The sequence below is a fragment of the Rhyacophila brunnea genome, unplaced genomic scaffold (assembly GCF_057557595.1).
Source record: "Rhyacophila brunnea isolate RB1 unplaced genomic scaffold, BYU_Rbru_1.0 scaffold_13, whole genome shotgun sequence".
NCBI lineage: Eukaryota > Metazoa > Arthropoda > Insecta > Trichoptera > Rhyacophilidae > Rhyacophila > Rhyacophila brunnea.
Window position 1 is genome coordinate 15403409 of NW_028232785.1, and position 72089 is coordinate 15475497.

General features: G+C 34.1%; 5 long non-coding RNA genes across 5 annotated transcripts in view; all 5 read left to right on the forward strand.

The window, feature by feature from the left end:
• Positions 1–791: 791 nt before the first annotated feature.
• Positions 792–4615, forward strand: LOC147076631 (uncharacterized). The gene is made up of 3 exons (XR_015069343.1): positions 792–1026; positions 2535–2684; positions 2911–4615. It is a non-coding gene; the product is annotated as an uncharacterized LOC147076631 (long non-coding RNA).
• Positions 4616–20151: 15536 nt separating this feature from the next.
• Positions 20152–21588, forward strand: LOC147076632 (uncharacterized). Its single transcript, XR_015069341.1, has 3 exons — positions 20152–20311; positions 20936–21199; positions 21324–21588. It is a non-coding gene; the product is annotated as an uncharacterized LOC147076632 (long non-coding RNA).
• Positions 21589–30198: 8610 nt separating this feature from the next.
• Positions 30199–34902, forward strand: LOC147076633 (uncharacterized). Its single transcript, XR_015069342.1, has 3 exons — positions 30199–30454; positions 31931–32080; positions 32307–34902. It is a non-coding gene; the product is annotated as an uncharacterized LOC147076633 (long non-coding RNA).
• Positions 34903–46028: 11126 nt separating this feature from the next.
• LOC147076634 (uncharacterized) lies at positions 46029–53238 on the forward strand. The gene is made up of 3 exons (XR_015069671.1): positions 46029–46365; positions 49245–49394; positions 51563–53238. It is a non-coding gene; the product is annotated as an uncharacterized LOC147076634 (long non-coding RNA).
• An 8368-nt stretch (positions 53239–61606) lies between these two features.
• The window catches only part of LOC147076635 (uncharacterized), a 12095-nt gene continuing 1612 nt past the window's right edge, over positions 61607–72089 (forward strand). The window contains exons 1-3 of the long non-coding RNA XR_015069672.1: positions 61607–61856; positions 71383–71523; positions 71743–72089. The exon at positions 71743–72089 is cut by the window's right edge and continues 1612 nt beyond it. This is a non-coding gene — a long non-coding RNA (uncharacterized LOC147076635). The remainder of the gene's footprint in view (positions 61857–71382; positions 71524–71742) is intronic.

Here is a 72089-nt window from a genome sequence, read left to right on the forward strand (position 1 = left end):
TTCTAACAATTTATACCTAACTAAAATATCGTAATTGTTACTATAAGTTAGTGTTAATAATTCGGTACTTTTCTAACTTATGTAGGTGCCGTAGCGGACCGAAAGCAGCCTTGTCTACAGAATAGACCCGCAGAAATGAATAAAAATATTATAGTAGGTAGGTATGTACCTACTATATGATTTGACAGTTAGATAATTTTTATGAGGTACCTTTACATACTCGAACGAAATAAGTACAATATTTTGAACATTGATAAAATGTATTTGTATAACAATTACAAAATAGGTAGGCACGCCAAAAGGATTAAAATTTCGATATTTCTGTCCCGTAAAATTGGTGCAAAGTACCTACTATAATTTTGTTGGTAGGTAATTGTAGAAAATTTGGCAAGCCAAGAAAAAAGTTGGTCGGATAAGGTGAAAACAGGCCTTGACTTTGATATAATAAACACACTTTTATTCTTGTTGTATGAAGACATGTAGATCGTATTTTTTCGACTTGTGGTCTTTTGTGCTGGTCTTTTTTACCCCTTTTTTATGTATTCACTTGCTTTTATATCACTGGTCACATTCTTCTTGCTATCGTTGAAAAAAGCCATTGATTTGATAAATAGGCATTTTTGGTCGGAAGGCGTCCCTCAATAGAACCCGGCCTAGTGATTTTAGGATTTTAGGAAAAACCAAAAACCCTATTGGCAACAGACATGATAGGTCCCTACATGATAGGTATTTTACCGAATGGACCTGACAAAAAAATGGCAACACTCATTTTTAATGTGTGACGTCATGCTATGCTGTCAAAGTGTACCTTTCAACTCAGTCGCTGAGTTGAGTTGCATAGTTATTCAATTATATTCCATTATTATTAACTAACTAACAATGGATATAAAGCGCGAACCAAGCGAGGAAAAATACGATTCAGAAGGACAACGCTTTTATGATGTGCCAATTGAATGTTCAAACTTTCCTGACGACAATATTGATCTAAAACAAGAGAATTTCGACGATGCTGATTGCAGTTTTGAGGTTAGTTTTTGACAGAAGCCGATAAATTAATTTTTATATAATAAGTTTGATAAGGAAATCTTAAAAAATGTGATTGTCATTATTAGCTGCAGTGTTAATTCCAGGCAATAAACATGCTTGTATAACAGTAGGTACTACTTAATATCAACAATTATTGAGTTTCATATGATTGAATTATTAAAACAAATGCACGACCAAGTTGTTGAAGTCGACTTTAAAATTTAAAATGGGATTGTAAATTCTACATAACTGTGTGTGTGTCTCTCTCTTTCTCTTGGTCGTTACCTCATGACCGAAGATCGTGACCACATTTAAATTCCGTTGTCTTCTGAGCGACCAACACAAACATGGACCCTCCAAACTAACCCGCCTCGCACCACACTTTGTCTTAATCGAGCGTATCACGAGACCCTACATTACGTTGGATGTGAAGCATCAGCAGTTGTCCACGCCCAGGTATGTCTCAGGAGTAGATACCCAAGTGGGCTTTGGCTGGGTTTACTGAAAGACGCAATTTAATAATAAAAATAAAAGTACTATAGCAGAGAAGGGCACGGAGACTTGACAAAAAAGAATAGATTTAATGATATAAATAAGATACAAAGTTAAAACATTACAGACAAAGAAACTATGTGAAGAGATCTTCATGTCCGCAATAAGACGCTGCAATTTTTTTAAATGCAATATAAGTGGACATTGTGGCGACCATTTCGGTCGGCCCGATGGGCCCAACAGCTGATTGAACCAACTTTAAGCATATCTTCTCTCCCTGAGCTTCTCTTCTGAGCGTTCTCATCTGTCCATTCTGTCCACAGTAAGTTCATTCACTTGATTGCTCCAGTGCGCCGACCCTGTCTTCTCCTTTGCCTTCTCTGGAGACTACTCAAAACCACCAGCATCCAGGTTATGCGGTCCGCACCGAACAGTATGTCCATATAACCTGAAGATGGCTCAGACATATTGTGGAGAGCTGTTAGTTTATCTGTAATGTTTGGATAATCGACTGCTTCATCCTGTGCTCCGTCCAAGAGACATGAAGCGTTCAGCGCCTATACTACATCTCACTACCGCATCTCTCTTGCCGTCAGGGTCCATGATTCGACAACGTACATAAATTTGGAGGACACCAATATTCGCAAAAGCATAACTATTTTTAACATTTTATAAATCAGCGCATCAATTCATACACAAAGCTGCTATCGACACCTATCTAGGGTACCTAGTTTATCATGTTTTTATATTGAAGTAGGTATTATAATTGTTACACAAAGTATGCCGTCTAAAAGTGTTAAAAATTGTCAATATCGCTCTAAAAGTTAACACAGCCAAAAGAATTGCTGTTAAAACATAGCACTTCTTGACATTTCAGACGAATAACTTCTTGTAACAATTAACCGCCTCATTACATACATATGATAAACTACCCTCGAATTGGCGCAAAATTCATGTCTTGCGTGAATTTTATATCATTTATTATATTATTACATTAATAATTATATTATTTGCAGAAGCTTGAAAACGATCTGATCAATTTGAAGTCTGAGAATGATAATGAGGCAGTCGTCATCAAAGAAGAATTTGTTGACAACGCAATTAGCCTAATTATCAACGAGAATCCTCAACCAGGCTGCTCTTATTCAAAATACAGGCCAGATCAGGTACGTTCAATTATAAAGTTTATTTTTAAGCTCGACAGAACTTTAAATAGTAAAAGTAACACACGATAACTTACTCTATTTAATCATTTTTACACATTTTTTTTTACTTTTAAACAATTAATTGTTAAGCCAACAAGTACCTATCTAACCGATATTAGGGAAAAAATCATGTTTTATGTATTTTAATATAATTGAATTGATAATACCAACTCTATGCTTTTTACAGATCTCTACTCAGCAGTATTTCACAGTGCGTTACAGTAAACCACTGGACATCATGAGAAAAGATACAGTTGACAATAAACTGGTCAACAATAAAATAGCACATGCAACCAATTACGTCATAGATATGACAAAACACCATTCAGAGATAACAATAGATGAACAAAACATCAAAAATGAAGTTGAGAAATTATACGTGCAAAAGGAAGTTCGAATTATGTTGAGAAGAGTTACATATTTTCCGCGTAACTTTATTTGCAATGATTGTTGTGGAGTGTTTGGTTCTGTAAATCATCTAAATAGTCATTTCAATTCGTGCATGAAGTCTAAGCAAATTGAGTCATATGACACACATACTGGCGAAAAACACAGTGAATGCAATGATCGATCATATAAAATATCGAAGCGTGGTATTCAGAAGGTATATATTGGTGAAAAACTACATCAATGCGATGTATGTCTTAAAAGTTTTCAGCGAATTGATAATCTTAGAATACACAAGAAAACACATACTGGCGAAAAACCTCATCAGTGCGATGTGTGTTTTAAAAGATTTCTACAAACGAGTGATCTCAAAAAACATAAAATGACACACACTGGCGAAAAACCACATCACTGCGATGTGTGTTTTAAAAGATTTCTGCAAATTTGTAGTCTTAAAATACATAAAATGACACATACTGGCGAAAAACCACATCAATGCGATGTATGTTTTAAAATTTTTCAGCGAATTGATAGTCTTAGATCACACAAGATGACACATACTGGCGAGAAACCACATCAATGCGATGTGTGTTTTAAAAGATTTCTGCTGAATGGTAATCTCAAAAAACACAAAATGACACATAAAAATAAAAAGCCACATCAATGCGATGTGTGTTTTAAATTTTTTCAGCGAAAAATTGACCTCAAAAACCATAAAATGACACATACTGGTGAAAAACCACATCAATGCGATGTGTGTTTTAAAAGATTTCTGCGAATTTTTAATCTCAAAAAACATAAAATGACACATTAATGCGATTTTTGCATATATAAATGTACGAAGCTCAGTAATCTTAAAAGGCATAAATTTAGACATTCGAGTGAAAAACAATAACAGTTCAGTTTGTTGTTACTCAAAAGGGTATATTGTTGTTTGCTATCAATTTGTTACATCGATCACAACTGAAAACAGCCTAGCCAGCCTTACTTATAACATTTTTAATTTTTTATAGTAATCCTAATGCAACTACTAGCAATGAAGATGTTTTAAAAGAGTATGTGGTATAATTTTTAATGTATATCCCTTTAAATTATATTTGTCACTAGTGTGTTATACTAGGATTTGTCGCAAAGTTAATGATATTATAAAATAAAATGAGTTAAAATTGTAATGAACAATCTAATATAGTTAAAATGAAATGCCAGCTAGTTTATCGATAGAACATGAATTATAGTACTTTTTAATCTCAAAGCGTATTGACTCGGCTTTCGGTTAACTTGAACTTTCTGCAAGGAATGCCTCATCTCATTTCTCTCTTAACTTTAATAAAATGCCATTTGTAACCTCGTTTGTAATATGAAAATATAATATTTGGGCGCCTTTATAAAGTGTATTTTACAAATAGAATATTTAACAATAAATTAAAAACATTTCGTAGATTGTTAAAAAAGGTATTCAATTATACAAAACAATTACGTTCAACATTTAAATTTTGAAATGATACAGAATAAATAAAAAAAATACAACGTTAAGATATATTCGATTGGTACAGTGAAATGGAGTTTAATTGGTTTTAAATTGTATTTAGCTTTATTTTAAGTTGAAGGCTGCATTTTCAGCTTGGCTGGATCTGTTGTTTGTAAACTTGTCCCCATCCGAAAAGGGAACATCAAAATGGCGTAGAACTGTTATCTAAAGTTAAACCGGAAGACATCCATCCTGTATCGATTCTAATCTTGGAATGTAATGTTCCGTGGGCGGAAATAGTGATTTGGTCCTAACCCCTTCCACATAACAGATTATTGCATCATCTACCAAAAGCGGGAAGAGTTCTTATTGGTTGATTTTTATAACGGTTATTGTTTTAAGCAAGGTTGACACTCATTATCAACAAGGATGTGTCGAATAATATTAATTATTTATTAATTAATTAACGGTATTTATTTAAAGTTGCGTTAAAAGATGAAGACATGTCACATGAAATGTAACATTGTTTATATTTCATGTGACTTAACTATAAGTGTTTATAATTATTTATTTTTCTGTTTTAATTGATTTTCATTATAATACTTTCACTTAAATATAAGTTTAGTTAAAACTAATCGAAACGTCTGCTATTAAAATGCAAAATAATCTGTTTCCTAAATGTTATATTTTTAATATGTTTGTGAATTTATAAAAAAAAGTGTAATCAAAAAAAATGCGGTCCGAAGAGAATCAACTACACTACTGTCATTAAGTTTAGTGGCCTGTTGTTTTAAAAAAATATATATTCAATATATACCTATCTAAAATTAATAAAAAATATATGATGCTATATTGCGATTTTCAATAAGAAACCATAAACCCTAGATGAATAACAGTAACAAGGTTATAACATAATTGTTATTTTTCTTTTTTTTTTTAAATGATTATAGTAAAAAATAAATCAGAACCTTGTTCAATTCAAGTATGCCTACCACCACTTGGTAATCAGACGGAATCGACCAATCAATATAAGAGAAGGTCGGGGCTTTGTGGTGGAATTCAAGTTTGAACACAAGGCTGTTCGGACTCTAAGCCATGCTTCTTCCCGAGAAAAGCACTCTTCGATTTTCAAACATCATTGGGCTTCACGCACAGGAAATTCAACGCCATGGAGTGGCAAAATATTACGATTTAACTATTATTTGTAATGTTTCTTTATGGATTTGCAACTGTTTTTATGTAATTTTTTGTTTTCAAGCCTTATGCAAACCGCAACCGTTTAGTAATTACCTGGTAGCTAAACCTTGTAAATAAATGTTTTAATACAGTTATTTTTTGTTCCGTCAATTTATTTATTAATTTCTGTATTAAATAACTGATCCAATAATTCCAATCTCTTTGATCTGATATTTATGGCTAATAAATACTCGAGTCGCTTAGAATCATAACTCACATATTGCAATTTTGTCGTTTTTTAGTTAAATATGCCAAGTGATTCTAAATGAATTAATCTATATACCGAAAAATAGTTGAGTATTAAAAGTCAATTTAAACCATGTGAAAATCGTTGACAAAGTTCATTGTTGGTGTAATATGTCGTATATTTCAAAGAATAGAGTTTTGTCACCAACGCCTTCCTAACCAATCGGGGAGCTCTATTTCTCATAGTATGCTGTATGTCTGCAACGTTAGGAGTATTAGGTATATATATTTAAAAAAAAAAAAGTTATTCGACTCTCTCACTCATTAATTTTCTAGGGAGTTCAATACTGTTCTTCTTATTACAAAAAATAGTGCTCTGTTGGTTTTTAGCGATTATCTCAAAACTTGATTTTTGGAATATGTGAGTTATGATTCTAAGCGACTCACTTCTCTTCATACCCACACTCTTACAGTATATAGGACAGTAGCCCAACTTTGCTCTTGGTTATAATATCAACCTCAAAGCAGATACTTTGTCATTTTACAACTACTTTACTTACTAGTTTATCACCTAAATACTTTGCCCCAGGTTGAGTGGTGTACCTATTCAAACAGCGAATTATTCTTGACCGTCGAGATTGAGCAGTTACTAATATTGATACGCCTTTATCTCAGATCTGTCATTGCGAGTGTTGGCAATGGACCAAAAGAAAGAGCGCTAACTTGTGCTTATCCATATGGTCGGGTGAGACAGGGTGAAGTAGTACTTATCTCACACCCCTACTCCTTTTGCTCATCAGGAATCTTAGTTACTTGCTTGTTTTATACGGTCACATCACCCAACTTTACAGTTGTTATTATTCAATTCTTAAAGTTTACCAGTCAGTCCAGTCAGTAAGATGACTAATAACAAAATATTGATTGATTTGCTCACAATGAATCATTGTTAAGAAATAAAACCTTTAGGAATTAGGTATCTAGTTTCTCTTTCTATGGCTATATTCCCATCGTTCTTAATTGATTCTCATTACATCCAAATCATAACTTACGTAAATTCAAATCAGTACCTACCTGCCTTAAATTATCATTAATATAAACGAGTTACAGATAACCAAGTTATAAGAAAATCACATAAATGTATTGTGACGTCACCGTGGTCGAACTCGGAAACCGCGGATGTATGTCGTGATTTCGTTCTAGGGGAGAGGTATGAATGGAAAAATCATATATTTCCGAGCGTAACCACAATTTATGCTCAGTTTTTACATTCTTACAAATATTTTATTTTTTACATAATATGTTATACATTAACATAAATTATAATAGGCGGGAAGAAAGGAATCTTACTAATATACCTACACAATAATTATTCTTCTTCTTTCTCGGCACTACATCCCGAGGCGGGATTTGGCCTCCTCTACAATTGTCCTCCACACACTCCTTTCCCTGGCTGCTCCTCTCCAGTCTCCAGCCCTCCCCATCTTTCTTCAGTCCTCTTCGATACAGTCAGCCCACCTCTTCTTTGGTCTGCCCCTAGACCGTTTCCACTGTGGGATCCACTTGGTCATGAGTTTTGGCGTCCTGTGCTCAGGCATTCCCTCAACGTGTCCAGCCCACCTTAGTCTTTGGGATCGACAGAATTTCACCACCGTTTCATGTTTTATTAACTCTTCTAAATCTTCGTTTTATTAACCTACACAATAATGGGGTTTTACATTATATAAAACCACCTTGCCACTTCGCAACATTATACGGCCAACAGGTGTTTGTTCACCTTATCAGACGTCCATGAGTAATTTTCTGCAGGTAGGTTAATAATTACTATTTGCAAATGGTGGGACATTTTGAAGTTTTTTACATAACCAGTGTTTAAAACAATCACGACTATAATGATGCATTGCTCTACGACTCTCGATGTCGCATATCTATGATGAGAAAAATACAAGTAAAACATGGAATATAATTAATATATACCAGTTAAGTAAAGAGGAGGAAAAGGCTACTTGAAGAAATTTAAATAAAGCAAACACATTTTATTATTAACTACTGAAGCTGTAAAATTACATCTTTAACCTATTTATAGACTACGCTAATCTATATATGGTAGATATTACATTAACACTACAAAATATTATATTCAATCTAAAGCAAAAATATTTTCTTAATGACTATTGAATCTGTAAAATTACATCATTAACCTATTAATAGAATACGCTAATCATTCTATTGTAGATATTACAAATAACATTAACACTACATAATATTATATTCAATCTAAGGAAAACCATTTTGCAGTTTTCTACAATATAATAATGAATTTATCATTTTTTAATTTGATGTATATGAATATTATTTGCTATTAAAGAATCGACTCGATATCATCATCAACAACTGGCGTCGATCCACTGGTGAATGAAGGGTTCTCATAGCTCCTTCCACTCTTCTCAGTATCGATCATCGCTGTCTACCGAACATTATTAGTTCGTCTATCCAGCAGGTTTAAGAGTGTCTTTGTAGTCATTTAGTGACCAATAGAAACCATTACCGATATGACAAGATTTACCCATCAGTTGTCCACTCACCGAGCAATATGACCAGCAAATTATTATATAATCTGGTTGGCGACATCTCTATCACATCGCGCACTCTTGTTTAAATCCTAATTTCTTTTATAGTAATGTCACGGTATTTGGATTCGGTTTTGTTTGATGCATGTCAACCACAAAAGAGTATAATATTCGTAATTAGATACAAGAATAAGTGATGGTCCTTACAATAGGCGAACACAGAGAGCATAATTTAAAAATCAAAAAATATATATAGTTCTGAAATATATAATGGAAAGCTATTAAAAATCAATCAAAGAGAAAAACACTTAGGTATCCAATACTTCAGGACGTCCAGTTACAATGAGTAGTAGATTTTGGAGCAACTTAATATAGTAAAAGAGGTAAGAAAACAAAAGAGTTTTCAATCACTATAATGATTCATTGTTCTGAAGAGTGATGATACAAGACAATAGTAACCTCAATTGGCTTTATCTGTTTGAATGTGTGAAAGTGAAAAGACGTAAAGATATATTATAATGATTCTGCGTGTGCTAAATGTAATGCTTGACAGTAATAATTCTAAGCGTTCTGCAAGACTATTAATTAATTTAAATATTATAATATGCTCATAAATAGTACGCCATATTTCGAAACATTTCAATTTAAAATGTTTAATTTGGAAGGAAATTTTGGAAAGTAAATTTGCAGGTGACATTATGCCTGAAATGCACGTTTCCATGCAAGTTGCGACATTCGTATATAACAAGTCTATGTTTTACAAGCATGCGCGAGAAGTGGTAGCATACGTTTGATGAACACTTTTAAAGTTACTATTCAAGCGATTTATTATCTCATTTCAGTATTAATGGTTCGGACATTGCGATAACATGAAGAAGATGGCCAAAATGTTGATTTGAGTTATATTTACAAGAAGCGTCTGTCAAATGTGACATTTTGTGTGATTTAATCGGGTTCGTGACTGTTTGCAAGTATAACTTCAAATGTCTTGTTCAAATGTTATATGGCTTTTCGTCTTAATGTGTTATTTTGTGTCTTTTTAAGTATTCTACCCGAGTGCATTTATAAGAACATACATTGCAATTATATGTTTTATCACCAGTATGTGTCAATTTGTGTGATTTTAGGGTTTGTGAATGTCTGCATGTATAAGAACATACATTGCATTTATATGGTGTTTCACCAGTATGTGTCATGTTGTGTCTTTTCAGGTGATGTGATTCTCTGCATGTATAAGAACACACATTGCATTTATATGGTTTTTCACCAGTATGCGACATTTTGTGTGTTTTCATGTGATGTGAATGTTTACATGAAAACGAACACACATCGCATTTATATGGTTTTTCACCAGTATGCGACATTTTGTGTGTTTTCAGGTGGTGTGATTGTTTGCATGTATAAGAACACACATCGCATTTATATGGTTTTTCACCAGTATGCGACATTTTGTGTGTTTTCATGTGATGTGAATGTTTACATGAAAACGAACACACATCGCATTTATATGGTTTTTCACCAGTATGCGACATTTTGTGTGATTTTAGGCTTTGTGATTGTCTGCATGTATAAGAACACACATCGCATTTATATGGTTTTTCACCAGTATGCAACATTTTGTGAATTTTGAGGTCTTGTGATCGTTGGCATGTGTAAGAACACACATTGCATTTATATGGTTTTTCACCAGTATGCGACATTTTGTGTGTTTTCATGTGATGTGAATGTTTACATGAAAACGAACACACATCGCATTTATATGGTTTTTCACCAGTATGCGACATTTTGTGTGTTTTCATGTGATGTGAATATTTACATGAAAACGAACACACATCGCATTTATATGGTTTTTCACCAGTATGTGTCATTTTGTGTGATTTAAGGTGATTAGACAGTTTGCATGTATAAGAACATATATCGCAATTTAATAGTCTTTCGCTCATATCTGTTTTCTTATATATTTTAACACTACGCAAATGGGAACGGCCATGCGTTTCACTATTTTCATTAGTATTATTGTGAATAATTTTGTGACTCCTTAAAATACTTGAGGATTCTAAGACTGCATTACAGATATTGCAAATAAAATTTCGCAGATAATGCACTACTCTTCTCAACACCATTGCAGCCACCTTCGGAGTATTGGCTGCGGATATTTCCTTTTTTATATTTTGTTCATCTATAGTTATTTCTGAATAGTCTATCACCCCATCTTGGTTTCCATCAGTTGTTGGTTATCGGCTACCACATGTATTGGGACACTCTGTAACACACCACTGGGAAGAAATCTATAACAAGATAAAATATTATATGTATAGACGGAATATACAATATAATGCTATGATTAAATTGTATGCAGCTAATTTTATATCAACAATTATTGTAGTATTGGGACACTCTGTGACACACTGCTGGGAAAAAATCTACAAAGAGGTAAAATCTATATTATATGTATAGACGGAATATACAATATAATATTATGATTAAATTGTATGCAGCTTATTTTATATCAACAATTTTATATTCACTCGCATACATAAATACCCGGCATGCGTTGCAACGCCACACAAATAAAAAAAGTGTTTGTGTTTTCATTCTGTTTATTGAAGAAGCACGAAAATTCTACAAAATTGACAACAATTACTAGTATTACTAGGATACTAGTACTATTATTACTACCACAATTACTACTAGTACTTTTACTACAGTAGTATTACTACTAGTGCTAGACATACCATATTTTGATATAATGTATATTATCACTAAGAATAGTCTGAAGGTATTTATAACTCATTATAATAATTAATAAATTTAATAACATTATAAACTTTATAAACTCGAAAGATTCAAACTGCTGAAAAACCCCAAGGGTATTATACACTTGAGAAGCAAAGCCGAATTTCATACAGAACTGATAAATAGACTAACATCTTTCCAGGATTAAAATGATTCTATCTCCCTCTCGAATGCAGAAAGCATAACGCGCGTAATACTAAAATCTGCAAAACAACCAGACAAAGTTGCATCAGAGCCCGCACCCCCAACAAAGCTTTAACCAATACGTTAAATCTAATGAAACAGCGAAGGGAAACAAAGAGACATATTCAAGTATCTACTCTTTACAAAACTCTCCGTAAAAACATACGTGAAGACCTCCGTAGAATAAATACAGGCTACTGTGGAAGCAGGGAGAAGTCTGAACAAAAATAAACAACGGTTGGGGATAGGGAGAAGGAAAATCACAGCACTAGAAGCGGAGGACGGCACTACTGTTTTGCGAAACTGGGATAGTTTATTGAACAAAGTGGTGGAATTCTACAGTTCGCTCTATAATGACGAAAATGGAAAAATGCGACTAGTTCAAACCATCTGATGAATGATGATGACGAAAACTGTCTTCCTGAAGTCACTACTTACGAGGTAGAGCATGCAATAAGAGGCATGAAAAATGGAAAAGCTCCAGGAGAAGATGGGTTTACGATCGACATTCTCAAGAGAGTCGGACAGACCGTGAACGAAGTGCTAGCACGGCTGTTCACAACCTGCCTGCGCGAAGAAAAGGTCCCAAAGGCGTGGAAAAGTGCCTCGATCATCATCCTTCATAAAAAGGGAGATCAGGAAGACCTGAAAAATTATCGACCAATCAGCTTATTGCCAATTCTGTACAAAGTCTTTACAAAAATACTCTCCAACCTACTAGAAACAGCTCTAAATTAGACATGCGTCGTTTTCAAACGTACGAATCTTTTAAAACTAAACTGTAGCCAACGAACGAATCGGTCCCATGTCACCTGGCGCTTATGTCGTTCGAGGCGAACGAGATTCGCGAGAGTGCGCATGCAGTATAGGAAGAAACGTGGGTGCGAAGAACACGCTAACCGGCGAACTGAATATGTCGTTCGAGGCGAACGAGATTCGCGAGAGTGCGCGCGCAGTATAGGAAGAAACATGGGTGCGAAGGACACGCTGCCCGGCGAACTGGGAGAAGAGACTGAACTGTCGAGCCGTGCGGACGTGTTTTTTCATCGCTATTATTTCGCTTTTGTTATCTTCAATTTTGATCCTGCTATTCACAAGTTTTTGATTTCGTTTCCTCACTAATACCTTCGCGTGCCCTTGGAATACGATTTGTGAAACTTTTGTGTGTTTTCCCCTTGGACTTTCCCGGGAATTGTGACCTTTAATTTGTTTATTAATAGTGACCTAATTATTGTAACAATAATATTTATTGTGCGATAAATTGTGTTTGAGTGAGTGACGTGTGACGAGTGTTACCTAGCGCCATGTTCAACTACAAAGGGGATCCCATGCAAGTGGAAGGAATGTCCACTAGGAAGCGGAAGTCGGACGTGGCTGAGGGTATTGGTGACCCAAGGTCAAGGATAAAAGGCCTGATAAAGAAAAAGAGAAAAACAAGCAGAGCGCTTCCACTTCAAAGGGCAAGGGCGTTAAGTCAAGGGCAGGTTCAGCCTCAGCATCTTGCGAGGAGATCAGTCCCGTGGCTTTAAGTATTATCTCTGAGTCTCAGGAGAGTGCGTCGAGGACGACGATTGCCATCAAGAGGGCGCTTGCCACCCTCGAGGAGGACAGTCGTATTGCCAGAGCAACCGTCAACGCAGTAGCCGAGGAGCTTGAGATGGCAATCACTGAAACGTGGGCCATGGCGATAGAGCTGGAGGCGCACAAGGCAATTGTGAAGGATCGTACCTCCTTAACGAGAGCCATCATCCAGGCTCCTTCTAATGCTCCTCCCAGGGCTCTTTAGAGTGACGTAACCCGTAGAGAGGCTCAACCAACTAGAGTCTCCAATGGCCACCAGTTCCTCCGAAAACTGTCGCCGTGCCGGGGGTGATGTTTTATCCGACAAAGGAGGGTCAAGAATCGACTGCTACAAAGGAAGCGGTTATGAAAACTATACTGCCTGAAACTTTGGGAGTGCACATCACCGGGGTACGTAAGACCCGAGGAGGCAGGATCATCGTGCATCCCAAAAGTGACGACGAGGCTAAGCGGCTCATGGCTGCCCCTGGGCTGACGGGGAGAAAGCTTCCCCGCGTCATAATTTTTAATGTACCCATTGAGACGACAGAAGAGCAGCTCAAGGAGGCAATCATAAACAATACCCAGGAGGCGTCTGGCCTTGCATCTGAGGGTTACGCTGGAACCAAACTGAACCACAAGGCGGGACCGAAGACCGAACGTTGTCATATGATAATGTCGATCCCGGGAAAGGCTCGAGAGGCGCTGCTTAATGATGGCAGACTTTTCATGGGGTAGAATTCGTTCCCTGTGCGTGACTTTTGCGGAGTTGTCAAGTGTGCAAAGTGCCACTTATACGGACACATGGCGAAGGGTTGCAACGCTGAGGTTACAACGTGCGGCCACTGCACTAGAGAAGGGCATGACAGAGCAGACTGCCCCACCGCTGACGAACCGGGCAAGTGCCCTGCGTGCACGCGCTACAATAAGCCGAACGGCCACTTGGCTACCGATCCCGACTGTCCCGCGCGCCTTCACGCTATTGAGGAGGAAAGAAGCCGCACTGATTACTGTCCGCAATGATCTCCTTCGCTCAGATCAACATGGGCAGAGGTCGAGCCACATCTGCCGAGTTGCTTGAGGTTGCTCGGGATCAGAATACGGACATAATTATGATACAAGAGCCATACGCCTTTGGTCCCAATCGGGGCCTAAGCGGTGGCCGTATCATACAAGCTACCCCGAAATCTCTATCTTGAAAATTTGTAAATGACACCGCACTAATTGTGTTGCATCTCTCGCATCTATCCAATGAGCTTTTCGCGGTGGCGGAGATTGCTAATAACAGGGGGCTCTCCATTGTAGTTATATCTGCGTATTTTCAGTACAGTTCTTCCACCCTGTATTGCACAAAATGACTGGAGAAAATCTTATATGCTTGCAGAGGCAATCAGATAATTGTTGGGGCGGACGTTAACGTCCAGTCCTTGTTTTGGGCCCCCTCAGGGCCCAGACGTAACAAGGACAGTCCTGAGCCACTCGAGGAGCTCTTGGCCGTCTTTGATTTGAAGAAGCTAAATGACCCTAACGGGCCGGCCTCTTTCTCCACTAGAAATGGTGAGTCACATATTGATGTCACTCTGACATCCAGTGGTGTTGCCAGACGCGCCGTGGACTGGCAGGTCCACACGGACGCGGTGGCTAGCGATCACCGTCTGATCACATTTTTGTTCAGAATTGCGGGAGATGCGGCCCCATTGAGCCAAACCAAGAGCGTACTGCTTCCCAGGCGCTTTCGGACGAGCGGTGTCAATTGGGATGCTTTTGACGTCAAAATTAGTGGACTGGCCTCTGCCATGTCGGCTGACGATCTCCACCAAAGAGCCAATGACTTGACTGAGTATATTACTCAAACTGCGGAGTCCACGCTGGGTAGAACCTCTCTGAGGCCACCCAACCTTGCGCCATGGTGGATACCAAAATTTACGTCTTTGAGAAGGACCATGAGACTTGCCCAAAGAAAATTACAAAGAGCTAGAAGATCTCAGAACGACTTACCCAGAAATGACGAACCTACGGAGATTGCTTATAAATCCGCAAGGGCAAAATTCAAAAGAGAGTTAAATAAAGCCAAGAAAAAGCACTGGCGAGATTTTGTCTCTGAAATGGGTGGCTATAATCCGTGGGGACCGCCTTTCCGCGTGATAAATCTGGGCTCAAGTCCTGGTAAAGTCATGGCGGATATGCGGCGCCCCGATGGCACCTTTGCGATGGACAGCGCAGAGTCTGCATCCATACTGCTGGAAGCTCATGCAAGTTGTAAAGTCGCATGCATGAATCAAAAAAGTTCGGAGGCTTCTGAATTTTTACACGACAGTTGGTATTTTGTTCATATCTGCGCCTGCGTAGTAGAACGATGGTGGTGAAAATTCCGGAAAAAAAAACGAACGCGCAGACCATTTTGAGGTTAAACGATTTTCACGACCTGTCAAATAGTACTATAAAATGTCTTGTTTACTCTTAAAGAACAAGATTGGAGCGACAGGATTTTGACGTGTAAACAGTTAGATATTATTTCAATAGTTTAAAATACACACTATTGCTGCAAGTAAATCCATGCACGTGTACTAAATGGCGCTATAACCTTCGAATACCTAGGTCAGTATGTAATCCATAGCATTGGCTATTATATAATTAGATTCGAGTTCAATTTGACATTTTACACAAATCGCATAGTGCCATTTCAGAGAAATAGATTGACCATTGTTAATAAGATGAGAAATCACGTATAAAACCAAGAAATGCATGCGTCGGTTATCGTCAAGTCAGAACGCAAAACATCCGTATGTTTTCAGCACACTAAACTTTGTCAGTCAAACTTATTTATTTTCATTGAACTAAGAAAACAATAATTTGCAGATGGTGGTGGTTAGTTTTTACAATTCAATTAAGCCCTGCTTAAACCAAAAAATAATAATAATTTAGGTATTTATACTTATTTGTTTTCATTGATTAAGGGTACATATAACAGCTAGAGTCTGTATTCTATAAACTAGCGTACACGTTACACGAAACGCATTGTGCCATTGCGTTCAACTATTGCAAGTTTTCACTTGGCGGTAACGAGATGGATACTGAAGCGGGCCGGGAGGGAGGGAACCGCACGCCAGCTTATAGAAGACATACTCTGGTGTTGGTAGTTTTTTAAAATTCATTAAGCCCTCAAAAACCAAGACATAATCGATAAAAAAAATCTTCCATTTATAAAATACCTAGGTATCTCAAATAAAATAATATATGGTTTAATGGCATAATTTTAGATGTTTTATTGATAAACGAATATTTTCGATTATTATTTACTTTGGCTTGGATTAGGCAGGCTTAATTGAATTTTAAAAACTAACAAACACTTTTTACACATCGTACCTTTAGTTCAATGAAAACCAATATTTTTGACATACGAAGTTTAGTGTACTCTATTTATGACGGATCTCAACAGCCTACATCCACCCTTTGCTATATTTACCAGTATCAGCTTGATTCAAATATCTTACAGTCTTGAAAATTTCAAATACGGACTCATTCTATACAGAATTGTTGGATAAAACCATTGTCATAATTATTTAAAAACTAACCTCAAATCCCTGACCGGCTTCATCAAAATGTTTGTTCGCAGAATCTATGGCGTCAGAGCTGTTTGATCGCTTTATCGGAACGTCGAGCCAGACGGGACTTCGCGGACGTTCTTCGATATTATATTCATTGTCTTCTGGTTCCTGCTTTATATCCATTTTTCGACTTAAATTAATTCGTTTTATTCCGTACACAGGACAACGTTGTCAGACATGTTTGACAGTTGCCATAGACCAGTGTTGCCCTCTTTTTGTCATCGAATTCTAGCTCTGGCAGTCATGCGGTCTCAGCGGGTCTATTCTATACACAAGCCTGCTTTCGGTCCACTACGGCAGCTAAATAGGGTAGGAAAGTGTCGAATCATTAACACTACTTATTGTAACAATTACAATAAGTTAACCGACTGAACTGTCTATATTGGTCTAAAAATTATCACAGGCAAGAGAGGTGCTGTTGAAACATGGCACTTATTCTAACAATTTATAACTAAAATATCGTAATTGTTACTATAAGTTAGTGTTAAAAATTCGGTACTTTCCTAACTTATGTAGGTGCCGTACTATATGATTTGACAGTTAGATAATTTTTATGGGGTACTTTTACATAGCTCGAACGAAATAAGTACAATTTTTTTAACATTGATAAAATGTATTTGTATTACAATTACAAAATAGGTGGGTACGCCAAAAGTATTACAATCGATATTTCTGTCCCGTAAAATTGGTGCAAAGTACCTACTATAATTTCGTTGGTAGTTAATTGTAGAAAATTTGGCAGGCCGGCGAAAAAGTTGGTCGGAAAAGGTGAAATCAGGCATTGACTTTGATATAATAAACATACTTTTATTCTTGTTTTATGTAGACATGTAGATCGTATTTTTTCGCCTTGTGGTCATTTGTGCTGGTCTTTCTTACCCCTTTTTCATGTATTTACTTGCTTTTATATCACTGGTCACATTCTTCTTGCTATCGTTGAAAAAAGCCATTGTTTTGATATATAGGCATTTTTGGTCGGAAGGCGTCCCTCAATAGAACCCGGCCTAGTGATTTCGGGATTTTAGGAAAAACCAAAAACCCTATTGGCAACTAGCACGAAGGTCCATTTACCTGGAACACCCAATGTTAAAACTCCAACTTTTTTGCGTGCATTTGTTTGTGCATCGTTAGTGCACGTTTGTGCACGATTTTTTTTCGTTTGTGCACCTATAATAACCGAAAAATTCCAATTTCAAATTGGGTGTTCCAGCTAAACGTTGGGTCACCCAATGTTGAAATTTCAACTTTTTTCGAGTGCATTCGTTTGTGCATCGTTAGTGCACGTTTGTGCACGCGTTTTTTTCGTTTGTGCACGCACATTAAGGGGGTTATTCGCATTTCAATTTGGGTGACCCAGCTAAATGCTGGATACTTGTGTCACTAAACATGTGTTTTTCCTTAAATTTAAATTGTAAACACTTGTGTGTTGGTAGTGAACGTTAGTGCACGATTTTGTTTTGCTTTTTCACCTATATTTAGTGCGCTATTCAATTTTAAAGTTTGTATGCAAAACCTGACTGGGTGAGTTTAAAAAAATATTTTGTAGTTAAATCTCTTGTTGCAAAGCTAGTGCGCAATTCTGCATACTTTTTTATTTTTTTTCTTTTATAGTGCGTGAGTTATTCTATATGAAATATTTAATGAACGTTAAGTAGAACCACCCAACAAACTTTTTTAATTTTTTATTAAGTCATCAAGTTGTCTATTATTGGCTTACGTTTGTGCACGTGCTTTTTTTGTTTTATCGATTATATCGTGAGAGATATTATTTTTTAAATTTTAGGGACTTGATACTTGAACCAATAAATTTGCCTTAAAATTTTTTTGTTTAGTGCATCCTATTAAGTTAATTTATGTTAACTTTTAGCACGATTTAAATTTTTTTTATCTCTTATATTAAGCTAGTAATTAGATTTTGAGTGGCCGTCAAGTTTTAAAACCAAACATTTTTTTTCCACATTTTTTAAATGCACACCTTTGAGTAATTTAATTACATGATTTTTCATGAAGTTTTAATTGTTTTTCCATTTAAATTACGCGAAAAATTCGCATTTTTCCATTTTCACTAAGTACCCCGTCAAAATGTCCTGAACAAAAACGACCGCATCCGTTTGGAACATCCAGTCAAAAGAGTCTCATCAAAATAGGCAAAACGGTGTAAGGTGCACTAAATATGTCGGTTTATAATAGACTACCTCAAAATTGACAATCTGATTACACAAAAGTGTCAAAATTACAAAATCATTCAACTTTCTTAACATTTATCTATTTATTTATGATTTTGAATGGATCAATGTCAGTTTAATAAGGAAAAATGCAGTAAATTATATAATTAAACTTACCTACTGTTTTTTAAAATGATCTGTAATAAAAATAAATACCGTTAAGTTATTAGAATACAATTAGGTATGCATACTTTTGAAAAATGCAATAGGTATGTTTTTATGCAACGATATTTTCTTCAAAAGATAATATTGGAATGACATTTATATTTTTTTTATATAAAGGGGTTAACTTGCAGGCACTTAACTCTTCCTAATAATATTTGCATCTTCTTTTTCTCTGTTTCTCCAGGTGGAGCAACGTATGCTTGTAGTTCTGGTAGGTGTTATGTTAGGAGAGAAGTGTTAGTCACTTCATATTATGCTATTCAGAATCGATATCAAATAAAGTTTTGTAGGTTCTTTAAAAAGTTATTGCCTCTGACAGCTTCGACATTTGTTTCACGCAATGGTTTTCTTTTGAATGTGTGTGTTTACTAGTTCTTAAACAACGTACCTACTTACATATCTGTTTACATTTATATTTAAACTCATCACGAGTATGAGTTTTTAAATGACATATTTGTTTAGGTACTACTTTCAAAATAAAATTCATCACACGCAAATGGTTTTTCTCCTGTTTCGTTTTATGAGCGTTGAGATAATTTTGTGCCGAGCCTCCGTATAAGTAGTCAATTTATTTAAAAGTTTATTCACCATTTTGTATCTTTACATATGTTTGAAGATTACTCCGTCGCGAGCATCCAAATGAACATACATTGCATTTATAAAATTTTCACGAGTATGTTCTATATAATATGTACATATTAAAGCCTCCCCCAAACCAAAGCGAATATTCGCAGCGAATTCGCAACGCCCTCGCTATCGCTGTCGCTACCGCTTGGATTTGATGCGAATTTCGCGTTTGGCCCCACACCAAAGCGTCAGCGACGCAGCCATAGACTAAATAATTTTATTTACGCGCCAGATTTAAAATTGTAAATATTATTAATATTTTACGCCAATTATTCTATAATTTTTATGAATTAAATATAAAAAATACACGTACACTATAGCGCTTTCAGAATTGCTACAACTTTTACCCACTTTGCGTAAAGTGTATTTTAATTATCTGAAACAAGGTGGCAGCATTGGATGCAGCCATAGACTAAATACATATACGAATGTCAAAGTGACAGTTGTGTGTTGACAAAATGTACACGTCTTCTGAATGCTTATTACACGCTGAAGATATAATGAGATGGCGTGCGACAAATTACATCGACATTTAATATAACCTTACTTTATGACAGGGCAAGATTGCCATGGCTCATAGGTAAGATAGATTTACTCAGTTTCATAACTGCACATATTATAAATAAGCATTTACCATGAAGGGTTAACAGGATTTGAAGGTAATATGCTATTGAAATAACATGTCTCCGTTATTTGAATTGTAGGTTTTGACTATTTTGCGTTTCTACGCAGAGGGAGCGTACCAAAAACGGGTAGGCCAAGTCTTCTGCGCAATGAGCCAGGCATCAGTAAGCAGATGCATAGGAAACGTGTCCGATGCTATAATAGCAGTGCTTAGTAATACTTACATACAGTCGCCATACAGCGCTGACAGTCTTTAGTGTTGTGTTGATACCCTCTGATCAATTTATACAATATTACAATGTACATGTCATGTAACTAGAGTAACTGCGCATAGACACAACAAGTAAATTACCTACTCAATAAGAATTTAACGGGAATATTATTTTGTGTCGGTAAAAATATTTTTTAATTTCAGACTTCAAGAAAGGGCAGGTTTCCCGAAAATCATTGGGTGCATTAACTGCACCCATGTGCGAATATACCCGTCATACTTGGAGACTTTCAAAAATGAGCGCAGAAAATTTTCTGTAAATGTGAAATTCGTAATAAATATCATAACATGACATTTATTTTTATGCAGGTATCTGACATGTCTGACATGGACATTCTGGCAGTGAGTGCCAGATTTCCTTTGAGTGTTTATGACCAATTCATATTTAGTGGATCGTTGGTAAAAACTGAAATGAAACATCTACAGAACGACAAGAATTGGGAATTTTGTTTTATTAGGGAAGTATGTTAAACTTTACTTTACTATGGCAGTACCAGTAACAAATATTTTTGTTTGGTTTATATTCATCCGTATTTTGTACAGGTACTTCAAAGGAATCAAAATTTTGCATAGGTATGAATATGATATTTAATGAAACAGTTTTTTAATTATTTAAATCCTGATTTCTAATATTTTTACAACTTTCAGTCGAAAACATATTCAAATTAACAGACTGTGTATATTGAAATCATTCTAGTGCCACCATAGGCCAGCCAGACTCACTACACGGCTGCCCGCTGTTTGACCAGGGATGTGATTGAGTGTTTTTGGATAATGGACCACACCAGATCGCATAGCTACAGCAACAAGTGCAAGACCAACCGTGGCTATACATACAGTATACATGTATATATTAAATATAATTTATGTATATTTATTTATGGCTTATACACTGAAACAAAATATGTCACTTAACTGTACTTGAATTTTTTGCAGGATCATTCAATAAAAAATACTTGGTTTAGGTTAAGAAAGTTTTAATAATCATTTTTGCACAGAATACAAGAAAAATATTTATATAATTATTAGAATTACAATGAGCTTTAAAAGTAACACGATATTGTAATAAAATGGACAAATATGAAAAAAAATAACAATAAATTGTATATAGATAGGTGACAGGGTTCAGATGATTCTGGCAGTGCAGGCGACTCATTTAGGTGTCAGTATTGTTACTTTCAAATGACAATAACACCGTTCCAATGTGATTCGGTCGTGCCAGAAGACTCTGTCCTTCCTCTATTTAGTAACCGGGCGTTTTACAACTTTAAATGAAAATTAAGTGGGTATATAGATAGTATATTTTTTCTAGTATAATATTATTTAATTAGGTGACTTTTTATTTCTTTATTACTTGAAATGGTGTTTATATGGTAGATGGATTATAATGGTTTTGAAATATAGTTATTTTTGTTAATGAGTCATTTACCTTGACAGCTGTTTCGGCACATAAACTCATTTTCGGAACATTCAACAATAATTTGTGATTATAAAAGAGCTACAGGTCACGTAGCAAATTAAATACGCTTAGTTAAATAATAAATACATACCAAATATTTTACAAAATACACCACATACATCCATCGAATATGGTATATAAAATACAGATTCAAGTATCAAATAATTCTTGGATAAATAGATGTTTATGTAAGTATATGTTTTTTTAAATACTTACATGATACTGTGTTGTATAACATTTAAATTTATATTTTTGATTTTGATTTACATACTTAAATGTACCTACATAAATTTGTAATGTACAGTAGGTACTTAATTACATTTTTAACATTAGGAAATTACCATTATTCGATTCTATCCACCCGCCATGTCTATAATCACCCCAACGCTGGATAGAAAGAGACATCACACAAAATTGGCTGTTTGATAATAAATGGTAGTTGAAAAATATTTTAGAGTATGATTATGTCCATAGAAACAGGTTTTAAGTCATTCATATTTGTCCGAATAATGTGTAGCAGAAAAATAGAAATTTTAAAAAGGGTCTATTCAGTATTCACCCCATTCTACGGCAAACATTTTTCTTAATAAAAATAGGTACATCAATAGAGGAATCATAAAATGGACCTTGGCCCTCGCCCACGCCTTATTCATCCTTGTATATTATATTATCACACTTAATGTTTTGGAAAATTCATTAACATTGTGCACAAATGCCACTTTTGTTGATTGACACTTCACTTAGTTGATCTCTTTGTTCACGTGAAGTACAATAAAAGTATGTAGCAGCGAAGAACTAGAGACCGAAAATAGTAGAAGGAGCTAGAAGAGGCTTTCATCTAGCAGTGGAATGACCCCGACTGATGTTGATGATGAAATATTATTTTATTCCTGTTAATGCCGGGGATTTCATTTTTAATTTCTTCTGGTGCTTTGTACCTACGTTGAAAGGTTGAAGATCTTTGCTAAAATTAAATTCATCACAAAGCATTAGTATATCTCCAACATCATTCAGGTAGGTATCCATGATGATAATATAATATTATGTACTTAGAGGAGGTACCTGACCTTTATATTTACATGCACATAAAATTATTAATCTTATTGCCTAATGCAGACCAAGATATACCTACCTACATAATATTACATGAACAGAAGTTTAAGAACATCTCAATTAAGTTTAAAATGTTTGTAGGTAGGTATACAAATTAATGTGAAACAGAAAACATTGGTTATGTTAGGTAGGTACATGGAACATGTAGATATTATCTTGGTTCGCGGTCGGCACTGGGCAAAACCAGTTTATTAGCTCAATATACCTATACATAATGAAGGAAATATATACCTAGTAGGTATATAGGTACATAATATCGTTTTTGTGATTGAGGTCTCTTGAGATCAAAAAACAAACAACCTAGGTACCTATGTCCTACTGTAAATAACCCGATAGTAAGTAGTATGTAAGGTTTTTGGTCTAAAACCTTACAAAATACCACAATGACGACATGGAGTACCTACTTATCTACCTATATGTATATTATATCTTTAGCTACAATAGAAATGCTATGCTGCATAATGTTAGATGCAAAAAAATAATCTTAAAGACTACCTATCTAACCTAAAAAAATATTATCAACGAATATAAAATGGGTATTTACGTGACCGATACCGAATATGATTGAAGTAGGTATTGTAAATGATACCTAATTATAACATTATTGATATGACTGCTCGTAAGTCGAAACCAAAACGTCAAACGATCGCAATAAGTTAGAACTGTCAGTGCCCTAACAATCAAAGTTATAAAGTTTCTGTTATTAAAGGCTGTGCATGACGCAAATTAATAATATGTATTTTTTAAATATCGGGACCTTAGATTAAAGTTATTTATTTATAATAGCGTATTCATCCTGTCAAAAAACTTTACATACTTTGGTTAGACAAAGATAAAAGATATTATTATGACGACCTTCATACCATTTTCAACAATTTCCCTGCCAATTTCATCCCATATCTTATCTTTCTTTCTCATGTTTTGTAGTCACTGTCAGAGAAATTATAAAGGATTGGATATTTCCGGACCAACTCGATCAGCTGCTCAATGTCTTCGCCATTTTGATTTTACTAATTCCCTTGGCGAAATTGTCCGCCGCGAATAAATTCGCTGTCGACAGAGTTCCCGAAAATCGCAGCGAATATTCGCTGCAAATTCGCACTCAAGACGCAAGGCGGTCGCGCAAGCGTGCTCTGTCCCGTAAGCCAATACGAGCTTGATTGGCGAATAATTCGCTGCGAATATTCGCCGCGAATATTCGCTTTGGTTTGGGGGAGGCTTAATTTCATGTCTTCTTAGACAACAAAGTCGTACGCATTTATATGAATATACATCGAATTTTAAAGGTTTTTCACCAGAATTTGTCATTTGTTAGTTTTTAAGATGACTTAGTTGCGAGCATCTATATGAACAAACATTGCATTTATAAGGTTTTTCACCATCCACCAAAAATGGCCGCGCGGCTTAAGCGTTGGCATATTGCGTCAAGTGTCCCTAGTTCCAATCCTCGGTCCGGCAAGTGCGCATATTATTCGCGAAAATCTATATGAACATACATTGCATTTTTAGACTTTTCATCGGAATGTGTCATTTTGTGTCTTTTAAAACTTTTATTTGCGAGCATCTATATGAACATAAATCGCATTCGTTAGTGTGTTCAGTATTGTCATTCCACATGTTTTAAGACTACTAGGTTTTTTAAATGACATATTTGATTACATTTCAAAGTCATCACTCATTACACGCAACTGGTTTTTCTCCTGAACGTGTAAGTTTATGAGTTCTTAAACATCGTATTCGATACGATGCTGCCAAAAGTTGGTAAGTTGATAGTTTAGGTATTTTGAGTTTACCACGGATAAGATGTCTATACTTATATACGTTTGCCATATAAAAATATCAAGTTCATCCGATTTTTAAAACATAGTTTCTTTAGCAGCTATTCATTATGTTAAAAATACGTGACTCTTGATCGTTGAATTTACCAACATCAGAAGACTGTAAAGATGTTTACAGTTTTAATTTAGATAAGAATCTAACTAATGAAACGCAGTGGTAAAATCTTTGTAATACTATAACCTAACAGTTTTATTATTTTTCAATAGTTAAGCTAAAATAATATAGGACTTCCGAAATAAGTTTGTAAATATTATGGTAAAATGGCATAGACATTACATTATTTTCAACAAAAGGTATATGGAAGAATTATCAGAAACATATTCAAATAACATGAACTTATTCAATGAAAGAACTTATGAACTTACACATTCAGGAAAAAACCATTTGCGTGTGATGAATGTGATTTCCAATATAATCAAATATGTAATTTAAAAATACCCAGTAAAGTTAAAACATATGGAATAGCAATACTGATAAAACCTTATAAATGCGATGAAAGTTCATATAGATGCTCGCAAATTAGTTGTCTTCGATTCCCTTCTTGGTTGTATACTTATGGCTGAGGATCTTGACCACTGTTAAATTTTGTTATCCTTTGAGCGACTAAGACTTTCAAGCCTTCTCGATCTTCAGTTTCTCGCAGAGCAGAATGAATGGTGCCTTCATTACTCGTAAAAAACATGAAATAACACATTGTGACGAAGAACCTAAATGTGATCAGTGTACATATAGATGCTCGCTAGTTTAAAAATACATAAGATGACAAAAAAAGTGTTCAAAAACCTTATAAATGCAAGATATGGTTATAAAGATGCTCGCAACCAAGAAACCTTAAAATTTATAAAATAAAACATAACGGGGCACACCCTCATAAATGATCCCATAAGGGATTTGCGATTATAAGATCTACTAAGTAATGGACATGTTCGAAAACAATATGTGTCATAATATGTAGGTATTTAAAGACTACCACGTCGCGAGAATCTATATGAACATACATTGAATTTCTAAAATTTTTAATCAGAATGTGACATTGTGTGACTTTTACAACATTAATTCGCGAGCATCTATATAAACACAAATCGCATTTATGAGGGTGTGCCCCGTTACGTTTTATTTTATAGATTTAAGGTTTCTAGGTTGCGAGCATCTTTATGAACATATATTGCATTTATAAGGTTTTTGAACACATTTTTTTGTCATCTAATTTATTTTTAAACTAGCGAGCATCTATATGTCCACTGATCACATTTAGGTTTTTCGTCACAATGTGTTATTTCATGTTTTTTACGAGTATTGCTGGCATCATTCATTCCGCTCTGCGAGAAGCGTAAGGTCGAGACGGCTTAAAAGTGTTGGTCGCTCAAAGGATGACAAAATTTAAAAGTGGTCAAGATCCTCAGCCATGAGTATACAACTAATTTGCGAGCATCTATATGAACATTCATCACATTTATAAAGTTTTTCATTAGAATATGGCTTTTGTTTGTCTTCTAAAATATTAATTCGCGAGCATCTATATGTCCACAAATTGCATTAATGAGGGTGTCCCCCGTTATGTTTCATTTTAGAGATTTTAATGTTTCTAAGTTGCGAGCATCTTTATAAACAATAATTGCATTTTTAAGGTTTTTCAATACTATTCATTATCACTTTTGTCTTTTTAAATTACTATGTTGCGAGCAGCTATATGTGCACTGATTAAATTTAGGTTCTTCGAAAGAATTTGTCATATCATGTTTTTTACGATTACTGCGGCCACCATTTATTCTGCTTTGCGAGAAACTGAGGATCGAGAAGGATTAAAAGTCTTAGTCGCTCAAAGGATAACAAAATTTAACAGTGGTCAAGATCCTCAGCCATGAGTATACAACCAAGGAGAGAGGAGAAGACAACTAATTTGCGAGCATCTATATGAACTTTCATCGCATTTATAAAGTTTTTATCAGTATTGCCATTTCATATGTTTTAAGCTCACTAGGTATTTTTAAATTACATATTTGATTATATTGGAAATCACATTCATCACACGCAAATGGTTTTTCTCCTGAATGTGTAAGTTCATAAGTTCTTTCATTGAATAAGTTCATGTTATTTGAATATGTTTCTGATAATTCTTCCATATACCTTCTGTTGAAAATAATGTAATTTCTATGCAATTTTACCATAATATTTACAAACTTATTTCGGAAGTCCTTTATTATTTTAGCTCAACTATTGAAAAATAATAAAAATGTTAGATAATAGTATTACAAAGATTTTACCACTGCGTTTCATTAATTCGATTCTTATCTAAATTAAAACTGTAAACATCTTTACAGTCTTCTGATGTTGGTAAATTGAACGATCAAGGGTTACGTATTTTTAACATAATGAATAGCTGCTAAAGAAACTATGTTTTAAAAATCGGATGAACTTGATATTTTTATATGGCAAACGTATATAAGTATAGACATCTTATCCGTGGTAAACTCAAAATACCTAAACTATCAACTTACCAACTTTTGCCAGCATCGTATCGAATACGTTGTTTAAGAACTCATAAACTTACACATTCAGGAGAAAAACGAGTTGCGTGTAATGAGTGATGACTTTGAAATGTAATCAAATATGTCATTTAAAAAACCTAGCAGTCTTAAAACATGTGGAATGACAATACTGAACACACTAACGAATGCGATTTATGTTCATATAGATGCTCGCAAATAAAAGTTTTAAAAGACACAAAATGACACATTCCGATGAAAAGTCTAAAAATGCAATGTATGTTCATATAGATTTTCGCGAATAATATGCGCACTTGCCGGACCGAGGATTGGAACTAGGGACACTTGACGCAATATGCCAACGCTTAAGCCGCGCGGCCATTTTTGGTGGATGGTGAAAAACCTTATAAATGCAATGTTTGTTCATATAGATGCTCGCAACTAAGTCATCTTAAAAACTAACAAATGACAAATTCTGGTGAAAAACCTTTAAAATTCGATGTATATTCATATAAATGCGTACGACTTTGTTGTCTAAGAAGACATGAAATTAATATGTACATATTATATAGAACATACTCGTGAAAATTTTATAAATGCAATGTATGTTCATTTGGATGCTCGCGACGGAGTAATCTTCAAACATATGTAAAGATACAAAATGGTGAATAAACTTTTAAATAAATTGACTACTTATACGGAGGCTCGGCACAAAATTATCTTAACGCTCATAAAACGAAACAGGAGAAAAACCATTTGCGTGTGATGAATTTTATTTTGAAAGTAGTACCTAAACAAATATGTCATTTAAAAACTCATAATCGTGATGAGTTTAAATATAAATGTAAACATACATGTAAGTAGGTACGTTGTTTAAGAACTAATAAACACACACATTCAAAAGAAAACCATTTGCGTGAAACAATTGTCGAAGCCGTCAGAGGCAATAACTAATTAAAGAACCTACAAAACTTTATTTGATATCGATTCTGAATAGCATAATATGAAGTGACTAACACTTCTCTCCTAACATAACACCTACCAGAACTACAAAAATACGTTGCACCACCTGGAGAAACAGAGAAAAAGAAGATGCAAATATTATTAGGAAGAGTTAAGTGCCTGCAAGTTAACCGCTTTATATAAAAAAAATATAAATGTCATTCCAATATTATCTTTTGAAGAAAATATCGTTGCATAAAAACATACCTATTGCATTTTTCAAAAGTATGCATACCTAATTGTATTCTAATAACTTAACGGTATTTATTTTTATTACAGATCATTTTAAAAAACAGTAGGTAAGTATAATTATATAATTTACTGCATTTTTCCTTATGAAACTGACATTGATCCATTCAAAATCATAAATAAATAGATAAATTTTAAGAAAGTTGAATGATTTTGTAATTTTGACACTTTTGTGTAATCAAATTGTCAATTTTGAAGTAGTCTATTATAAACCGACATATTTAGTGAGCCTTACACCGTTTTGGCTATTTTGAGGAGACTCTTTTGACTGGATGTTCCAAACGGATGCGGTCGTTTTTGTTCAGGACATTTTGACTGGGTACTTAGTGAAAATGGAAAAATGCGAATTTTTCGCGTAATTTAAATGGAAAGACAATAAAAATTTCATTAAAATCATGTAATTAAATTACTCAAAGGTGTGCATTTAAACAATGTGGAAAAAAAATGTTTGGTTTTAAAACTTGACGGCCACTCAAAATCTAATTACTAGTTTAATATAAGAGATAAAAATTTTTAAAATCGTGCTTAGAGTTTACATAAATAACTTAATTGGATGCACTAAACAAAAAAATTTTAAGGCTATTTTATTGGTTCAAGTATCAAGTCACTAAATTTAAAAAAATAATATCTCTCACAATATAATCGATAAAACAAAAAAAGCACGTGCACAAACGTGAGCCAATAATAGACAAATTGATGATTTAATAAAAAGTTAAAAAAGTTTGTTGGGTGGTTCTACTTAACGTTAATTAAATATTTCATATAGAATAACTCACGCACTATATGAGAAAAAAAATAAAAAAGTATAAAGAATTGCGCACTAGCTATGCAACAAGAGATTTAACTACAAAATTTTTTTTTAAACCCACCCAGTCAGATTTTGCATACAAACTTTAAAATTAAATAGCGCGCTGAATATAGGTGAAAAAGCAAAACAAAATCATGCACTAACGTACACTACCAACGCACAAGTGTTTACAATTTAAATTTAAGGAAAAACACATGTTTAGTGACACAAGTATCCAGCATTTAGCTGGGTCACCCAAATTGAAATGCGAATAACCCCCTTAATGTGCGTGCACAAACGAAAAAAACGCGTGCACAAACGTGCACTAACGATGCACAAACGAATGCACTCGAAAAAAGTTGAAATTTCAACATTGGGTGACCCAACGTTTAGCTGGAACACCCAATTTGAAATTGGAATTTTTCGGTTATTATAGGTGCACAAACAAAAAAAAATCGTGCACAAACGTGCACTAACGATGCACAAACAAATGCACGCAAAAAAAGTTGGAGTTTTAACATTGGGTGTTCCAGGTAAATGGACCTCTAGCACGATAGGTCCCTACATGATAGGTTTTTTACCGAATGGACCTGACAAAAAAATGGCAACACTCATTTTTAATGTGTGACGTCATGCTATGCTGTCAAAGTGTTGCTTTCAACTCAGTCGCTATACGCCTGTTATTTCGTAATAATTACAGTTGCATAGTTATTCAATTATATTCCATTATTATTAACTAACTAACAATGGATATAAAGCGCGAACCAAGCGAGGAATAATCCGATTCAGAAGGACAACGCTTTTATGATGTCCCAATTGAATGTTCAAACTTTCCTGACGACAATATTGATCTAAAACAAGAGAATTTCGACGATGCTGATTGCAGTTTTGAGGTTAGTTTTTGATAGAAGCCGATAAATTAATGTTTATATAATAAGTTTGATAAGGAAATCTTAAAAAATGTGATTGTCATTATTAGCTGCAGTGTTAATTCCAGGCAATAAACATACTTGTATAACAGTGGGTACTACTTAATATCAACAATTATTGAGTTTCATATGATTGAATTATTAATACAAATGCACGACCAAGTTGATGAAGTCGACTTTAAAATTTAAAATGGGATTGTAAATTCTACATAACTGTGTGTGTGTCTCTCTCTTCGTGAGCACATTTAAATTCCGTTGTCTTCTGAGCGACCAACACAAACATGGACCCTCCAAACTATCCCGCCTCGTACCACACTTTGTCTTAATCGAGCGTATCACGAGACCCTACATTACGTTGGATGTGAAGCATCAGCAGTTGTCCACGCCCGGGTATGTCTCAGGAGCAGATACCCAAGTGGGCTTTGGCTGGGTTTACTGAAAGACGCAATTTAATAATAAAAAAAAGTACTATAGCAGAGAAGGGCACGGAGACTTGACAGAAAAGAATAGATTTAATGATATAAATAAGATACAAAGTTAAAACATTACAGACAAAGAAACTATGTGAAGAGATCTTCATGTCCGCAATAAGACGCTGCAATTTTTTTAAATGCAATATAAGTGGACATTGTGGCGACCATTTCGGTCGGCCCGATGGGCCCAACAGCTAATTCAACCAACTTTAAGCATATCTTCTCTCCCTGAGCTTCTCTTCTGAGCGTTCTCATCTGTCCATTCTGTCCACAGTAAGTTCATTCACTTGATTGCTCCAGTGCGCCGACCCTGTCCTCTCCTTTGCCTTCTCTGGAGCCTACCCAAAACCACCAGCATCCAGGTTATGCGGTCCGCACCGAACAGTATGTCCATATAACCTGAAGATGGCTCAGACATATTGTGGAGAGCTGTTAGTTTATCTGTAGTGTTTGGATAATCGACTGCTTCATCCTGTGCTCCGTCCAAGAAACATGAAGCGTTCACCGCCTATACTACATCTCACTACCGCATCTCCCTTGCCCTCAGGGTCCATGATTCGACAACGTACATAAATTTGGAGGACACCAATATTCGCAAAAGCATAACTGTTTTTAACATTTTATAAATCAGCGCATCAATTCATACACAAAGCTGGTATCGACAGCTATCTAGGGTACCTAGTTTATCATGTTTTTATATTGAAGTAGGTATTATAATTGTTACACAAAGCATGCCGTCTAAAAGTGTTAAAAATTGTCAATATCGCTCTAAAAGTTAACACAGCCAAAAGAATTGCTGTTAAAACATAGCACTTCTTGACAGTTCAGACGAATAACTTCTTGTAACAATTAACCGTCTCATTACATACATATGATAAACTACCCTCGAATTGGCGCAAAATTCATGTCTTGCGTGAATTTTATATCATTTATTATATTATTACATTAATAATTATATTATTTGCAGAAGCTTGAAAACGATCTGATCAATTTAAAGTCTGAGAATGATAATGAGGCAGTCGTCATCAAAGAAGAATTTGTTGACAACGCAATTAGCCTAATTAATAACGAGAATCCTCGACCAGGCTGCTCTTATTCAAAATACAGGCCAGATCACGTACGTTCAATTATAAAGTTTATTTTTAAGCTCGACAGAACTTTAAATAGTAAAAGTAACACACCATAACTTACTCTATTTAATCATTTTTACACATTTTTATTACTTTTAAACAATTAATTGTTAAACCAAATAGTACCTATCTAACCGATATTAGCGAACAAAATCACGTTTTATTTATTTTAATATAATTGAATTGATAATACCAACTCTATGCTTTTTACAGATCTCTACTCAGCAGTATTTCACAGTGCGTTACAGTAAACCACTGGACATCGTGAGAAAAGATACAGTTGACAATTACCTGGTCAACAATAAAATAGCACATGCAACCAATTACGTCAGAGATATGACAAAACACCATTCAGAGATAACAATAGATGAACAAAACATCAAAAAGGAAGTTGAGAAATTATACGTGCAAAAGGAAGTTCGAATTTTGTTGAGAAGAGTTACATATTTTCCGCGTAACTTTATTTGCAATGATTGTTGTGAAGTGTTTGGATCTGTAAATCATCTAAATAGTCACTTCATTTCGTGCATGAAGTCTAAGCAGATTGAATTATATGATACGCATACTGGCGAAAAACACAGTGAATGCAATGATCGATCATATAAAATATCAAAGCGTGGTATTCAGAAGGTATATATTGGTGAAAAACTACATCAATGCGATGTATGTCTTAAAAGTTTTCAGCGAATTGATAATCTTAGAATACACAAGAAAACACATACTGGCGAAAAACCTCATCAGTGCGATGTGTGTTTTAAAAGATTTCTACAAACGAGTGATCTCAAAAAACATAAAATGACACACACTGGCGAAAAACCACATCACTGCGATGTGTGTTTTAAAAGATTTCTGCAAATTTGTAGTCTTAAAATACATAAAATGACACATACTGGCGAAAAACCACATCAATGCGATGTATGTTTTAAAATTTTTCAGCGAATTGATAGTCTTAGATCACACAAGATGACACATACTGGCGAGAAACCACATCAATGCGATGTGTGTTTTAAAAGATTTCTGCTTAATGGTAATCTCAAAAAACACAAAATGACACATAAAAATGAAAAGCCCCATCAATGCGATGTGTGTTTTAACTTTTTTCAGCGTAAAATTGACCTCAAAAACCATAAAATGACACATACTGGCGAAAAACTACATCAATGCGATGTGTGTTTTAAAAGATTTCTGCAAATTGGTAATCTCAAAAGACATAAAATGACACATACTAGTGACAAACCACATCAATGCGAGGTATGCATGTATAAATGTACGAAGCTCAGTTATCTTAAAAGGCATAAATTGAGACATTCGAGTGAAAAACCATAACAGTTCAGTTTGTTGTTACTCAAAGGGGTATATTGTTGTTTGCTATCAATTTGTTACATCGATCACAACTGAAATCAACCTAGCCAGCCTTACTTATAACATTTTTCATTTTTTATAGTAATCCTAATGCAGCTACTAGCAATGAAGATGTTTTAAAAGAGTATGTGGTATAATTTTTAATGTATATCCCTTTAAATTATATTTGTCACTAGTGTGTTATACTAGGATTTGTCGCAAAGTTAATGATATTATAAAATAAAATGAGTTAAAATTGTATTGAACAATGTAATATAGTTAAAATGAAATGCCAGCTAGTTTATCGATAGATCATGAATTATAGTACTTTTTAATCTCAAAGCGTCTCGGCTTTCGGTTAACTTAAATTTTCTGCAAGGAATGCCCCATCTCATTTCACTCTTAACTTTAATAAAATGCCATTTGTAACCTCGTTTGTAATATGAAAATATAATATTTGGGCGCCTTTATAAAGTGTATTTTACAAATAGAAATGAACAATGAATTAAAAACATTGCGTAGATTGTTAAAAAAGTTATTCAATTATACACAATTACGTACAACATTTAAATTTTTAAATGATAAAGAATAAATAAAAAAAATAATACAACGTTGAGATATATTCGATTGGTACAGTGAAATAGAGTTTAATTGGTTTTATATTGTATTTAGCTTTATTTTAAGTTGAAGGCTGCATTTTCAGCTTGGCTGGATCTGTTGTTTGTAAACTTGTCCCCATCCGAAAAGGGAACATCAAAATGGCGTAGAACTGTTATTTAAAGTTAAACCGGTAGACATCCATCCTGTATCGATTCTAATCTTTGAGTGTAATGTTTCGTGTGCGGAAATTGTGATTTGGTCCTGACCCCTTCCACATAACAGATTATTGCATCATCTACCAAAAGCGGGAAGAGTTCTTATTTGTTGATTTTTATAACGGTTATTGTTTGAAGCAAGGTTGACACTCATTAACAACAAGGATGTGTCGAATAATATTTATTATTTGTTAATTAATTGACGGTATTTATTTAAAGTTGCGTTAAAAGATGTAGACATGTAACATGAAATGTAACATGACAAGTGTTTATAATAATTTATTTTTCTGTTTTAATTGGTTTTCATTATAATACTTTCACTTAAATATAAGTTTAGTTAAAACTAATCCAAACGTATGCTATTAAAATGCAAAATAATCTGTTTCCTAAATGTTATTAATTAAATATGTGTGTGAATTTATAAAAAAAAGTGTCATGAAAAAAAAATGTGGTCCAAAGAGAAACAACTTCACTACTGTCATTAAGTTTAGTGGCCTGTTGTTTTAAAAAAATATATACTCAATATATACCTATCTAAAATTAATAAAAAATATATGATGCTATATTGCGATTTTCAATAAGAAACCATAAACCCTAGAACTAGATGAATAAGAGTAACAATGTTATAACTTGATTGTTATTTCTCATTTTTTAAAACGAAAAAAAGTAAAAATAAATCGGCACATTGTTCAATTCAAGTATGCTTACCACCACTTGGTAATCAGACGAATCGACCAATCAATTTAAGAGCAGGTCGGAGCTTTGTGGCGGAATTAAAGCTTGAACACAAGTCTGTTCGTACTCTAGGCCATGCTTCTATTGGTAGGGGGATGATGAGGATGATGAGGTAGGTAGATGGACTTCAATAAATCGAAGGTGGATGCGTGTTTGAGTAAATACAATTTAATCTCCCCAACAATATTAATTGATACAATAGTTACAGACGATATATTTAAATGATATTAAATTGACAAAGTTAAGTTAGACTGGCGTGTTTCTATGAGAAAAATTAACTGAATCGACGAGCAGAGATTTGACTGTAGTTTAACAAGATTTTACGACGTGTGATATCAGATTTGCCCCTCTCTGAGCTTTTATACAAATTTATAACAAAGAAGGTTCATCTGAGGTCAAGAGCGTTGACCGGTGACCACATGTCACTTGTTTACTGTGTGAGTTGCTTAGGTACAAGCAAATCTGATAGTTCAGCACGTTTCCGGATTGCTTTATATGGCAATGCAATGCTTAATCACGCATTCTTCGTTACAATGTTGCTAAGTAATTCTTATGAATAATAACATTTTATCAAGAAAGCAATGTGTTATTACGAAATTTGATAGCTGGCAAATTGCTCTTGGTTGCTTGACCTATGGCTTGCGCCAACTAAATTGTGTGAATCATGAAACACGCCTTTCTTACATAGTAACATACATTATTTGGTACTTAAATATATTATGATAAATCATATAATATGGTGAGATTCCATGCCAAACCCTACACTTCTTCCCGAAAAAAGCACTCTTTCTTCGATTTTCGGACATCATGATCACAAAGAAAATTCAACGCCATGGAGAAAATATCTCGTTTTTATTATTTGTAATGTTTCTTTATGGATTTGCAACTTTTTTTATGTCAGTTTTTGTTTTCAAGCCTTATGCAAACCGCAACCGTTTAATAATTACTTGGTAGGTAAACCTTGTAAATAAATGTTTATTACATATAGGTATTTATTTCTTCCGTCAATTTATTTATTAATTTCTGATTAAATAACTGATCTAGTAATTCCAACCTCCCGGATCTGATATTTATGGCTTATAAATACTTCTCTACTTACCCACACTCTTACGGTACATTACACAGTAGTTTAGCTTTGCTCTAGGAATATCATATCATTTTCAAAGTAGGTACTTTCACATTAATTCATAACTACTTTACTTACTAGTTTATCACCTTAATTCTCAGCCGCAGATTGAGTGGTGTAACTATTCAAACAGCGAATTATTATTGACCGTCGAGATCGAGCAAGTATAAATATTGATACGCATTTATATCAGATCTTGCATTGCGAGTGTTGGCGATATACCAAGGGAAAAAGCGCGAATTTGTGGTCACCCATATGGTCGGGTGAGACAGGGTGAAGTAGTACTTATCTCAGATCCCTACACCTTTTGCTCACAGGAATCTTCGTTACTTGCTAGTTTTATACGCCACATTACCCAACTTTACAGTTGTTATTATTCAATTCTTAAAATTTACCAGTCAGTCCATTCAGTAAGATGACTAATAATAAATAACAAAATATAGGTTCATGAATGAATGACTATGAATCATTACTAAGAAGTAAAACCTTTAACAATTAGGTATCTAGTTTCCCTTTCTATGGCTATATTCCCATCGTTCTTAATTGATTCTCATTCCATCTGAATACTAATCTACGTAAATTTAAATCAGTATATACCTGCCTTAAATTATCAGTAATATAAACGAATCACGGACAACCAAGTTATGAGGCAATCATATAAATGTATTGTGACATCACCGCGGTCGAACTCGGAAACCCCGGATGTAAGTCCAGCGCATTACTCACTACACTACGAGGGCCGCTGTAATCGTATACAATATCTGGTAACTATCAAATTGATGCAAGAAAAGTATTCGTCTTGATTTCGTTCTAAGGGAGAGGTGTGAATGAAAAAATCATATATTCTCGAGCGTAACCACAAGTTATTTTATTTATGCACAGTTTTTACATTTTTACAGGTATTTTATTTTTTACATAATATTATGTTATACATAAACATAAATAATTATAATAGGCAGAAAGAAAGGAATCTTACTAATATACACAATAGTGGGGTTTTACATTATATAAAACCACCTTACCACTTCGGAACATTATATGGCCAACAGGTGTTTGTTTACCCTTGTTCAGACGCCCCTGAGTAATTTTCTGCAGGTAGGTAAGTAATCACTATTTGCAAATGGTGGGACATTTTGAAGTTTTTTATATAACTATTGTTTGAAACACCCACGATGGCCGAGTGGCTTAAATGCCGGCCTATAGAGTCGAGGGTCCCAGGTTCGAATCCTGGGTCTGGCTAGTACACATATTGTTTTTCAATTTGTGTATGAGTCAGAGTATGGACCTAATAGGTTGAGCAAGTGGCTGACATCCATTTCTCGTAAAAACAAAAATCTGTCAATACAAACCTCCACTCTGTGGAGGCCCATATGATCCTATTAGGATCGGACATGGTCAAAAGAAGAAGAAAAGAAGAATTGTTTGAAACAATCACGACTATAAATAATGATGCATTGCTTTACGACTCTAGACATCACATATTTATGATGAGAAAAATACAAGTAAAACACAGAATATAATAATGGATATATGCCAGTAAAGAGGAGGAAAAAGCTACTAGAACAAATTTAAATAAAGCTAGGTGGTTGTTAGTAATTTTGAACAATCACAAATACCCATGCTTTGAGAAAAACATATATTGTGTCCTGACCGGGAATCGAACCCAGAACTCTTGGGTGGAAGGCAAGCGCGTTACGCACTGCAACACGAGAGCCGCCTATGGTAGATATTACAATTACACTACATATTATATTCATGGAAATGGACCACACTTCAATTTGCAAGGCACACTATTTTGCAGTAGGTATAATATAATAAATATGAATTTATTTTTCTTTTATATTTTATGTTTATAAAATATCATGTGCTATTAAAGGAATGACTCGATATCATCATCAAAGACTGGCGTCGATCCACTGGTTGATGGAAGGTTCACATAGCTTCTTCCACTCTTCTCAGTATCGATCATCGCTGTCTACCGAACATTATTAGTTCGTCAATCCAGCGGGTGTAAGAGTGTCTTTGAGGTCATTTAGTGACCTATGGAAATCACTACCGATATGACAGGATTTACCCATCAGTTGTTCACTCACCGAGCAACATGTCCAGCAAATTATTATTTAATCTGGTTGGCGACATCTCTATCACGCAATGTCACGGTATTTTGATATTTGTTTGATGTATGTCAATTACAAAATAGTGTAATAATCGGAATTAGATACAAGAATAAGTGATGGTCCTTACAATAGGCGAACACAGAGAGCATAATTAAAAATCAAACAATACATATAGTTCTGAAATATATAATAGAGAGGTATTACAAATCCATCAAAGTGAAGAACACTTTGGTATCTAATACTTTAAGACGTCCAGTTATATTGAGTAGTAGATTTTGGAGCAACTCAATTTAGTAAAAGAGGCAAGAAAACAAAACAGTTTTCGATCACTATAATGATTCATAGTTATGAAGAGTGATGCCACAAGACAAAAGTATCCTGAATTGGCTTTATCTGTTTGATTATGTAAAAGTGAAAAGACGTATGAATAAAAATATTGAATCTGCGTGTGTTAAATGTAATGCTTAACGATAATAACTTTAATCATTCTGAAAGACTATTGATTAATTTAAATATTATAATATGCTCAGAAATCGTACGCCATATTTCGAAAGATTTGAATTTAAAATGTTTAATTTAGAAGGAACTTTTTGCAAGTAAATTTGCAGGTGACATTATGCCTGACATGCACCTTTCCATGCCAAGTTGCGACAAACGTACATAACAAGTCTATGTTTTACAAGCATGCGTGAGCAGTGGTAGCATACGTTGGAACACTTTTAGAGTTACTATTAAAGCGATGTATTATCTCATTTCAGTACTTATGGTTAATTATTATTATTTACAAGAAGCGTCTCTCATATGTGACATTTTGTGTGATCTAATCGGGTTCGTGACTGTTTGCAAGTATAAGTGAAAATATCGGCTTTTCGTCTTAATGTGTTATTTCGTGTCTTTTCAAGTATTCTGCCCGAGCGCATTTATAAGAACATACATTGCATTTATATGGTTTTTCACCATTATGCGACATTTTGTGCACTTTCAGGATTTGTGAATGTCTGCATGTATAAGAACATACATTGCATTTATATGGTTTTTCACCGGTATGCGACATTTTGTGATTTTTAAGGTGGTGTGATCGTGAGCATGTATAACAACACACATCGCATTGATATGGTTTTTCACCATTATGCGACATTTTGTGCACTTTCAGGGTTTGTGAATGTCTGCATGTATAAGAACATACATTGCATTTATATGGTTTTTCACCAGTATGTGAGATGTTGTGTCTTTTCAGGTGGTCTGATCGTGAGCATGTATAAGAGCATACATTGCATTTATATGGTTTTTTACCAGTATGCGACATTTTGTGTCTTTTAAGGTTCTGTGAATGTTTGCATGTATAAGAACATACATTGCATTTATATGGTTTTTCACCAGTATGTGAGATGTTGTGTCTTTTCAGGTGGTCTGATCGTGAGCATGTATAAGAGCATACATTGCATTTATATGGTTTTTTACCAGTATGCGACATTTTGTGTCTTTTAAGGTTCTGTGAATGTTTGCATGTATAAGAACATACATTGCATTTATATGGTTTTTCACCAGTATGTGTCATTTTGAGTGATTTAAGGTGATGAGACTGTTTGCATGTATAAGAACATATATCGCACTTTAATAGTCTTTCGCTCATGTCTGTTTTCTTATATATTTTAACACTACGCAAATGGGAACGGCCATCCGTTTCACTATTTTCATTAGTATCATTGTGAATAGTTTTGTGACTTCTTAAAATACTAGAGGATTCTAAGACTGCATTACAGATACTGCATATAAAATTTCGCGGATAATGCTCTACTCTTCTCAACACCATTGCAGCCACCTTCGGAGTATTGGCTGCGGATACTTCCTCTTTTATATTTTTTTTATCTATAGTTATTTCTGAATAGTCTATCACCCCATCTTGGTTTCCATTACATGTGGGTTGTCGGCTACCATATGTATTGAGACACTCTGTGACACACCGCTGGGAAGAAATCTACAACGAGATAAAATCTATATTATATATATGTATAGACGGAATATAAAATATAATATTATGATTAAATTGTATGCAGCTAATTTTATATTGCTTGTATTATTTACATAGAACCTCCGCGTCTACAGTATGAACGCCAGCATCTGAGATAAACCGCAACCAAGTTATAGCCAATACAATATTATATTCACTCTCATACATAGTTCCATTATTTATTAAATGTATACATAGGTAATTTCTAACTAGCGAGTACCCGGCATGCGTTGCAATGCCACCCAAAGAAAGAAAGTGTTTGTATTTTAATTCTGTTTATTGAAGAAGCACGAAAATTCTACAAAATTATGAACAATTACTGGTATTACTAGGTTATTAGTACTATTACCACTAGTACTATTACTACTAAAACTAGACAAACCATATTTTGATATAATGTATATAATCATTAAGAATAGTCTGAAGGTAAAGGAACTTGATGGAATTTCAATTTAAATTCAAATGGATTTATGTGTTGTACCATAAGTCGTGTTTTGTGACCCAGGTTTCGCCTTTCGACATTTCCAGGCGCTGTGTATACTCACCAAAGGCAAACACACACTGTCAACGAACACTATTTATAATTCTGATTTATATAATAAATCAATACAAAAAAGTAGGTAAAAACTCAATTACATACCTATTAAGTCAAGGGTCACAATAAAAAAAATAGCAAACAATTTATGAAGAGTTCAAGTGTTGGTAAAAAATCCCCTATCGTATTAATAATAATACATTTGATAAGCAGGATATTATAATAAATAATTAAAATTTTATAATAGATCATTGGTGCTTATAAACAATAAAAATACTACACTCAAGAGGTGTAAAATGGTGCATTCTAGGAACAATGGTAACGTATTCGAAATTAATGGAGTTAACTAATGAGATATTACATAAATATGATATCACTCTTTAAAAGTTATTACTAATTGAAACAATTTATTAATTGCAGTTTCGCAGATTTAATAAATTATTTACATGCATGTTTCTAATTGCAGGTATTGCCAAAATAATACCCCGTTTACACTTGCATATTATATGTACTTCTGACAATACGTATTATCGCGGCCATAACAATAAAATGCACATGTCAACACGTATTATCATGCAAGTTGTAAGGTCGCAAGCATGAATCAAAAAAGTTCGGAAGCTTCTGAATTTTTACACGACAGTTGGTATTGTTCATATCTGCGCCTGCGCAGTAAAACGATAGTGGTGAAAATGCCGGAAATAAATGAACGCGCAGACTCATTTTGAGGTTAACCGATTTTCACGACCTGTCAAATAGTACTATAAAATGTTTTGTATACTCTTAAAAAGTAAGATTGGCGCGACAGCATTTTGACGTGTACCTAAACAGTTAGATATTGCAATAGTTTAAAATACACACTATTGCTGCAAGTAAATCCATGCACGTGTACTAAATGGCGCTATAACCCTCGAATACCTTGGTAAGTATATAATTCATAGCATTGGCTAGTATATAAATAGATTCGAGTTAAATTTGACATATTACACAAATCGTATAGTGCCATATCTGAGAAACAGATCGACCATTGTTATTAAGATGAATAATCACGTAAAAAACCAAGAAATGCATGCGTAGGTTATCGTCAAGTCACAACGCAAAACATTCGTTTGTTTTCAGCACACCAAACTTTGTCAGTCATGCTTATTTATTTTCATTGAGTTAAGAATACAATATTTTGCAGATGGTGGTGGTTAGTTTTTACAATTCAATTAAACCCTGCTTAAACCAAATCATAATAATAATAAAGGTATATACTTATTTGTTTTCATTGATTAAGGATACATATAACAGCTAGAGTCTGTATTCTATAAACTGGCGTACACGTCACACGGAAAGCATGATGCCATCGCGTTAAAATATTGCAAGTTTTCACTGGGAGGGAACGAGATGGATGCTGATGTCGACTGGGGTGGGATGAAATCCCACGTCAGCTTATAGGAGACATACTCTAGTGTTGGTTAGCTTTCTAAAATTCATTACATCCTCAAAAACCATACTATAATCGATAAAAAATTCTTCTTTTAAAAAATACCTATCTAAAATAAAAATAATGTATGGTTTAATGGCATAATTTTATATGTTTTATTGATAGACGAATATTTTCTACTATTATTTACTTTGGTTTGGATTAGGCAGGCTTTATTGAATTTTTAAAACTAACAAACCCTTTAAGACATCGTACCTTTAGTCGGTGAATGAAAACCAATATTTTTGACTGACGAAGTTTGGTGTACTCTATTTATGTCGTATCCCAACAGCCTACATCCACCCTTTGCTATATTTACCAGTATCAGCTTGATTCGAATATCGTACCGTCTTGAAAATTTCAAATACGGACTCATTCTATACAGAATTGTTGGATATAACCATTGTCATATTTATTGAAAAACTAACCTCAAATCCCTGACCGGCTTCATCAAAATGTTTGTTCGAAGAATCTATAGCGTCAGAGCTGCTTGATCGCTTTATCGAAACGTCATGCCAGACGGGACTTCGCGGCCGTCCTTCGATATTATATTCATTGTCTTCTGGTTCCTGCTTTATATCCATTTTTCGACATAAATTAAGTCGTATTATTCCGTACAGCGGGATAACGAGTCAAACATGTATGCCAGTTGCCATAGAACAGTGTTGCCCTCTTTCTCTTTTTGTCATCGAATTCTAGCTCTAGCAGTCATGCGGTCTCAGCTGGTCTTCCATACACAAGCCTGTTTTCGATCCGCTACGGCTGCTTAATAAATTAGGAAACTATCGAATTATTAAAACTACTTATTGTAACAATTACAATACCTAAGTAAAGTCTAAAGTTTATGACTGGGAAGAGAGGTGCTTTGGAAACATGGCACTTATTGTAACAATAGGTAAGTAAATAATTATAACTAAATTATTGTAATATTGTAACAATAAGTATTAATCATTCGGTACTTTCCCAACCTATTAGGTTGCCGTAGCGGACCGAAAGCAGCCTTGTGTATAGAATAGACCCGCAGAAATTAATAAAATTATAGTAAATGTACCTATTATGTAAATCCAGTGCAAAAGTGAAACCTGAACATTTTCTTTGCGAAATGAACCAGCACTGAAAATTTCTGAAAGAAAAATTCTCCGCCGTATATATCGTCGCTATAGGATTTGTTTCCCGAATATCCATTTTTGTCGAAATCAACATTTTAATGCAGTTCAATTTCTTTTATCGAACTCTACCGAAATCATTTATAAAAACAATATATTTTTATCTAGGAACAGAGATATTTTTTTGAAAAACCCGAATACGCCATGTTAAGTTGCAATTACTCCGTGTTGTTCTCCCGAATGTCCAACTATTCGTACCTGAATATCCAAGTTAATTTCGGTCGAAATAAATCTCGGCTGAGTTTTTATTTCCCGAATATGACTTTTAGCCAATCAAACCGCGCTTACGCCGTGCATCTCGCTCCCACATTCACGCTGTCCAGCTCTAAAACAATCACGCCCACTTTCATATTTTTCGGCCGTCCGGAGTGCTCTTTCAAATTTCGTCTTATTGATATTGTTTTTAAAGTTACTATTGTTTTAATAGTGAATTCATCAAATTTGAAGAGATCATTTATAGCCGATACATCACCAGTTCGCCCTGAACTTATAGTAAAGTTATGGAAGTGAGTATTTTAACCTAAATAACTGCATTTTGTTTTGATAAATGACACAAAATCCCAACGGTTATATGAATTCTACAGTATGACCCGGCAACTACTATGACGTAAAAAATAATTATTATTTCAAATTATTATTAATCAAACATTGTTTGTCTTTATTTTACTTTTAATCTAGGTATTTCTATGAAAATAAAGGCGATGCTATTATTTATTTTTGAATGCGCTGATAGTTAATTTAATTTAATATGTATGTTAGTAACTATTTATTTGGTGAATATTATATACTTAGGATATTGGTACCTACCTAATATTAGCAGCCAATGGTAATTAATTTATAGATGCTATTATTTTGTGTTGTCATTCCAATAGTAAATATATAATATTTATTTGGTGGTTTGTAATAAGTTTAATTGTTAATTATAGAAATATATAGATATAATAATATACAGATATATATACATAGATTTTTTTTTTTTGGAAAAAGTATTAATATAAAATTGTTAGCAAGTACGAGTAAGTACCATCATAAAATATTGGAGAAATCCGTGACGTCGGTTAGTAATTGATGTAGTAGATATCTACTTTTATTTAATAAACAAAAACCGATCGCCGATAGTCGCTTGATTTCGAAGAATACTGATGAGCAGGTATTAAAAGGCCAATAGTTAAAGTTTGTCGTCATAAGTATGTCACCTCGTAGCATAGTGGATAATTCATGGACTGGGTCGTAAACCCAGGAGATGCAGGACGATTCCTGCCGGGTGTCTTACTTTTTTCAAAAAGATTTTTTCTATTGGTTATAATATATTTACTCAGAAGTGATTTTCAAAATTATGTATGTTCAATAATTAGAGTGGTACATTCTTAAATCTTGTGAATTATTCGTTGAATAAAAAAAAAGATTATTAAAAACTATTTTATTACTTATTACGAAAAAAACCGAAAAAAGCGAATGCCGCATGTTATTATTACCTACGAACTTGGGTAATTACGATCATTAGGTATTTAAATAGTAAAAGTAATCATTAGCAATTATCGTGTAAATAAATATAACATTTGAGGTGCGTACTTTTTGACCACTCAGTAATCCGTGGGCCGTGCAGCAATACGCTACGGTCTTAAGTCCCGAACGTCCTTGTTTAGTCCCGAATATCCATTATTCTGAGAGATCGCTAAAAATTTCCCGAATATCCACAACGAGTACTTGTAAATAAAACGCATTTTCTGTGCATTTACTGATTTATATCAGTATATTATTCTTGGAATCTATTCTTAGATAATGTTGCAATCATACAGTGTAGAAAGAATGATTGATACATCTACTGATATTTCAATATACGACAATGAAATTTGTTTTTCGTCTCCTGAAAAATTGACATTTGGTCTATTCGGGAAACAAATCCTATAGCGACGATATGGAACGATCAGGGACGGCACCAATAAAATTGAAGGAGAAGATTTAATACTGAGCTCTACGGGCTGTTCGAAGATTGCAGCGCAGTTCAATCAGTTAGGATTGAGCGACTGCGATGGCTAGGTCATGTGCACCGTATGAATGACAATGAACCGGCAAAGAGAGTAGTGTCCAGCAATCCAATAGGGCGTTGAAGAAGAGGCAGGCTAAAGATTCGCTGGATGAATGGAGCTGCCAGTGACTGCCGTATTCTGGGGGTACTGAATTGAAAAGCGGCCACACTGGATAGGAACAGGTGGAGGGAGTTTTTGGAGAGGCCAAGACCCACATCGGGTTGTCGCGCCCCTCATGATGATGTACCTACTATATTTTTTGACAGTTAGATACTTGTTATGAGCTAGGTACCTACATATACATAGTTGAAACGAAATAAGTTTAATTTAATTTGAATATTGATAAAATGCATTTGTATTATAATAATTACTAAATAGGTAGGTACGCCAAAAGGATTGAATTTTCGATATTTCCGTCCCGTAAAATTGATGCAAAGTACCTACTATAATTTTTTTGGTAGGTAATTCAAGAAAATTTGGCAAGCCCTATTAAAAAAAAACCTATTGTCAATAGTGATGATAGGTCCCTACTAGAGATTTTCAACGCGTACAATATTTTTTTACGAATGGACCTGACAAAAAGATGGCAACACTGATATTAATTAGTGACGTGGGAAGTGCTGTCGTGTTTTCCAGTTAATTCAGACCATTGCCGAAAGGATTATCTGTATAATGATATTAATCTAAAGATGGCGGTTTACAGTTGCTATACGCCGTGTTATTTCGTAATAATGACAGTTGGATAGTTATTCGATAATATTTGATTATTATTAACTAACTAACGATGGATATAAAGCGCGAACCAAGCGAAGATAAATCCGATTCAGAAGTACAACGCTTTTATGATGTGCCAATTGAATGTTTAAACTTTCCTGACGTCAATATTGATCTAAAACAAGAGAATTTCGACGATGCTGATTGCAGTTTTGAGGTTAGTTTTTGACAGAAGCTGATAAATTAATGTTTATATAATACGTTTATATAAGGAAATCTTAAAAAATGTGATTGTTGTTCTTAGCTATAATGTTAATTCCAGGCCATAACACACTTGTATAACAGTACTACTTATTATCAACAATTATTGAGTTTCGTATGATTGAATTATTAAGGGGGGACATGCTCGTCGAAGGTCAAAATTGAGTTTTTATTGTATTTTCAAACCATGATCCTGGACACTCCTTAAACGTTGTAGACAATCTATTTATATAATTTTGAAGCCTTATTATCCTTTATAGTTATTTTAAACATTTGATGACTGCATAAAGTATTTTTGTTACATAAAATAGTATTCTTTTAAACCTCTCGCTCTAATGTTTTAGAATATAGTCATATTTCGGTACATAACTGTGCAGTGGTGTTAAATTTTTTTACATTTATTAATTTTTAAACGCATTTATAAAACCATTAGCATAATTTATTACGAGATAATTTTTGTAAAATATTAACGATAAAAAATTATATTGATAATCTCTGTGATCCCAAATTTGACAAGAATTAGGCATTTTATTATTCAAAAAATCGGCAAGATTTATACATTTGAAGATGATTCTAATGATACTTATTATAAGCTTTGTCTTTGACCATTCAAGTGTGATAAACATCTTATGAATAATGATTGCTTTATAATAATTATTGACCTAAGAATAAGGTAGTGTTTTTTTGAAATACGCCAATTATTTTGTCATTCCCCAGTGGTTAAGCTACAACATACGGCCGTAGCCATAAATTGACAAACTATAATTGAAGTAGGGAGTAAAATGATATTGACGCGCGTGTTTGAACATGTACCGTTTAAAAAAAAATAAAAAAAAATTCGGTTAGGTACATGTTCAAACACGCGCGTTAACATAATTTTACTCCTTATTTTAATTATAGTTTGTCAATTTATGGCTACGGCCGTGTGTTGTAGCTTAACTACTTGGGAATGACAAAAGAAATGGCGTATTTCAAAAAAACACTACCTTATTCTTAGGTCAATAATTATTATAAAGCAATCATTATTCATAAGATGTTTATCACACTTGAATGGTCAAAGACATAGCTTATAATAAATATCTTTAGAATCATCTTTAAATGTGTTAATCTTGCCGATTTTTTGAATAATAAAATGCCGAATTCTTGTCAAATTTGGGATCACAGAGATTATCAATATATTTTTTTATCGTGAATATTTTACAAAAATTATCTCGTAATAAATTATACTAATGGTTTTATAAATGCTTTTAAAAATTAATAAATGTAAAAAATTTTAACACCACTGCACAGTTATGTACCGAAATATGACTATATTCTAAAACATTAGAGCGAGAGGTTTAAAAGAATACTATTTTATGTAACAAAAATACTTTATGCAATCATCAAATGTCTAAAATAACTATAAAGGATAATAAGGCTTCAAAATTATATAAATATATTATCTAAAACGTTTAAGGAGTGTCCAGGATCATGGTTTGAAATTACAATAAAAACTCAATTTTGACCTTCGACGAGCATGTCCCCCCTTCCGTTGACCAAGTTGATGAAATCGACTTTAAAATTAAAAATGCGTTTGTAAATTCTACATATCTGTGTGTGTCTCTCTCTTTCTCTTGGTCGTTACCTCATGGCCGAAGATCGTGACCACATTTAAATTCCGTTGTCTTCTGAGCGACCAACACAAACATGGACCCTCCAAACTAACCACCCCGCACCACACTTTGTCTTAATCGAGCGTATCACCAGACCCTACGTTACGTTTGGATGTGAAGCATCAGCAGTTGTTCACGCCCGGGTATGTCTCAGGAGCAGATACCCAAGTGACCTTTGGCTGAGTTTACTGAAAGACGCAATTTTATAAAAAAAAAACTACCATGGGAGAGAAAGGCACGGAGACTTGACAGAAAAGAATAAATTTAATGATATAAATAAGATACAAAGTTAAAACATTACGGACAAAGAAACCATGTGAAGAGATCTTCACGTCCGCAATAAGACGCCGCATTTTTTTTAAATGCAATATAAGTGGCCTTTGTGGCGACCCGATTAGCCTAACAGCTGATTGAACCAACTTTAGCATATCTTCTCTGAGCTTCTCTTCTGAGCGACCAAGATTTTCTATCCCTCTCGGTCCTCTCGTATCTCAGCTGTGAATGCTGTCACAGTAAGCTCATTCACTCGATTGCTCCAGCGCGCCGACCCTGTCCTCTCCTTTGCCTTCTCTGGAGACTTCCCAAAACCACCAGCCTCCAGGTTATGCGGTCCGCACCGAACAGTATGTCCATATAACCTGAAGATGGCTCAGACATATTGTGAAGAGCTTTTAGTTTATCTGTAGTGGTTGGATAATCGACTGCTTCATCCTGTGCTCCGTCCAAGAAACATGAAGCGTTCAGCGCCATTACCACATCTCCCTTGCCCTCAGGGTCCATGATTCGACAATGTACAAAAATTTGGAGGACACCAATATTCGTAAAAGAATAACTGTTTTTAACATTTTATAAATCAGCGCATTAATACATACACAAAGCTGCTATCGGCAGATATCTAGGGTACCTAATATATAATCTTTTTATATTGAGGTAGGTATTATAATTGTTACACTAAGTAAACCGTCTAAAAATGTCAAAACTGTCAATCTCGCTCTAAGAGTTAACACGCCAAAAGAAGTTCTGTTAAAACATGACACTTTTTGACAGTTCGGAGATCAACTTATTGTAACAATTAACCGCCTCATTACATACATATGATAAACTACCCTTTAATTAGTGCAAAATTCATGTCTTGCGTGAATTTTATATTATATTATTACATTAATAATTATGTTATTCGCAGAAGCTTGAAAACGATCTGATCAATATAAAGTCTGAGAATGATAATGAGGCAGTCGTCATCAAAGAAGAATTTGTTGACAACGCAATCAGCCCAAATAATAATGAGAATTCTCGACCTGGCCGCTATAGTATAAAATACAGGCCAGATCATGTACGTTCAATTATAAAGTTTATTTTGAAACTAGATAGAACTTTAATAATAGTAAAAGCAGTGGCGCACCCAGGATTTAATATTGGGGGGCAAGGAGGAGAATGTAAATTAGTCCCATAGGTTCTTTATCTTCTTCACACAATTATTTTTACATATTTTCACAATACACGGCAATATATTTGTACAGTTTCTCCTAGTTTTTATTAAATTGGAGGCGACTGGCGGATTGGAAGTGACTAACATGCTGGACATGAGCACCTAGTATGCTAAAACATTACTCACATAATATCGGCTGTGCTACCCGCTTGTTCTAGAACAGTGTTTTCCATAGTGTGGTACGCGTACCCCCTGGGGTACGGGAAGAGTTGAGTGGGGGTACGCGCTGCACCGGACTATGGCTGCACCTGGTGCAACAAGAATTAATACAACATCCATGCAGAAGGTTTATCGCTTTCGGAAGAAGAGCAATTGTTGGAATTATTAGCTTCAGACGGATTCTTGCAAAATAAATTTATGGAATGTGCTTTAAAATCATTTAGGTTGCAAATTCAACATGTGTATCCAGTTTTAACAGAGAAATTCCTGAAATACATCATGCCTTTTCCAACTTCATATCTATGTGAAGTTGCTTTTTCTGCATTCGTAGACATTAAGTCAAAAAAAAGGAACAGCCTTTATCGTAGATTTTTTGTTTTTTAATATTGAGGTTCCAAAATATTAGTTGAAAATGGACAAAAAAAAGTATTATTGCGTTTAATTTATACACAACCTACTCACCACAACACAGCCTAATATATCGTTTATCGGTATTTTGTCTATTGCACTCGGTGTACCTACACCATGGCCCCCACATCCTGAAACGGGCACTTAGGCTAGGATATTTGGCGGGCCCCCTATCCACCGCTTACATTAAAGGCAGTGTGAAACACTACATAAACATTTTCAAATTGTGTTTTAGTTCTAATTGAGTGTATTTATACAGTGAATTATTGGCGATTTTCAATACATCTACTTTAATAATGGAGTTGTAGAGTATCGATATATAATATTCAGAAAATATATTAGACAATTATATAATTAAATATGTTTATGGTCATGAAGTAAAATATCGCCGCAGGCGACTTTTTTTACTGTGAAAGCTAATTTATGATTTGTGTTTATCCCACTTATCTGGTCAACCCGACACGCTGGGTCCCCCACAGCCCGGGCCCCCAGGCTAGAGCCCTGTCAGCCCTCCCCAGCCATAACCTACACCACTCTGGAATTCGGGTAGACACCGAGATTTTTTTGATAATTCTATTAGGGATTGGGTTTCTAAAAAAACCCGACATTAGTGTTGTGTTTTTGTGTTAGAAATTAAAATCTAAGAAATTTTTCTAAAAGGGTGCTGGAGAATTACAAATCATTTTTTTGCCGTGTTATTTGTCTAAGCCCAATGTATAGTTCATTGTCTTTCAATTTCAATGTGTAAAATCATTCTGATGATTTTCTTATTTTGGGTGGTGCCAGCGCCCCTTGTCCCCCTCCCTGGGTGCGCCACTGAGTAAAAGTAACACACGTTAAATTTTAATCATTATTACACATTTTTTCAACGTTTTTATTAGGTCTTATTCCTTTTTGTCCGGTGGTTGTTTATCCAGTACAAATCTTGTAATCGATTTTTAACTATCTTTCCGACTAGCTAGACATTTGTAACTTTTAGAATACATCAGAACAAGATGCCAATGCATTCTTTTATTACTTTTAGCCATGTTTAAATAGAATTAATTTCATTTTCAGTTAATTCTGGTTTGTATAAAGAGTTATTTCAGAAGATATCCGTAATCCAATCCACTATTATCGATTGCTAGGGTCTGGCGTCCTAGCAATTAAATTATTAATGTATACGTGCGTTACTATGTAAATCAACATGAAATATCAAAATGACATTTCAGTATTATTTATACCAAATAATAATTATTTTGATCGTTTAAGCTAGTCAAGTTTATATGATTCAACAGAAAATTTAAAAAAGTATATAAAATTTTCTTTTTATCTTGTAATTATTTATTACTTTTAAACAATTAACTTTTGAACCAAATAGTAGATACCTATCTATCCGATATAAGGGGACACAATCATATTTTAATATAAATAAATTAATTATACCAACTCTATGCTTTTTATAGATCTCTACTCAGCAGTATTTCACAGTACGTTACAGTAAACCTGGACTGGCCATTGTGAGAAAAGATACAGTTGACAATAACCTGGTAAACAATAAAATAGCACAAGCAACCAATTACGTCAGAGATATGACGAAACACCATTCAGAGATAACAATAGATGAACAAAACATCAAAAAGGAAGTTCAGAAATTATACGTGCAAAAGGAAGTTCGAATTATGTTGAGAAGAGTTACATATTTTCCGCGTAACTTTATTTGCAATGATTGTTGTGGAGTGTTTGGTACGGTAAATCATCTAAATAGTCATTTCAATTCGTGCATGAAGTCTAAGCAGATTGACTCATATGACACACATACTGGCGAAAAACACAGTGAATGCAATGATCGATCATTTAAAATAACGAAGCGTGGTATTCAGAAGGTATATATTGGTGAAAAACTACATCAGTGCGATGTATGTTTTAAAAATTTTCAACGAATTGATAATCTTAGATCACACAAGAAAATACATACTGGCGAAAAACCACTTCAATGCGATGTGTGTTTTAAAAGATTTCTGCAAAATAGTCATCTCAAAACACACAAAATGACACATACTGGTGAAAAACTACATCAATGCGATGTGTGTTTTAAAAGATTTCTGCTTAATGGTAATCTCAAAACACACAAAATGACACATACTGGTGAAAAACCACATCAATGCGATGTGTGTTTTAAATTTTTTCAGCGAAATATTGACCTCAAAAACCATAAAATGACACACACTGGCGAAAAACCACATCAGTGCGATGTGTGTTTTAAAAGATTTTTGCAATTAAGTTATCTCAAAAAACATAAAATGACACATACTGGCGAAAAACCACATCAGTGCGATGTGTGTTTTAAAAGATTTTTGCAAATAGGTAATCTCAAAAAACATAAAATGACACATATTAGTGACAAACTACATAAATGCGACGTGTGTTTTAAATTTTTTCAGCGAAATATTGACCTCAAAAAACATAAAGTGATTCATACTGGCGAAAAACCACATCAATGCGATGTGTGTTTTAAAAGATTTTTGCAAATAAGTAATCTCAAAAAACATAAAATGACACATATTAGTGACAAACCACATCAATGCGAGGTATGCATGTATAAATGTACGAAGCTCAGTTATCTTAAAAGGCATAAATTGAGACATTCGAGTGGAAAACCATAACAGTTCGGTTTGTTGTTACATAAAAGGGTATATTGTTGTTTGCTATCAATTTGTTACATCGATCACAACTGAAAACAACTTAGCCATCCTTACAACATTTTACGATTTTTTTATAGTTATCCTAATGCATCCTAGTAGCAATGAAGATGTTTTAAAAGTGTATGTGGCAATATTTAAAATGAATATCCATTTAAATAATTTTAGTCGCTAAATTTTTCTGTTTTAATTGGTTTTCATTATAAAACTTTTACCTGAATATACGTTTGGTTAAAACTAATCGAAACAATCTGCCATTTAAATGCAAAAAAATCTGTTTCCTAATTATTATTAAATAATTATGTTTGTGAATTTATAAAAAAGTCAAAAATAGATATACAATGCTGTCCGAAGAGAAACTACTACACTACTGTCATTAAATCTTGTGGCCTGTTGTTTTTAAAAAGTATACTTCTAAATTAATAAAAAATGTATGATGCAAAATTGCGATTGTCGATAAGAAACCCTAAACCCTAGATGAATAACAGTAACAAGGTTATAACTTGATTGTTATTTCTCATTTTTGAGAAATTAAAATTAATGAAAATAGTAAAAAATAAATCGGAACCTTGTTCAATTCAAGTATGCCTACCACCACTTGGTAATCACACGAATCAACCAGTCAATATTAAGAGAAGGTCGGGGCTTTGTGGCGGAGTTGAAGTTTGAACACAAGGCTGTTCGGACTCTAGGCCATGCAACTTCGCGAGAAAAGCACTCTCCGATTATCAAACATCATGGGGTTGCACGCAGAGAAAATTCAACGCCATGGAAATGCCAAATATCACGTTTTTATTATTATTTGTAATGTTTCTTTATGTATTTGCAACTGGTTTTATGTCAGTTTTTGTTTTCAAACCTTTCCCAAACCCGCAACCGTTTAATAATTACCTAGTAGGTAAACCTTGTAAATAAATGTTTTAATACAGATATTTTTTTCCGTCATCTTAATTTCTGTATTAAATAACTGATCTAATAATTTCAACCTCTCGGGTCTGATATTTATGGCTAATAAATACTTCTCAACATACCCACATTCTAACAAGTAATTTAACTTTGCTCTCGGTATATCATAAATCATCTTCAAAGCAGGTACTTCTTCATTTTACAACTACTTTACTTACTAGTTTATCACCTTAATACTCAGCCACAGGTTAAGTGGTGTACCTATGGAAACAGCGAATTATTCTTGAGCGTCGAGATCGAGCAATTACTAATATTGATATGCCTTTATCTCAGATCTGGTATTGCGAGTGTTGGCGATGGACCAAAGGAAAAAGCGCGAACTTGTGCTTACCCATATGGTTGGGTGATACAGAGTGAAGTAGTACTTATCTCAGATCCCTACTCCTTTTGCTCATCAGGAATCTTAGTTACTTGCTAGTTTTATACGTCACATTACCCAACTTTACAGTTGGTATTATTCAATTCTTAAAGTTTACCAGTCAGTGCAATCAGTAAGATGACTAAAAACAAAATATTGGTTCCTCTGCTAATGAATAATTTCTTAGAAATAAAACCTTTAACAATTAGGTATCTAGTTTCCTTTTCTATGGCTATATTCCCATCGTTCTTAATTGATTCTCATTCCATCTAAAATCAGTACCTACCTGCCTTAAATTATCAGTAATATAAACGAGTCACGGTAACCAAGTTATGAGGAAATCACATTAATGTATTGTGACGTCACCGCGGTCGAACTCGGAAACCCGGATGAATGTCCAGCGCCATACGCACTACACTACGAGGGCCGCTGTAATCGTAGACATATGGAAACTAATAAATTGATGTAAGAAAAGTAGTAGTCGTGATTTCGTTCTAAGGGAGAGGTTTGAATGAAAAAATCATAAATTCCCGAGCGTAACCACAAGTTATTTTATTTATGCACATTTTTTACATTCAGACAAGTATTTTATTTTTTACATAATATGTTATACATAAACATAAATTATAATAGGCGGGAAGAAAGGGATCTTACTAATATACCAACAAAATAGTGGCGTTTTACATTATATAAAACCACCTTGCCACTTCGCAACATTATATGGCCAACAGGAGTTTTTCCACCCTATCAGACGCCTCTGAGTAATTTTCTGCAGGTAGGTTAATAATTACTATTAGAAAGTGGTGGGACAATTTGATGTTTTTTAAATAACCAGTGTTTGAAACAATCACAACTATATTGATGCATTGCTTTACAACTCTCGAAGTCGCATATTTATGATTAGAAAAATACAAGTAAAACATAAAATATAATAATTTAAACCAGTAAAGAGGAGGAAAAAGCTACTTGAACAAATTTAGATAAAGCACACATTTTTATAATGACTAATAAATCTGTAAATGACATGCTTGAACTATTTAAAAAATACGCTAATTTATCTATGGTAGATATTTTGTTTTTTTGAATTATTAATAACCGTGTCTTTGGTTTTTCGTACAAGGTGGTTGTTAGTAATTTTGAACAATCACAAACACCCAGGCTTTGAGAAAAACACATAAATATTGTGTCCTTACCGGGAATCGAACCCAGAACTCTTGGGTGAAAGGCAAGCGCCCAACGCACTGAACCACGAAAGCCGCCTATGGTAGATATTACAATAATTACACTACATATTATATTCATGGAAATGGACCTCATATCAATTTGCAAGGCACACTATTTTGCAGTATAAATATAATAAAAATGAATTTATTTTTATAAAATATCATGTGCAATAAAAGGACTGACTTGATATCATTATCAACAACTGGCGTGGATCCACTGGTGGATGAAGGCTTATCATAGATCCTTCCACTCTTCTCAGTATCGATCATCGCTGTTTATCGAACATTATTAGTTCGTCTATCCAGCGGGTTTAAGTGTCTTTGTGGTCATTTAGTGACCTATGGAAAACACGACCGATATGACAAGATTTACCCATCAGTTGTCCACTCACCGAGCAACATGCCAGCAAATTATTATTTAATCTGGTTGGCGACATCTCAATCACATCGCGTACTATCACGTAATGTCACGGTATTTCGATAATTGTTTGATTTATGTCAATCACAAAAGAGTATAATAATCGTAATTAGATACAGGAATAAGTGATAGTCCTTACAATAGGCGAGCACAGAAAGCATAATTTAAAAATCTAACAATAGGAATAAATCTTAAATATATAATGGAGAGCTATTAAAAATCAATCAAATTGAAAAACACTTAAGTATCTAATACTTTAAGACGTCCAGTTACAATAAGTAGTAGATTTTGGAGCAACTTAATTAAAAGAGGTACGAAAACAAAACAGTTTTCGATCACTATAATGATTCATTGTTATGAAGAGTGATGCCACAAGACAATAGTAACCTGAATATGCTTTATCTGTTTGAATCTGTAAAAGTGAAAAGACGGTAGGATAAATTTAATATTGAATCTGCGTGTGTTAAATTTAATGCTTGACAGTAATAATTCTAAGCGTTCTTAAAGACTATTGATTAATTTAAATATTATAATATGCCCAGAAATAGTATTATAGTAGAAATAATATAATTTTGAAACATTTGAATTTAAAATGTTTAATTTGGAAGGAAATTTTGGCAAGTAAAATAGGAGCTGAAGCTGGAAGCTGACATTATGCCTGACATGCACCTTTCCATGCCAAGTTGCAACATTCGTACATAGCAAGTCTATGTTTTACAAGCATGCGTGAGCAGTCGTAGCATACGTTAGATGAACACTTTTAAAGTTACTATTCAAGCGATTTATTATATCATTTCAGTATTTATGGTTTGGACATTGCGGTAGCATAAACAAGATGGCCAATTTTGTTGATTTGAGTTTTATTTACAAGAAGCGTCTGTCATAAGTGACATTTTGTATGATTTAATCGGGTTCGTGACTGTTTGCAAGTATAAGTACAAATATCGCATTTATATGGCTTTTCGTCCTAATGTGTTATTTTGTGTTTTTTCAAGTATTCTGCGCGAGCGCATGTATAAGAACAAACATTGCATTTATATGGTTTTTCACCAGTATGTGTCATTTTGTGTCTTTTCAGGTGTTGTGATTGTCTGCATGTATAAGGACACACATTGCATTTATATTGTTTTTCACCTGTATGCAACATTTTGTGAGATTTGAGGTCTTGTGATCGTTGGCATTTGTAAGAACACACATTGTATTTATATGGTTTTACACCGGTATGCGACATTTTGTGTGTTTTCAGGTTGTCTAGTCGTGAGTTTTCAGTTTATGTGAATGTTTACATGAAAACGAACACACATCGCATTTATATGGTTTTTCACCAGTGTGTGACATTTTGTGTCTTTTCAGGTATTGTGATATTCTGCATGTACAAGAAAACACATCGCATTGATATGGTTTTCCACCAGTATGCGACATTTTGTGTCTTCTCAGGTTGCCTGCATGTGAGCATGTATAAGAACACACATTGCATTTATATGGTTTATCACCAGTATGTGAGATGTTGTGTCTTTTCAGATAACGTGTATGTGAGCATGTATAAGAACATAAATTGCATCTAAATACTTTATCGCTGGTGTCTGTTTTTCTATATGTTCCAACGCTTTTCAAATGGGAACGGTCATGGGTTTCACTATTTACATGAATATCACTGAGAATAGTTATGTGCCTTCTTAAAATACTAGAGGTTCTAAGACTGCATTACAGATATTGCATATAAAATTTCGCGGATAATGCACAACTCTTCTCAACACCATTGCAGCCACCTTCGGAGCATTGGCTGCGGAGATTTCCTCTTTTATATTTTGTTCATCTATAGTTATTTCTGAATACTCTATCACATTATCTTGGTTTACATCAGTTGTGGGTTGTCGGCTGCCATCCGTATTGGGACACTCAGTGACACATAGCTGGGTAGAAATCTACAACGAAATAAGATCGATATTATATATATGTATCGACGGAATATACAATCTATTGTGATTAAATTGTGTGCAGATATTTTTTCATCGCTTGTATTAATTACATAGAAACTCCGCGTTAATTACAATATGATCGCCAGTATCCAAGATAAACCACAACCAATTCAAATACATAGCCAAAACAATTTTATATTCACTCATAGTTCCATTATTTATTAAATATATATACATAGGTAATTTCTATTTATATGCAATGAAAATTGATAAATGAAATATTTTAACGTATAAGTACTAAAGCCTCAATGGTATTGTTTTTACAATATTCGATGCATAGCAGAGTTCTCTCGCAAATATCATTTGTAAGGGATCTTGGTATTACGTTTAACAGTAAACTAACGATTGCTGCTACCATCTGTATTCTGTAACAAGGCACTTAAAATGTTGAACTTAATTTTCCCCGTGTCTTTTCGGATGTTATTGTTTAAAAGATCTGTATAATTCATTATTATGAAGCAGACTTGAGAGAGAGTCTAGTTGCTGGGTCCTGTAACAGTTGAAATACGGACTCACGGTGGAATGGTATAGTATATTTTTGCGACACGGTTATTTTAGGCTGTATGGATTTTATCCGTAGCTCTATCCGATTGAATTTCCTTTAGATTATGCAACAATCTGTAGTTCGACAAAAGACAGTAAAGTTGGTGTCGCCCGACTTCACGCGACATGCAGCACAGGTATAATCCCAATATGTCGCACCTCGTCACTCATTTTGTATTATCATTTTCATTAAGTTAAAATAATTTAATGTGAGTAAATGAATTGGCATAACGGAACTACACCCAAATTTAACATGGATCTATTTAGCGAAATATTTTGAACTAGTTACCTTTCGTAACTCAAAATACCTAAAAATGTTGGTTGGGGTGTTTATGTTTATCTAAATACAACTGTCTGTAAACAGTTTTTATTTTTATTGCGGGTTATTACGAATTTGGCTTATTTATAGTACCTTGGCATGATTTATGTTTTGAAAAACTAACCTCAAATATGCAACCGTCATTGTCTGATTGTTCTTGCTTCACGTAAGTGCAGTTGTCCGGGATGTTTGAAGGCAATTTGAGTTCGTCGAACCAATGATGTGTTTTCACTTCAGATACGCCATCATCGGGTTCCTCTTTGATATCCATTTTACGGAATAAATTCTTAAACATGTGACAAGAATAACGGTTTGTCCTAAACTAAACTGCCATTTGCAAAATGATAATGCTGCCAGTCTTTAAAACATAATGAAAAAAAATAACACCTAAAGGGAAGGACGATTTTAGTTATAAATTGCCAGGCTATCTAATGATTTAACTTTATTCAGAATAATTATATTAAATTTACTGTAATATATTAGGTACCTATTATTATATAATATTAACATCACTGTCAATTAATAACTATGTTTAGTAAAATAGTTAAATAAACATGTACTTTTAACGGTGTTTCAACCTATTTTTTTTCAATTCAAATGTATTTATTCTTCAATAATTATGGTGAACTTTACAAATTATAAATTCAGACCTTCAGAACACGACATTTTAACAAACGTAGCAATTCTGGTAGTATAAAAACAGTACCTACCGATAAAGAAAAAAAAATATCAATCACTGAACATCATTTTTAAACATCGCATAGTAGGCGAGAATATTATAATATTTTCAGAATTGCTTTATAATCAACATGATGGTCTTATGTATGCTATAACAAGATCGTTAGGTACGAGGGTGGGTCAATAAGTCCTTAGAAAAGCCGACAGGTGGCGCGACTAGTACTGTAAGCGGTTTGTTTTCATGCAGCGGCACTACCGATTCAGTATGCTGCGAAGTTTCAATCAGATTGGTCGGGTTGTTGTGTGTTTCTCGTACATTTAAAAAAAAATTTGCTTGTTTACAAAAATGGAGAAAACTGAGTTTAGAGCTGTTATTAAAAATTTTAATATAAAAGGGTTAACAGCAAAGGAAATTAAAAATGAGTTGGATTTAGTTCACGGCATATCTGCTCCTTCACTTGCAACTATTTATAACTGGTTAAATGAATTTAAACGTGGTCGTACATCAAGAAAGGATGAACCACGCTCAGGACGTCCTGTAGAGGTGACTACACCAGAAATGATCAATAAAATCCACGATATGGTGTTAAGTGACCGAAGATTAAAGTTGAGTGAGATAATTGAGGTTACAGGGATCTCAAAAGGTAGCGTCATTTCTATTTTACATGACAAATTGGGCATGAAAAAAGTTTCTGCAAGATGGGTGCCGCGTTTGCTCACAGTCGACAATAAACGCAATAGGGTGGTGGCCTCTAAAGCCCTGTTGTCGCTCATGCAACGCAATCCGGATGAATTTTTTCGTCGCTTTGTGACTGTAGATGAAACATGGATACACCACTATACTCCCGAGACGAAAGAACAGTCAAAGCAGTGGATTGCGAAAGGCGAACCATGTCCAAAGAAGGCGAAAACCGTAAAATCAGCTGGTAAGGTTATGGCTACTGTATTTTGGGATGCACGTAGAATTATTTTCGTTGACTATTTGGAAAAAGGAAAAACAATAACAGGGGATTATTATGCATCTTTATTGGACCAGCTAAAAAACAAAATTGAAGAAAAACGGCCTCATTTAAACAGGAAAAAAATCCTCTTTCATCAGGACAATGCCCGTGTTCACACATGTTTACGATCAATGGCTAAAATTGAAGACTTGAAGTTCGAATTGGTCGACCACCCACCGTATTCGCAAGATTTAGCCCCCAGTGACTTTTTCCTTTTCCCAAACTTAAAAAAATGGCTAAGTGGACAACGTTTTTTTTCAAATGAAGAAGTCATCGATCGGACAAATGCTTATTTTGAGGACCTTCCGAAAACTTATTTTTCTGACGGTTTAAAAAAAATTGAGAAACGTCTAACCAAGTGTATTGAGCTCCAAGGAGATTATGTTGAGAAATAAAAAAGAAATACAAAAATAAAAAATGTTTTAATGCTTTTTTCTAAGGAATTATTGACCCACCCTCGTAGTACCCACATAGAAAAATCAAGGTGGCAGTAAGTACATATATTTATGCACTCAATGTGTAGTAATCAAGCGAATGTGCGTGTATGATAATATTATAATGTAATAAATTATTAAACTAAATACCAACTTATTCTACAATAATTAAACAAAAATGTTCTATATACAAAATAATAATATTATTATTATGACAACCAAACTTAATTTTGAATTGGTAGTAAAATACTATTACTCTTTTTCGTTCTCTGTACTTGAAAAAACAATGTTAAGTGGTAATATTAATTATACTACATTTTTTAAAACGCTATTTTCTAGAATCTTTTTAATTAGGTAAGTACCGACCTATGTAAAAATCTATCATTTTATTTTGCCATCTCAGGCATGTTTTGCGAATGACCCGTACTATAATATAGTATTTGTACAATAATTTTGGTCCGGTAATATTATGTACGATATAAAACAAGTATAGTACGCCCAAAATACTATAAATTTTGAATATCGGAAAAAATATATAAAAGTATTAAAAATTCTATGTTTCATTTCATTTGAAAAGTACTATAATTTCGCGATATAAGAAGATCTGGAAAACATGGAACAAAAATTGATCGAAAAACGTAAAAAAATACCTTGGTATAAAATGAAATTTCTTGAATTCTTCGGTAAGCATTTTTAGTCGGAAGAGGTACCTAAATAAAAAGTGGTCTCTGAGTTTTTCAAATTATCTGTTATTTTTTTCTGAGAAACAAAAAACTTAAGTATAAATTTTCAACAGATTCTGATGACAACGCGTACTATCTATTTTCCCCAAATAGTATAATTTTAGAGGCTCTGTACTATATTTCCGCTTTGAAAAGATGGCAACACTGTTCTATGACAGTAACAAACCACGCCGTTGTGAAGTAATAATTGAAAGACTTTAGTGTGAAATATTGCATAAAATGGAAGTAAAAACTGAACCAAACGATGGAATTTTGCATGATGAACCGGCGGAGGTCATCAGCGACGGTGCATACCAATGGATTGCCGTAAATCACTTCAAGAGGAAGGTTAAATTTGACGTGTCAGTCAAACAGGAAAATATCGGCGAAGATAGCGATAGTATCCACTTCAAGGAAGTAAGTTGATTCCTAATTAGTTTAGGCGAAGATATTCATAGTTTTGTCAGTGAAGTTGAAGTCAATTTCTAAACGGAAGTAAATTCTACCAAGTTGCAAAAACATAATTACCTACTATTCTGTTGCCGGGCTAAAACAAAATAGTGTTAGTGCATTGGTTTTTTCTTAGAAAATCCTAATTACACCGGCAGACTCGCAGACACAACGAGAGTCAATGTTCGTGGTGGCCAATTACACGGCACGATTCAGGTACCAACTCGATCGTGTTGACGCTTGATTTTATTATACTCTTACTGTGAACAATTATAAGTAAAGCAGCAAATGATATTTAGACAGGTACCTACCTACCTATAGAGTAGATATTCTCGTAATACAGCAAGGGCATGTTTTATTACACCAGCGAATAGCTATTAATTATTGGTAATGATATTTTTTGTTGATCATGTCAGGCAAGCAGTTTAGGGGCCGTCCATATATGTCGTCACACTCTAAAGAGGGAGTCTGTGATGATTCGTTACTAGGGGTGGGAGTAAATGTGAGATACAAAGTAGACAAAAAATACAAAAGGATCTGAATACACATTATTGGGGATCGAGGATTTAAAGATAAATGTTTAAAATTAATACATTTCTCTAATTTTTATGGGGTGTCAAAAATGTGACGTAATATATACAGGATCGGGGGGTAAACGGTTATGTGCCGAAATGTGTCGATGGGGAGAGGAGGTGGAGGTTAAAAATATCCACAATCGTTTCAGGTCATAATATGTAGACGCCGCTTATTACTCAATACGCGTCACTTTTTTACCTACATCATAAAAAACATGTATATGTCAACCCTGTCAAAGACACACTATGAGAATGACTATCAGCAAAAGTTGATTTCAACAGATTTATGTTTAAATTAAATAAATCAACCAATGTGTGCGAATAGTGTAAAAAAATTGTCGTAAAATTACTAGTGGCTTCAACATATTATGGTGAGGTGCATGTTAGATTTCACACGACAAGACTAAGGTGAGGCAGAAAAAAGTACGCGATGTGTTGCTGCTAAACTAATGTAATGGCATTGTACTGGTATATCATCCGGTGAGTGTAAAGTTAATTGCCAAATTTAATGCAGCATACATTGGTGGCCACTAATAGCGGCAGAAAGAGCTGTGGGACGCCTACCCAGCGGTAGAATAACTCTGGTTGATCATAATTTGTATACTGTTTTAAAGTACCTACACTAAACTTTCTCGGTCAAACGTATTTGCTTTCATTGAATTCAGACTACATTGTGTAGTTTTTAAAATTCCATTAAACACTGCCTAATCCAAGCCATGGTATAAATAAGTCAAAAATATGTGTTTATCTATTATATATATATATAATTATGCCTTTAATCGATACATCATTTTAGATATTTTATAAATTTAAGAATCTTTTTTATTGTTTTTGGGTTGGTAAGGTGGGGCGGGGCATAATAAATATTTAATATTATGTTTTCTTATTTCAACGAAAACAAATAAGTACAAATAATATGAATTATATGAAAATAAATAGAAATACCGAATCGCCCTAAGCTTATGACGATACCCCGGTACCGGAATAGTCCCAAAGGTACTTTATCTTCAACCGGTCCTGCCCTCAGACCGATTAAGAACCTTTGTTTGGTTAGCTCAGTACTATTTGGGAGAGGGTGGTCAACTAAAGTTCTTGTCTGACTCTTTTAGAATACACTACGACGATATTATTTAACTTATGTGTTTACTCATATTAACAATGTTTAAGAATCACCACCTAGTAATAGGTTGGGGTCTGGGTTGTTAATTATTTAATTAACCTCAAATTCAAACTTATTTCCGTAAACATATACGTAAACGTCAAAGTCAGCTGACTATCTGTCACTTTCTTTAGTATCAGATGTTTTTCGTAAAATACTTCGCGGATTATTTTCAAAAAATAAAAACTCCTTGAAGTAATATTGTTTAAATTATTTATTAAATTATTCTTGATAAATAAATTTATTTTATTTAATTGTTTATCGACAATTATACACTTTAATTTAATTACAAATAATTACTTAATTATTTTATAAAACTTATTTAACTTATTTATTAGATAAAGTTAACTAATTATAATTATTTTATATTTATTTTATGTACGATTACACACTTATAACTATGAGTCGCCGACCGTAAACTTTAAGAAGCTATGCTTCTTTTATAAAAAAAAAAAATAGATCGCGAATTGATGACGCGTTACTATGTAGATATGTTGTTTACAACATCACCTGACAGCCCGAATCACACGTCATCTACTATGACGTCAGACCTGTGACGCGTCGGAAATATTCCGCGAATGAAATATATCGCGAAAATATTTAAAAACTATGCGAATTCGGATCGCTTTCGAACAAGACCTCTCGGCACTATTGGAAAATCGGCAACTGAAGTAGATGGAAATGTATGGCGTTATATAGGCCCCGAATGGGGAAGACCCGAGATTTTGACGTCATTCCCCCCACTCTAATTTTATGTTTTCTTTGAATAACTAAAGAATTACTTATATTTTTAATCAAGAGATTACGTTTATGTGTAAAGGTTCAAATACTTGTTATCAAAGTATAGATTTTATCAACTTAATATGTTAAAAGGGGACCTCAAGGGTCTTACATGACTTTTCTAGGCGTGTTCACGCGCGAAAAATGGACCAATGAGGGATTTCCTACCTCCTCCACAGAGCCAAAAGCCAAAGTCTTGGACCAATCACAGAAAAGCCGTTTATTTCCCGGCTTTTCCGGAAAATTATGATTATTTAATTAAATAAAAATAAGCAATTTATAAATACCTATAAGTGGTACAAGTTTAGTGGCAATCGTGAAAGTCACTGTAGTACTTTTGACACAGATTGTCCAAATATTTACTAATTCATTTATCGGGTTAGCGGTAAGAAAAAATGAAAATATTTTTGCTCAAAATAAAGCGTAACATGGACGTGAATCATTAAAACCACCGATCGGTTACGTGCGCATAAAGAGAATGGCAGAAATCGAATTTGTTCGTTTCTTTTATGCAGAACTTTGCGCGCTAACTGGGGCAACCGGAAGTAGTTACGATTAAAATTTATTTAATTACATTTATAGAACACTTCAACTTAAAGGTATAATATTAGTTTCAGTCTAGATTTCTATGTCAAGTATTTATTTATTGAATTTGAAAATTACCTATTTCGGGTAATTTAATATTGATCTGTCGAGTTTAATTGACAGATCTAAAGAACAATTTTTATTTGTAAATTAGGAGAGCAACCGAGTCCTTGGACTTAAATTTTCAGAATTTCTATTTTTTGAAATTCCTTCATCTAGCTTTTACAAAAGTAAGTACTTAAATTCGTACCCTTTTTATTACAACTCAAAACATTAATTTATTATTTAATTTAGACGTGTGTAAGCAGTAATTACAAAATGTAATCATTAGATTTAAATTACGACAATATTTGATATCATAATTTATTTATTTAAGTTATTTTACTTTGGCAGCGGTAAATAGATCGCGACCAAATTTGAAAAAAATTAAATTTATTTTTATATAATTCAAAATCAGATTTAATACAAATGGACATTTATTTACATTGTTTAGCAATTGACATCCCATAAGTCGTTTACAATTTATTATCTATTTTTAACCTTAATCCTATACATTTTAATTACTTACATTTCACCTTATAAGACCGTTTGGCCTTCTTGAAAGAAAACTCATCCATAGTTCACTCTGAGGGGCTATAAGTCGCTCAGATTGTACTATGGGACTCAATACATAATTGTTATAGCTTTGTTTAGAGGTAGGCCACGTATTTGCAAGTGAGAATCGACATTTAAGGTCGGACCGAAAAGTTGTGACGACACAAATTTATTGAAAGAAAATGTCGGCTGATGGCACACATTTTAAGGCCGTGTCACTTACCCTAATTATTATGTTTTGGGTGGGCAGGATGTAACTGAATTTTAAAAACTTAGTAACACCTGAACCTGAACTTGAAAATGAACATGTATTATTTTTTCAATGAAAGCAAATACGTCTGATTAGTTATGCGGATCTAAACGGCCAACTGCACCCCTTGCAACTACTTGCAAAATTCACGCATGAAGTAATTTTGATAGAAAACACAGGTTATTCATTAAAAATTGTAAAATTTGTATTGTTTCATTACGTTTACTGTATGTAGGGAATAGTTGAATAGAATATCAGGGTTAATGGCTTCGTCGGCTTTGCTGGCACATACGCACTCTTTTATCGAAATTCTCCATGACCGTTTCGCATAAATGTGGCGGAATTTCTTTGATACAGTGCTCAATTTCCTTTTTTGAGGCGTGGGTAATCGTAAGCTTGTTGGCATAAACCTTTGACTTCAAAAAACCCCAAAGAAAAAAAGGCCAACGGCGTTAACTTGCATGACCTGGGCAGCCAATTCTTATCACTAAAACGGGTAATTATACGTCCAGGAAATGGATCATGCAGTAGTTGAATTATTTCTCGGGATGTATGGCATGTGGTATCGGCTTGAAGAACTCACATGTTATCCACATCCTTCTCTTGCAATTTAGGTTTAAAAAATTGGAATATCATGTCGCGGTAGCGTTATTGCCTGACCAGTCGCATTTTCGAAGAAAAATGGTCCGATGATGCCTCCAGCCATTGCCGACTCAAGTAAAAAGCCGATACATTCAAACGTACTGCTCCTACCTTTTCCGCCCCTCCCGTTGTTGTCAATGGATGACCTGTCATTGCCTGTCATAGTTCTATAGAGCAGTGGTCCTCAACCGGTGGTCCGTGAGAGAATTTTTGTGGTCCGCAGAGTAATTTTAATGCATTTGCAATTTTCGTATTTATTAAAAAGTTTCAGTATATTCTTATAATATTTTTCCAGATTTAGCTAATTAGCCAACTGACTACTTCCAAAGGACTAGTGACAAATTTCGAAAGCAAAAAGTGCATTTGCAAAATAATATGTTTGTTGAAGATAAGCCCTTGGTAAAATGTTCTTATTTGAAAGCCCTTGAAATCGCGAGATGTAAAAAACCGTATACGTTTGGAGAAGATTTAATTAAGTCTTGCCTGTTGTCTTGCTAAACTGAAAGAAATTTCTATGTCCGCTAGCAGTGTGCAACAAAGAATTAAAGATATTGAAAATCAAGTGATCGCACTTGTGAAAAATTTTACGTTTTATTCGATTCAACTTGACGAAACAACAGACAACTTAACAAAACAATTCTTCTTTGTTAATTGAGTTAGCATTTACTTGGTAGAATTCCATTTTAAAAGAAATGAAAATATAATTAATATTAAATTCTACAGGTTTTTAAAAGGTTTGTCGATAGCTATTTCGGTTGTAACACCATTATCAAGACTATTCAGATAAGCCGTTTGCCTTTGTTTGAATACTATACGTGTATAGATGGAGACAGAATACATTTTCTTATTCGTTCCAGCAATATTATGAATTTGTATACGTATTATTAATACTTTGAAAACCCTAAGTGGGTTTTTTAATGGATATCAAAATTTATCAAAATTACAGTGTTCGAGTACTTTGGTTATTTATTGACATTATTAATTAATTAAAATATTATTAGTATAATTGTCTTAATCTTGTGTTTAAATTATATTTAATAGAGGCGACGAATGCATTACCAAATTTTCATTTATAATGGTATTACCTTTGGATAATTCGCGATTAATTTCCAACTGTTTGAGTAAATTTAATTTTAGACCTTTATTACATATATGCAAACATTCTGGCATTGTATTATTACTGATGCTATGCGAATTTGATATCAAATGTTTAGCAAACTGAGAACCTGTTTTACCATTCCTAAAAGACCGGAGGTCCTCTTCGAAACGAATTTTTATTAGCCTGCCAGATTGACCAATGTAGCATAGACTACATGTGCCATATGTTAATTTATAAACTCCGCTTTTCTCCAGTTTGTTTATTTTATCTTTACTATTTTCTAAGGTTCTAAAATTTTAGGTTTTAAATGTCTTCTTTGTTTTGTAAGGTTTGATTATCAAGGAGAATTATAGGAAAAACTCCTCTCTTTGCTATCCTTACCGGGTAGAACAACCGGCTCTCAAATATTTAATGAAATTAATGGTTATTTCTTAGAACACAGTATAGAATTGAAGAAATGTGTGGGGGTGTGCACAGATGATGTCACAAGCATTACTGGACATCGTTCAGGAGTTGTTGCAAAAGTTAAAGACGTTGGACACCCAGATAGCTTGTTTACTCATTGCATTTTACATCATGAGTAACATGCTGAGAAAAAATTATCTCCAGAACTGCACGGAGTATCTTATGTAATTAAAATTGTAATCGAAATTCGCCACAAGCAAGAAGCATCTCGAACTGTCTAATTCTTGACCGCGGTGCCGAATAATTGATGTTTTTGGTCTCCCAGCAACACTCTCACGAACTGCTTCGATGTTTTGGGTTGAATGACTTTTTGAAGACGGCCTAACTGTATACGATCACCAATTAATTGATCCAGTACCAGTGGCGGCCGGTGACAAGAATATGAGGGAGTGCAAAAAAGACTCATCTATTTATGCAAGAAGTCCATCTTCCATCGATTTTGAAAACACGTCGATAACACGAACATTAAAGTCTGGTATTGACGATATCAATTGTTTTTCTATACTTAACATCGCAAAAGCATTTAGCCTGTCTTGAATCAATGTATTTCTCAAAAATGACTTAACCCTTTGTAAAGTTGAGAAACAACGCTCACTTTCCACTGAAATCATCGGAATTGTACAAATTATTTTTAATAGGGTAACACTTTCGCTAAATACTTCCAGTAAATTATTATTCGTAAAAAGTTGAAGTATCAATAATGCTCCAACAGTAACGTAGAAATCTTCTCTACTGTATTAAGTTTAAATTTGTCACGTTAATAATAATTATTCATTATTTATAATTAAGCATTAAATTACCAGATTTTTAAAAATTAATTACTAAAATATAAAGCCAGCCGGCTAGGTAAGCGGCTAGCTCTCTTCAGTACACAATTTAAATAGACGTATGATTTTGAAGCGATTAATGTGAAACATAGCTGATTATTTGGCATAATTCGGTCGCGTTGTTTACGGAACTCCTGTGACCACCAATTTTGAAAAATTCATTGCGTGTGGCCCCGTCGTAGATATGTTTCAGACGATGCTTATTTACATATTCCAAAGTTTTAACGTTTTCCATTGAGTAATAAGATAGTGATACTCGTATTAGATTGTAAAATTAATCTAACAAAATAAATGTCACCTCCGCGCATTGCCAATCTACCCCTATGTTGAACGTCGAACTGCAAAAAATGAAATAAACTTTGCAACAAAGGAATTTCGACACATTTAACATGATGAGTGTCACGCTTATTGAATATATTTCAGCCAAAACATCGATATTGAGTGGGAAAAATCAATATCTTCGGTATTTTCTTGAAAAATCAGCCACGTCAGATTCAAATCGCAGAACGTTCCCACGATACGACAGTGCTGCGATCTGTCATATAAAATCGCAACTTCGATTAATGAATACATTGTCACGATAGCTACGATGACGTTATTGAATTGAATCGTCGATTTATACTCGAAATTCCCATTGATGACATTCTGCCGCTACGGCAGCTATCCCGGGTAGGGTTGTATCGAAGTATTAGCACATATTGTGATCCGAAAGCAGTCTTGTATACTTAGCCACCTATAAAATAGATGATGCGCTGATGTGAATAATAATTGCTTCATGAATTCGACTCGGAAAATTAATTCCCATTAACCTATAAGACAGTGGGTACCTATCGTCATACTACCTACACAGTTACCTACCTAACGATAAGGTAAATGTTACCTACCTAATCTCAAAATGACCAGGAAAGAAATGGGGCCTTATTATCGTACTTACCTATCAAAATAGGTAGGTACCTATCACCTAGTCTCAAATCGACCACGAAATAGGGCCCCATTATCGTTTCAAATAAGAAAAACTATAAATAGGTAGGTAGGTACCGTTCAATGAATGAATACCTAGCTGAGCTAATAATATCGGCCAATGTAAACTGTCATCCGTTTCGATGTGAATCGCTAATTAAAATAACGATGAACAATAATTCCACTAGTAAAATTCCCATTCAACGACAGTACCCATGCCCCATTTTCCTTCATATTGACTAGGTACCTACCTACCTATATGTACAAAATAAACGGAATAATAGATATTATATGTCATATGTACCTACCTACTTCAATGCGGCAAACACTAGGATAATTAATTGTTAGTAGCTACCTACCCACCTACGTCTACAATTCTACACCTAAGTACCTACCTATTTATTCTCAATAACAACCTTTCTGTGAAATACCCACCTGATTAAAATCATAATGTACCTGAGTTGACCATATCAACAAGCTGAACTGTACTTTACTGTGTGTAATACATCAAATTTAAGATACCTACCTATTGAAAAACGCTCAAAATCTCACTAATAGAAATAGGGTAATCTCAAAATGAAAATAAAAAAATTAGTCCACCAACGTTAGCATAAAAATATCGGCGAAATTGGTGAAATCGGGAGCGGCTTACGTTGAACTAAACTAACTAAACTACCGTTTGATAAATAAGTAGGGAATATGATTCTATTTTTGCACTTCATGCATCGACATGACGTAAGTCATTATAATAATTAGGCTTCCAACTATATCTCGACGCGTGGCCTAAGCGCTTGTGTTGGAATATTTATATCGGCCAGTTTATGATATTATTGTCCGAACGCCGAGTTAACCTTTGTGTGCTATGGCATTAGGTACAAGCAACCCCCTGTAGAATTAACTTGGAAAACATCATTTCCAACGAAGACTCACGTAGTTTTATAGAACTTTGTTGGTTTTGATTCTACTAGCCTCATTTGTCAATACGAATTTTTAAATGTATGCGTGAAAAATAGTGTAAATTTCAAGGTACACTTTGAATTTTGCTCCTTGGCGTATCTCACCGATGGAGGTATGTGTATTGGTCGCGTCCCATTGGTGTAGTTACGTATTCATTGGTAGACGGTGACGGCGCGTCGAAAAGATGTGTATCACCATTCGAATACGCGCGGAATTCAAAATGATTGATTTCGTATAAGTTTTAGATATCGCATTTTTCTGAATACATGGGGATTTTATATTAAATATTTTTATTTAATCGATGATGGGAGTGCAGTGCAAACTATGCTCCATTACTAGAGCCGTCCCTGTCCAGTACCCGAATTTTTAATTAATCTCTTCACAGGTGATGAAGTTAAATCAGTATTCCGACCTTATTTTTTTTTAAATATAGCTCAATAATGAAAACGCGTTGTTCGTACGAGTCGTTTATTTGACGTCAGTTTACCGCACAAATGGCGCATAATTCATATCTTGCGTAAATTTTGGGACACCGTTACATTAATAATAATAGGTATGTATTACAATATTACTTTAAATTGATAATTATGTTATTTGCAGAAGCTTGAAAACGGTCTGATTAATATAAAGTCTGAGAATGATGATGAAAGAATCGTCATCAAAGAAGAATTTGTTGACAAAGCAATCAACCAAATTAATAATGAAAATCCTCGACCTGGCTGCTCTCATCATATAGATCAGGTAGGTACGTTCAATTATAAAATTTATTTTTAATCTCGATAATACTGTAAATTTTCATAGTAACACATCAACTTTTATTAATTTTTACACACTTTTTAATATTTAAAACAATCAACTGTCAAACCAAATACTACCTATCAATCCGATATTAAGGGACACAATCATAATTTATTTATTTTAATATAATTAAATTGAAAATACCAACTCTGTTTTTTATAGATCTCTACTCAGCAGTATTTCACAGTACGTTACAGTAAAACACTGGACATCGTGAGAAAAGATATAGTTGACAATAACCTGGTCAACAATAAAATAGCACATGCAACCGATTACGTCAGAGATATGTCGAAACACCATTCAGAGATAACAATAGATGATCAAAACATCAAAAAGGAAGTTCAGAAATTATACGTGCAAAAGGAAGTTCGAATTATGTTGAGAAGAGTTACATATTTTCCGCGTAACTTTATTTGCAAAGACTGTTGTGGAGTGTTTGGATCTGTAAATCATCTAAATAGTCACTTCATTTCGTGCATGAAGTCTAAGCAGATTGAGTCATATGATAC